Source organism: Nomascus leucogenys, unplaced genomic scaffold, assembly GCF_006542625.1.
Source record: "Nomascus leucogenys isolate Asia unplaced genomic scaffold, Asia_NLE_v1 000685F_117583_qpd_obj, whole genome shotgun sequence".
Lineage (NCBI taxonomy): Eukaryota > Metazoa > Chordata > Mammalia > Primates > Hylobatidae > Nomascus > Nomascus leucogenys.
Genome location: NW_022095853.1, coordinates 47793 through 117855, shown reverse-complemented (window position 1 = coordinate 117855; position 70063 = coordinate 47793). Strand labels below are relative to the sequence as shown.

The 70063-nt window shown below is 46.5% G+C and overlaps 1 protein-coding gene across 1 annotated transcript; it reads left to right on the top strand.

The window, feature by feature from the left end:
• The first annotated feature begins 16103 nt into the window (after nt 1–16103).
• LOC100598560 (rubicon autophagy regulator) lies at nt 16104–57734 on the top strand. The gene is given in 22 exon segments (XM_030808575.1): nt 16104–16184; nt 28839–28922; nt 29311–29470; nt 30360–30466; nt 32006–32162; nt 32725–32817; nt 32820–33068; nt 33071–33256; nt 34642–34686; nt 36803–36898; nt 38245–38360; nt 39389–39599; nt 40162–40263; nt 49662–49722; nt 50418–50550; nt 51248–51393; nt 51964–52028; nt 52493–52731; nt 54915–54976; nt 55419–55572; nt 56938–57031; nt 57257–57734. Coding segments are annotated over 22 exon segments (2805 nt in total). The 5' UTR covers nt 16104–16118; the 3' UTR covers nt 57436–57734.
• The last annotated feature ends 12329 nt before the right edge of the window (nt 57735–70063 follow it).

The following is a 70063-nucleotide window of genomic DNA, read 5'->3' as shown; positions in this document are numbered from 1 at the left end:
AGTCTGTAGAGATGCCGTCCATATTTAGGGTTTGCTTCATTAATAACTGGTCTTAATCTTTTAAAGAGGCTGGAATGCTGACAGGCGACAGCAGGAATGTGGCTTAACGGAGTCATACTTGACATTTATTATTTTTATTTATTTATTTTTTGAGACAGGGTTTCACCCTGTCCCCAAGCTGGAGCGCAGTGCCGTGAACACGGCTCACTGCAGCCTCCAACTCTTGGGCTCAAGCAATTATACTATCTCAGCTCCCCAAGTAGCTGGGGTTATAGGTGCCAGCTACCACGTCTGGCTAATTTAAAAAACTTTTTTGTAGAGACAGGGTCTCACCATATTGCCCAGGCTGGTCTCTAACTCTTGGGCTCAAGCGATTCTCCCCCCACACGTCGGCCTCCCAAAGTGCTGGAATTACAGGTGTGAGCCACCAGCCTGACCTCGCTTGACATTTAGAAAACAGTTTCAGATATAATGATGGTCTCAGGAGCAGCTGGGATCCAAAAACTAGAAGCAGAATATTTACCTCTGAGAAAATATCAACAAGGGAAGATTTATGATGTTCCTGAGTGAAGACTTTCTATTTTTAAGGGTGACTCTACTTTTACGTGCAAGTGGCCTGTTGAACAAAACCTGTACTGACAGGACTTTGGGGCTTCTGCCTGAGATCTGAGAATGATTTGTGCTAAGTGAAACTGAACATCTTACTTCCCTTTTCCATGTTTCAGTTTCTGCTTTGCCTATTTGTCTATTCTTCCTGCAGATGTCTGTGACATGCTTCGTGTGAAAGGTCCATGTAATTCTAATCACGTTTTAGGATTATTTTGATTTCCCTCTACCACTTCACGTGAGGGAGGCTGGGTTATTTTTTTTAATGTATGTAACAAACACTATTTACCACATGCCAGGTATTGTTTTAAGGTATTAAGATATGAATACTGCGTTAACTTCTTTAATCCCTATAACTATTGTATGTGGTCGGTACTACTGTTATCACTATGTCACAGATGAGAAAGCTGAGAAATGGACAGGGTAAGTAACTTGCCAAGGTTGTACAGCGAATCCCTGGCAGAACTGGATTCAAACCCAGGCAGTTCGGCACCAGAGCCTGCGCTTTTTTTTTTTCTTTTTTAGAGACAGGGTCTCACTATGTTGCCTAGGCTGGTCTCAAACTCCTGGGCTCAAGATATTCTCCAGCCTTGGCCTCTCAAAGTGCTGAGGTTACAGATATGAGCAACCATGCTGGCCCAAGAGACTGTACTTTTTTTTTTTGAGATAGAGTCTTGCTCTGTCGCCAAGGCTGGAGTGCAGTGGCACCGTCTTGGTTCACTACAACCTCCGCCTCCCGGGTTCAAGCAGTTCTCCTGCCTCAGCCTCCCAAGTAGCTGGGATTACAGGTGACCACCACCACGCCCAGCTAATTTTTTGTATTTTTAGTAGAGACGGGGTTTTGCCATGTTGGCCAGGCTGGTCTCGAACTCCTGACCTCAGATGATCTACTAGCCTCGGCCTCCCAAAGTGCTGGGATTGCAAGCGTGAGCCACTGCACCCGGCCTGAGTCTGTACTTTTAATACTTACCCTATGCTGCTCTCACTATGCTAATAGTGACAAAGGAAGTGTAAGATAGTGAATAAATTTCATAGCATTCTGTGCCTGTCATTCAGGCCAGTGGGATAGCTCCTTTGCAGAATCTTTTCCCGTGTTTTATTCTTTTTATGATTGCCTCTTAACCAAAAAACTTTAATCAAAACTTAATTTTAGTAGGGGTCATCCTCACAAAGTCACTCACGTCATTGTTATAGGCATACTGTGTTGGTGGCTGGTTAATTCAGAATGCGTGTTTAATGAGGCTTCATGGTACCGATGGCCTCCCTAGCTCCAGATACACAACTGGTAAATACATTCCTTGTGCTTGTTAATTGAGGCGTTGTGACTGGGTTACTGCAAACATAACCTTTCTATGGCCAATGAAATACCCAGTTCAGAAACAGTCTTCTTGATGAGATAGCATCATTTTTATTTATTTATTATTTTAAAGATAGGGTCTCACTGTGTCACTCAGGCTGGAGTACAATAGTGCAATCATAGCTCACTGCAGCCTCAAACTCCTGGCTCAAGTGATCTTCCCGCCTCAGCCTCCTCAGTAGCTAGACTACAGGTGTGTGCCACCACCCCAGCTAATTTTTAATTTTTTCAAATTTTTGTAGTGACAGAGTCTCACCATGTTGCCTAGGCTAGTCTCAAACTCCTGGCCTCAAGGGATCTTGCCGCCTTGGCCTCCCAGAGCACTGGGATTATAAACATGAGCCACTGTGCCCAGCCAATAGTGTCATTTTAAAAACGAAGGATCAGTATATTTTCCTTAAGTAGTTGATATAATGAAATGTGAATAAGCTTTAAAGTCAGATCTGCATTTGAATCCTAGTTCACAGATTTAATTTGGCTTAACTTGATCAAGTTACTTTACTTAACCTGCCTGAGTAGGAAGAATAAGGCTTTCCTGCCTGAGAAGTTTTGAGGATTCAATAAAAACAACGTGCATAAAGCTCCTGAGAGCCTGATAGGTAGGAGGTAGAAAAAATGTCGAATCCACCCCTTGCTAGTTTTTTTGAAATAAAGCGAGTGTCTCCCCCACAAGTGACTGTTTGCAAGGGTATCACTGGTCTTCGTCTTTCAGTGGCTCCTTCATCCGAGTTGAACACATTGGGACCTACAGTGTTGGCTTAGCTTTCCACTTCCCCCGGTAGTGTGCTTATGTGATGGACTTGCCTATTGTTTTCCGTCTAGCTATCACTCCAGCAAGATGCTGTGGAGCTTAGGGGTGATACTTCACTTTCCCTCCGTTTCCTAAATGCCAGTTATTTTGAGGTTGCCTGGTAAAACTACTACACTACGCTGGGCGCGGTGGCTCATGCCTGTAACCCAACACTTTGGGAGGCTGAGGCGTGGATCACGAGGTCAGGAGATCGAGACCATCCTGGCTAACATGGTGAAACCCCGTCTCTACTAAAAATACAAAAAATTAGCCGGCATGGTGGCGGGTGCCTGTAGTCCCAGCTACTGGGAGGCTGAGGCAGGAGAATGGCGTGAACCCGGGAGGCAGAGCTTGCAGTGAGCCGAGATTGCGCCACTGCACTCCAGCCTGGGCGACAGAGCGAGACTCCGTCTCAAAAAAAACCAAACTACTAGACTGGTAAAATGCTAGAGGAATGGTCTTTCTGGCATTGCTCTGTCTCCCTAGACCGCCTTGGCCATGCAGTCTGCTGCTGAGCGTGCAACTCAGGTACACGCACTGCTCAGTGTTCCTGGCACCGTGATCCAGATACAGTCAGAATTCAAGGAGTAAGGTCCGTTTTAGCATCTCCAAACTAAGCTTATTCCACTGACCAAAACCTGCCCTCCTCTGATCTCTGTTAATCGCATTTTCCACTCCCTCAACCAGCCAGAACGTCAGAGTGACACTGGACATTTCGCTCTTCTCCGTTCCCCATATCTAAGTAGTCACCAGGTCTAAAATTCTGTTCCTAATTTTTCTTTTGAAGCCTTCTTTTTCTCTCCATTTCCAAATATAATGGCTTATAGTACTAAAAAATCTAGGATGTATTATTGCTTCAGAAATGCTCAAATATGGGTGTTCAAATTAAGAATTTGTATCTGTCTCTGGCTCTGCTTCCTGATGTGTTGTTTTCATTCTCAGGTAGACTCTTCTACAGGTTACCGTAGCAACTCCAAGCTTAGCAATACTAGCAACAAGAAAGATGCAGTCCCAGCAGCTCCAGCAAAAGCAAAAATCCCGGGGCTGACTCTTTTTGGACTGACTTGAGTTATGTTTCTGTTCTTGTGGTCAGGGTATGGGCTATTTTGCTTCGTCAGGCCTAAGTTATGTGCTCAACTTGGGCACAACTAACTTGGGGCACATCCAGGGCGAATGGCGTGAGCCCGGGAGGCAGAGCTTGCAGTGATCCGAGATTGCGCTGCTGCACTACAGGCTGGGCGACAGAGCTAGACTCCATCTCAAAACAGCAAACAAAACAAAACAAAAAAAACAAAAGCAATGTTCAGTGGTTTTCCTATTGAAAATAGAATATTTTCTATGTCAAAACTCCTCACTCTGGTACTGAATCTTTTTTTGTTTTTTGAGACGGAGTCTCGCTCTGTTGCCCAGGCCGGAGAGCAGTAGCACAATCTCGGCTCACTGCAAGCTCCGCCTCCCGGGTTCACGCCGTTCTCCTGACCTCGTGATCCGCCCGCCTCGGCCTCCCAAAGTGCTGGGATTACAGGCGTGAGCCACCGCGCCTGGCCTGAATCTGTATGTTAGTACTTAATGAAGTTTCCAATTACAAAACCATGGCACACTCACCCACTCTCACATCTTTCTCGCCATTCTCATTCTTGCTTTTCTACACTCACTGCAGTACCTCCCTCTTTGCCTGGAGAGCTCTTAGTCGTCCCTTAAATGACGCTCCTTTAGAAGGCATCCCTCTCTATTAGAGCACATCTGACATCTGCCTTCATAGCATGGTTATGTAAGTACCCATTTCCCCCATTACGTTCTGAATTCTCTGACAGATGGGACTCTTCCTCTTTAACCGCTATAACGCCTCTTTAAGCACCAGTGCCTAGCGCAGTGCCTGACATGTAGTGGTGTTCGCTGAATATTTGTTTGAGGAATGAAGACGTGAACGTTGTGGTCATTCCTCTTACAGTTGGGCAGATGCTAGTGGAACTGTTGTCATTGGAAGTGCCACTTTCTTCCCATTTATCCTTTTTTCACATTTTTAAATTTCCTGTTTTCTTTCTTTCCCGTCCCTCTTTGATTATGCCAGGGGTTAACAGTTTACATAGAACTGGTAGCAAAGCAGGGTGATCACATGATTTTAAAGCAAACTAGCAATTGCTAGTTCGATTTTTAGTACAAAAATTACAGAAACATATTCTTGAAGCTCTTGGGGAAGCTGCTGTTGTCAGAACCCAGGAGGGGACTGCAAGGACTCTAAGCCTGAAGCTTTTCTCAGTATTCCTCTCCCCACAGCTGTTTCTGTTTTTTAAAGGGTTCTCACATTGTTGCCCAGGCTAGACTTGAACTTTTGAGGTCAGGCAATCCTCCTGCTTCAGCCTCCCAAGGAGCTGGTACTACAGGCATGTGCCACTGTGCCCAGCATGCCTTTACATTTAAATCATCTACCTGAAACTGAAAAGACTGAACACTTTGTCTTTCCTCCCGTGCCATTGCTATTAAAGTGGTGTGTGTGCCTGCTTTACCTTGTTTGTAAAGCATTCTGTTACCTAGACAGTATAAGATGAACCTGGTGAAGTAATAAGATTGTCTTTCTTACATGTCTCATGAAATCAGCCTTGTTGTGCTGCAGTAACACCTTGACAGTTTCTTCCATTCGTCAAGCAGATTTAAGTCTTTACCATGTAAAAGTCATATCCCGTATTTGAGGAAGTCCTTCCTAGCTTTCCTACTTCAGTGAGAGACCAACAGCATCAACAGGGCCTTGCAATCCGTGCTTACCCACAGACTTGACCTTGGTTTAAACGCAGTGGAGATACTCTTTGGATGTGGAACACTGTAACCAAACTTCATTATGCTGCAGACTGTCCAGTCCTTTACAATTTTTGGCAGAATTTTCTTTTTAAGCAGAATGGGTAAGAAGGCTTTATTCTAGGTACCCTTCCTGATTTTGTTGGATTTATTAGATTTATGCAATGGAAGTTCACAGGGGGAAAATGACAGAGAAAAGAGAATATTATTCTCTGCTCTATGTTAATGCTTCCCCTAGATTGTCGGTTACACCCTCCTCTGTGAAGCAATTGTTGTCTCCATTTTACAGTGAGGGAATTGAAGCTTCAGGAGTTTAAATGGCTTGGTCAAGAATGTGGATCTAGGCCAGGTGAGGTGGCTCACGCCTGTAATCCCAGCACTTTGGGAGGCTGAGGCAGGCAGATCACTTGAAGTCAAGAGTTCGAGACCAGCCTGGCCAACGTGGTGAAACCCCATTTCTACTAAAAATACAAAAATTAGCTGGGCATGGTGTCAGGCACCTGTAATCTCAGCTACTTGGGAGGCTGAGGCAGGAGAATCGTTTGAACCTGGGAGGCAGAGGTTGCAGTGAGCTGAGATCGCACCACTGCCCTCCAGCCTGGGCGACAGAGCAAAACTCAGTCTCAAAAAAAAAAAAAAAAAAAATAGAATGTGCATCTAGTTTGTGTGCAGCTAAGATTCAAATTCAAATTCAGTTTGAATGACTATGATGTCTATTTTCTTTTTACTGGGTGACATTTTCTTCCTGCTTATTAAAATACAAAAGATCTGTAATCCCAGCACTTTGGGAGGCTGAGCGGGCGGATCATGAGGTCAGGAGTTTGAGACCAGCCTGACCAACATGGTGAAACCCCATCTCTACTAAAAAATACAAAAATTAGCTGGACGTGGTGGCGGGTGTCTGTAATTCCCAGCTACTCAGGAGGCTGAGGCAGGAGAATCGCTTGAACCCAGGAGGCAGAGGTTGCAGTGAGCCGAGATCGCACCACTGCCCTCCAGCCTGGGTGACAGAGCGAGACTCTGTCTCACAAATAAAATAGGCCGGGCGCGGTGGCTCACGCCTGTAATCTCAGCACTTTGGGAGGCCGAGGCAGGTGGATCACGAGGTCAGGAGATGGAGACCATCCTGGCTAACATGGTGAAACCCCGTCTCTACTAAAAATACAAAAAATTAGCCAGGCGTGGTGGCGGGCACCTGTAGTCCCAGCTACCCGGGAGGCTGAGGCAGGAGAATGGTGTGAACCCGGGAGTGGAGCTTGCAGTGAACCGAGATCGCACCACTGCACACCAGCCTGGGCAACAGAGCGAGACTCCATCTCAAAAAATAAAAAATAAAAAATAATAAAATACAAAAGAAATAGAAGATACATAGTCCGTTTCCTTCAGGAAACAAGCTATATAATATTAAATAACAGTCTTAAAGTATTTTTAGAAGGAATGGTATCGCGACATCATATGCTTTTGGAGTTCTAATAAAGGAGCTATAGTGGGTCAGATTATTTAGAACCTTTTGAGAGAAAGTTGAGTTAGAGCTGGACCTGAATCCCTGAATGGGGTGAGAACAGGCATTCCAGGTGGAGAGCTCTGCATGAATAAAGTCATGGCAGTAGAGTGAGCTTGGCACGTTTGTAATAGTGTGTGATAAGGTCCCTGTACCTAACCTGAGGAGTACTGGGCAGCAAAGTCAGTATTTAGATTGGGGCCATTGATGGAGAATTTTTCACCTCCATGCTAAGGAGTTTGTTGGTGGTTAGGTTTCTGACATAAGGGATTTTTCATCCGTATGTTGAATCCACTGATTGTTGAAATTCAATACATTTGATGTTACTCAGGCATTAAATAGGTGTCGAATTACAAAGCACACCTGCAGGTACTGCTTATTCCCTCCTGGACATTAAGATTCTCCTTTGGCTGCGTGCAGTGGCTCACGTCTGTAATCCTAGCACTTTAGGAGGCCGAGGCAGATGGTTGCTTGAGCCCAAGAGTTTGAGACCAGCCTCAGCAACGTAGTAAGACTCCAGTCTCTACAAAAAAAAAAAAAAAAAAAAAAAAGATTCTCCTGTCAGCCATGAAATGTGTGGGACTGGCCAATGGTTACATTCTCCCAGGTGCCCCAGAGCTGAGAGACTATATAAGAGAGTCAAGTATGTTTTTCCTATAAGCATGTTATTTATTTAAAGCATATTATTTATGTAAAAAGGAGCACATTCAACTACACAGCCTGCAAGTTAAATACTAGATAATTAAAAACAGAAAATATATAGCCAGATAAGAAGAAAAAGTAAACACACATGTGATAGTCTCTCGCTACCTCAGTGTTACCAATAATTATTTCACCTAATTCTATTTTTTCTACCTGAAGGAAGAACCCATTACTTCTTTCCAGGAAGTACTTTCTGGCATTAAAAGTCCCAGGGGCACTTGCCTGACCACAGTCTTTCAACGTAGAAGCCCCAGATACTTGAGTATTTTAAAAATCCTTTATGGTGCTTTCCAGCTTCTGGTTTGTTCAGATTATTGATCCTTTTTTGTGGGAAGGGATTTTTTAGTTTTTTGTAGAGACAGGATTTTGCATGTTGCCCAGGCTGGTCTTGAACTCCCGAGCTCAAGCAATGCGCCTGCCTTAGCCTCCCAAAGTGCTGGATTACAGGTGTGAGCCACCACACCCAGTCTGCTGATCCTTTATTAATTGCTAGTATCAGGAAAGGCCTAAACAATTCCACTCTTCTCTACAGTTCCCCCATATTACTAAAGGTAACCACTAGTAACATATTATTTCTTTTCGTATTTTTATGTGGAGATCGTAAATCTAATTTTACATTCTGCTTTTTATACTTTAATATGCTATAATTAGCTTTAGAAACTTTTTGGTCAAAAGTTTTCATTCTTTGTGGTATTCCATCATGTGGATGTCACACCTTTCTTCCTCCACTTTGGGGATCAAATCATTACCTGACTTGGGACAACCTGACTTTCAGCTGTGATCCATGGGCCTGTCCCAGATAAAGAGCTTACTGTGGAAGGGACATGCCAGTAAGCTGAAGCTGTTTCCTTTACCACTAAAAAGAGTATTTGGGGATTGAAGATAGACCAATATGTATTTCTTACCTTGAATCTCACTTTGCAGTTGCATAGTACTTTCACTTATTTACTATTTATCATGTATTTAATATATATCACATATAAGATACTCACATGTCATATTTAGTGATTATGTTTTAGTTATGTATTAGTTATATAGTGTAATACTTTACAGAGTTTTGTAGCTTTTTACTTTAATCTTGAGTGTTACTTATTATAACATGGTAAGCTTAAGACTGAGTTGGCATCTAGGAAAACTGTTTTTCCCCAGATATACTTATTTCAGTTACTGAGGCATTTTCTGTTCCTCTTTAAAGGAGGGATGTGGTCAAGATCCTCCCAGAAGAAGGTAGTTGGGATTTTATTCTGAGATTGGCTTCATTGTGAGTTGATGAAAATGATTTATGTAGAGATGGGTTATACTCTCCCTGCCACTTAGGCCTGGTTCCATCCAGGCGTAGGTTGAGACAGTTAGAAAGATGTGCATTTAGTTTATGGTGATTAAAGGAGAACATTCTGTATAATGGCAGAAGTGGCTCTACCAAGAGCTGCTTTGAACCAGTTCACTTCCAAGGTCTTGATTGTGCTCATATAAAGATGACATGTGAATACAGGGTGATACCATTCAAATAACTATTACCAAACAGGTAATAGGAAAAACTGACCTTATCTGCTGAAAACATGGTTAAAGAATAGGGACAGGATATATAATACACGTATATATATATATGTGTGTGTGTGTGTATGTGTATATATATGTGTATATATATGTGTATGTGTATATATATATGTGTATGTGTATAATATGTATTTATATGTGTGTATATATATACGTATATATACATATATATGTATACGTATAGATATCGTTTTTTTTTTTTTTTGAGATGAAGTTTCGCTCTTGTTGCCCAGGCTGGAGTGCAGTGGCGCGATCTCGGCTCACTGAAACCTCCGCCCCCCAGGTTCAAGCAGTTCTCCTGCCTCAGCCTCCCGAGTAGCTGGGATTACAGGCATGTGCCACCACGACTGGCTAATTTTTGTATTTTTTTGGTAGAGAACGGGTTTTTCCATGTTGGTCAGGTTGGTCTCGAACTCCTGACCTCAGGTGATCTGCCCACCTCAGCCCCACAAAGTGCTGGGATTACAGGCGTGAGCCACTGCGCCTGGCCGGGAAAGGATATTTTATTTCTCCATTGTGATCTGTTTACTTGCATCTAAGATTCAGGCATAATGGTTTAATCAAACCAGTGTGTATGAGCTTCAGTTGAATTTAGTATTTCAACTCTCTGATACTGATAATTATATCATTAGGATAAATGATCCTAAAAAGATGAAGACACTAAAGAGATAGGCAATATAAAAAATATGTAAAATAGGACTTCAAAAATTCCAGATTTGGGGAGGAATGCAGTTAAAGTATAGGTTTTGTTTGTTTCTTCCTTTTCCTATCTTTATGATCAAACTTAAGTTGCTGTCAGTTTAAAATAACTTTTTATGGGCCTGGCATGGTGGCTCACACCTGTAATCCCAGCACTTTGGGAGGCTGAGATGGGCAGGTCACTTGAGGTCAAGAGTTTGAGACTGGCCTGGCCAACATAGTGAAACCCCGTCTCTACTAAAAATATAAATATTAGCTGGGTGCGGTGGCAGGTCCTGTAACTCTAATTCCAGCTACTCAGGAGGCTGAGGCACGAGAATCGGGTGAACCCAGGAGATGGTGGTTGCAGTGAGCTGAGATCATGCTACTGCAATCCAGCCTGGGTGAGAGTGAGACTATGTCTCAAGAAAAAAAAGAAAATTAAAAAATAAATAAAATAACTTTTTATAACTACAAAATGTGTTTTGTAAGCCTCATGCTGACTACAAAGCAAAAACCTGTGACACACCAAAATTGAAAAGCAAGGAATCAAAGCACACTACTAGAGAAAATCAACTGCCACAACGGAAGACAGTAACGGAAAGAAAGGAACTGTAAAAAAACTAGAAAACAAGTAACAGACCTTACTTATCGATAATTACCTTAAATATAAATGGGTTAAATTCTCCAAATAAAAGACAGTGACTCAATGAATTTTTAAAAACCATTCAAATAAGCCCCAACCATATGCTGCTTCCAAGAATCTCACTTCACTTGTGAGGACATACATAGACTTAAAGGGATGGAAAAAGATACTCTATGCAAATGGAAACCAAAAGACAGCAGGAGTAGCTATACTTATCAGAGAAAATAGACTTCAAATCCAAAGCTGTAAAAAGAGTCAATGGCATTATGTAATGATAAAGAGTCAATTCAGCAAAAGGGTATAACAGTGTGTGTGTGTGTGTGTGTGTGTGTGTGTGTGTGTGTGTTTATATATTAAGGTGTTCCCATGTTGGATGCCTGTATATATGCATGCATGCATCCAACATGGGAGCACCTTAAATATATAAAGTGAATATTAGTAGACCTAGATGGGGAGAGAAAGTCTGATACAGTAACAGTCGAGAACTCTGATACCCCACTTTCAGCAACGGACAGATCATGCAGACAGAAAATCAAATAAGAAACAGCAGTGTTAAACTATATCCTAGACTAAATTGTCCTAACAGACATCTATAGAACATTCTGCTCAATAGCTGCAGGATACACATTCTTCTCAGCAGCACATGGAACCATCTCCAGGATATATGGTATCATATGGTAGGCCACAAAACAGGTCTCAACAAACTTTTAAAAATTGAAATCATATCAAGTATTTTTTCTTTTTTCTTTTTTCTTTCTTTTTTCTTTTTGAAATGGGGTCTCACTCTGTCATCCAGGCTGGAGTACAGTGGTGCAATCCCAGCTCCACCTTTGCCTCCTGGGTTCAAGCAATTCTCCTGCCTTAGCCTCCTGCGTAGCTGGGATTACATGCACGCACCACCACACCTGGCTAATTTTTTTTGTATTTTTAGTAGAGATGGGGTTTCGCCATGTTGACCAGGCTGGTCTTGAACTCCTGACCTCTAGTGATCTGCCCATCTCGGCCTCCCAAAGTGCTGGGATTACAGGCATGAGCCACCACGCCTGGCCATTCAAGTATCTTTTGTGACTACAATGCAATACAACTAGAAATCAATAACAAGAACAACTTAGGAAACTATACAAATATGTGGAAATTAAACAACATGCCCCTGAACAACCAGTTGGTCAATGAAGAATTAAGAAGGAATTAGAAAATTTATTGAGACAAATGACAGTGGAAACACAACATACCAAAAACAGTGGGATACTGCAAAAGTAGTACTAAGAGGGAAGAAAATAGCAATTAACATCTACATCAAAAAAGTAGAAAGATCTCAACCTAATGTTGCACCTCAAGAAACTAGAAAACGAGGACAAACCAAACCCAGAATTAGTAGAAGGAAAGAAATAATAAAGAGCAGAGCAGAAATAAATGAAATAGAGAATGAAAAAATATACATATATATAAAAGATTAACAAAAGAGTTGTTTTTTTCAAAAGATAAAATTAAGAAACCTTTAGCTAGACCAAGGGGGAAAAAAGACTCAAATAAATAAGATCAGAGACAAAAAGGAGACATTGCAACTGACAGCACAGAAATACAAAGAATCACTAGAGGCTGTTATGGGCAACTCTATGCTAACAAATTGGAAAACCTAGAAGAAGTGAAGAAATTTGTGGACACATACAGCTTACCAATACTGAATCATGACGAAATAGAAAACCTGGACAGACCAATAGTGAGTAATGAGATGGAATCGGTAATGACTCTCCCATCAAAGAGAAGCCCAGAGCCTGATGTCGTCACTGCCGAATTCTACCAGACCTTTAAGGAAGAACTAATACCAGTTCTTCTCAAATTATTCCACAAAATCGAAGGAGAGAGAATTCCTCCAAACTCATTCTACAAGGCCAACATTATCCTGATACCAAAGCTAGAGAGGGACACAGGAGGAAAAACTACAGGCTAGTACCCCTGATGAGTATAGCTGCAGAAATCCTTCACAAAATACTAGCAAACCAATTCTAATCACTGCACATTAAAAAAAAAAAAAAAATCAGAAGATAGCCATTGTCGGTGAGGATGGGGAGAAAAGGGAACCTTTACACGCTGCTGGTGGGAATGTAAGTACAGCCATTATGCGACACAGTCTGGAGGTTCCTCAAAAAGTTAAAAATAGAACTACTGTGTGATCAAGCAATCCCAATACTGAGTATATATCCAGGGGAAATGCAATCAGTGTATCAAAGCGATATCTGCACTCCTCTATTTATTGCAGTGCTATTCATGATAGCCAAGATATGACATCAACTTAAATGTCCGTCAACAGCCAGGTGCGGTGGCTCATGCCTGTAATCCCAGTACTTTGGGAGGCCGAGGTGCACAGATCATGTGAGGCCAGGAGTTTGAGACCAGTCTGGCCATCATGGCGAAACCCCGTCTAACAAAAATACAAAAATTAGCCAGACATGGTAGCCTGCACCTGTAGTCCCAGCTACACGGGAGGCTGAGGCAGGAGAATCGCTGGAACCTGGGAGGCAGAGGTTGCAGTGAGCCAAGATCATGCCACTGCACTCCAGCCTGGGTGACAGAGTGAGACTCTGTCTTAAAAAAAATGTCCATCATCAGATTAATGGCTAAAGATAATGGGGTATGTATACACTATGGAATACAATTCAACCTTAATTCTTTCAGTTTTGGCAACATGGGTGAACCTGGAGGATGTTACATTAAGGGCAATAAGCCAGGCACAGAAAGACAGCTGTCACATGCTATTACTCGGTAATCTAAAAAGTTGTTCTCATGGAGGTAGAGAGTGGAATAGTGGTTGCCAGAGGATGAGGAGGGTTGGAGGGAGAAGGGGATGGAGAGAGATCAGTCAACAGGTCCATGGTTATAGTTAGACAGGAGGAGTACGTTCTGGTGCTCTGTTGCACAGTAAGGTGGAGAAGGGTATGGAGAGAGATCGGTCAACAGGTCCATGGTTATAGTTAGACAGGAAGAGTACGTTCTGGTGCTCTGTTGCACAGTAAGGTGGGAGAAGGGGATGGAGAGAGATCGGTCAACAGGTCCATGGTTATAGTTAGACAGAAGGAGTACGTTCTGGTGCTCTGTTGCACAGTAAGGTGGGAGAAGGGGATGGAGAGAGATCGGTCAACAGGTCCATGGTTATAGTTAGAAGGAGTACGTTCTGGTGCTCTGTTGCACAGTAAGGTGGGAGAAGGGGATGGAGAGAGATTGGTCAACAGGTACATAGTGATAGTTAGACAGAAGGAGTACGTTCTGGTGCTCTGTTGCATAGTAAGGTGGGAGAAGGGGATGGAGAGAGATTGGTCAACAGGTACATGGTTATAGTTAGACAGAAGGAGTACGTTCTGGTGCTCTGTTGCACAGTAAGGCGGGAGAAGGGGATGGAGAGAGATCAGTCAAGAGGTCCAAGGGGACAGTTAGATAGGAGGAGTATGTTCTGGGGCTCTGTTGCACAGTAAGGCGGGAGAAGGGCATGGAGAGAGATTGGTCAACAGGTCCAAGGGGACCGACAGATAGGAGGAGTACGTTCTGTTGCACAGTACGATGACGAGGGTTAACGGCAGTGTATGGTGTAGTTCAGAATAGCTGGAAGAGAGGTTTTTGAATGTTCTCATCACAGGGAAATGATAAATATTTAAGGTGATGGATATGCTAATTACTTTGTTGCGATCAATGCACAATGTACCCATTGTATACTATCAATATGTACAATTATGTATCAATCAAAATTTTTTTAAAAGGTGACACTAAATACGGTAGCTATGTAAATCAAATTTTTACAGAAGTTTTCTTCTACATGAGCAGATACCAAATATAGATTGTTTGCTGTATCTTAGAATAAAAGCCACATTCTTTTGTAGCTTTGGCACCTCAGGGACACTTCCTTGTGAGGAAGGGAAATTCTTCAGCTTTGTCCAGAGGAAATTATAGGTAGATCTGAGCGCTCAAAGTTTCTAAGATGTCAGTGCTAATTTTGGAATCAAAGCCCTAGGATGATAGAGTACTTAATGTTTGCTTTTGGGATTTATCATGATGTTCTTTTTTTTTTTTTTTTTTTTTTTTTTTTTTGAGACAGTTTCACACTTGTTGTCCAGGCTGGAGTGCAATAGAGTGATCTCAGCTCACTGCAACCTCCGCTTCCCAGGTTCAAGCAATTCTCCTGTCTCAGTGTCCCGAGTAGCTTGGGATTACAGGCATGTGCCACCACGCCTGGCTAATTTTTGTATTTTTTGGTAGAGATGGGTTTTCGCCATGTTGGCAGGCTGGTTTCCAACTCCTGACCTCAGGTGATCCACCCGCCTCAGCCTCCCAAATTGCTGGGATTACAGGTGTGAGCCACTGTGCCCAGCCTCATGATGTTCTTTAACAGTTAACCCTGTAAATCAGTACAGAATGAATCAGAACACAGGTATGCAGAGTCACGTCATGAGTCAGACTGATTCTCAGGCCTGTGAGACCGGATTGTAACCTGTTGGCACATGTGAAAACTGTGTCCTAAGAAATCAGAGGCTAGTTAGCTCTGAGGAAGAGGCATAGGAGATGCAGAGTCACTGGGCAAAAGTTGGTGGTCCATTGGCCTCTGCGATGGCCGCTTCTTACAGTATAAGCATAAATGACATTTTAGTGACCGCCTTAGTCCTACAGTTTCTGTCCTTCACGATGCTGTAGTTAGCGCTTGGAAATACAGGAAATAGGAAGTTGTTTTTGCCTTTTTTGTTTGGCAAAAGATGTCTGGTTCTGCATGGATGCCTTCATCTTTTTGTATATTGTGCAGGTACTGTCGTTGTTAAGAAATGGATCTTAGGCTGAGTGCAGTGGATTACATCTGTCACCCCAGCTCTTTGGGAGGCTGAGGTGGGAGGATCACTTGAGGCCAGGAGTTGGAGACTACCCTGGGCAGCATAGTGAGACCCCATCTCTACAAAAAATTTAAAAATTATCTGGGTGTGTTGGTGCACATCTGTAGTTCCCAGCTACTCGGGAGGTTGAGGCTGCAGTGAGCTGTGATCGTGCCACCGCACTTCAGCCGGGGTGACAGAGTAAGTGTCTCAAAAAATAAAAATGGATCTGAATGGGTTATACCCCTATAAAGTTAGGGTTATAAGCTACTTATGTGAGGATTGAGTGAGATAGTAGATGAAAATCCCTTTACAAAGCATAATGTACCATTTGAATGTGAAGGTTTTTGCTTTTTGTTTTTTGTCTTTATATTAGTATCGTTCATAACTTTAATTCTCTCAGAGTTGAGTTTTGCCCCCAAGTGAAAATTAAGAGGGGACAGAATGTTAGGATGTGGGGCAGGAGGCTCCTCGGTTTAGACTTTCTTTGATAGGATCAAGATCAAGTACAGCAAAGGTAACTAACCATTGGTGTAACTGATGCCCTTGCAGGAGGGAGCACTGGCAGTTGCTGGGTAATTTGAAGACGACGGTGGAGGGTTTGGTATCAAGCAACAGCCCCAACGTCTGGTCTAAGTATGGTGGCTTGGAGCGGTTTGCAGGGACATGCAGAGCATCCTCTACATGGGCTGATCCATGACCAGGTACGCAGAACTCCTTTTTTTGCCAGTTGGCTGACTCACTTGTTGAAAAGAAACAGTCACATGGCAGGGAGGAGATGAAGGCCACTGGTCTGTGAACTCCCAGAGAGCAGCTGTGACTTAATACATTTTTTTTTAATACACAGAACGTTTTCACATCGTGTCTGATGGACCACAGATGTTAATGGAATGAATAAAATCACTGGGTAGGACAGCAAATCAGCAACAAAAGATTAGGTCAACTTAAAACTTTCCTGTTGTTGCTGTAACAAGTAACTATAACTTAATGGCTAAAACAACACAGATTTATCATCTTACAGTTCTTAAGATCGAAGTCCAAAATGGTTTCATGGGGCTGAAACCAAGGTGTCTGCAGGGCCGCACGCCCTCTGGACGCTCCACAGAGAATCCACTTCTTTGCCTTTTCCAGCTTCTCTAGGTTTCCTGCATTCTTTGGCTCTTGACCACTTCCTCCATATTGAGAGCCAACAGGCATAGCACCTTCAAATCTCTCTCTGCCCCTGCCCTTTTTTTTTTTTTTGAGACGGAGTCTCGCTCTGTCACCCAGACTGGAGTGCAGTGGTGTGATCTCGGCTCACTGCAAGCTCCGCCTCCTTGGGTTCAAGCGATTCTCCTGCCTCAGCCTCCCCAGTAGCTGGACTACAGGCGCCTGCCACCACGCCTGGCTAATTTTTTGTATTTTTAGTAGAGATGGGGTTTCACTGTGTTAGCCAGGATGGTCTCAATCTCCTGACCTGTGATCTGCCCACCTTGGCCTCCCAAAGTGCTGGGATTACAGGCATGAGCCACCGTGCCGGCTCTCTGCCCCCTTTGTTGTTTGTGTTTTGAGACGGGGTCTCACTCTGTCACCCAGGCTGGAGTGCAGTGACAAAATCATGGCTCGCTGCAGCCTCGACCTCCCGGTTCAAAGCAATCCTCCCACCTCAGCCTCCCAAGTAGCTAGGGCTGCAGGCGCACGCCACCACACCCGGCTAATTTTTGTATTTTTTGTAGAGACAGGATTTCACCATGTTGCCCAGGCTGGTATTGAATTCCTGGTCTCAAGTGACCCTCCTGCCTTAACCTCCCAAAGTGCTGAGATTATAGACATGAGCCACCATGCCCAGCCCTCTCTGCTTTCACATCCCTTTCTCTCCTTATGGACCATTCCTGCCTGCCCCCTCTCCTTATGACCATTCCTACCTCGCTCTTAAAGGACTCTTAAAATTACACTGGGCCCACGTGGATAATCCAGTATAATCGCCCCATCTCAAAATCCTTAATCACACCTGCAAAGTCACTTTTGTCATAAAAGGTAACATTCCCAGGTTCTAGGAATTAGGATGTAGACATCTTGGAGGACCAGACTTAGCCAACCACAGCCAGGAAGCTTTTTTCTTCTGAATCTTAGTTTTGGTTTTAAAACCATGCTGTTTTTTCAGAAGTAGGTACGGATAAAGGAAGAAAAACAGCCAAGGCAAAAATATGTTCACTTATTTCTGACTTTCATGCATGAAATGTTTCTACAGAATGAGAAGGTGGCCAGGCACAGTGGCTCACACCTGTAATCCCAGCACTTTGGGAGACTGAGTGGGGCAGATCACTTGAGATCAGTTTAAGACCAGGCCTGGCCAACATGGTGAAACTCTGTGTCTACTAAAATTACAAAAATTAGCTGGACGTGGTGGCATGCACCTGTAATCCCAGCTACTCAGGTGGCTGAGGCAGGAGAATCGCTTGAACCCGGGAGGCGGAGGCTGCAGTGAGCCAAGACCGCCTGAGCGACAGGGTGAGACTCTGTCTCAACAACAACAAAAGAATGAAAAGGTGAAACTCCATGTGCTCAGTTACATTAAAAGTACTTTTACTATGGGAAATCTTTTTGTCTAGAAGCCAGTGTGTTCTAGTGATAATTAATTGCTTAGGCTTGATAAGATTGGTGTAATTAAAATCAACGTCTCTTTCCTGAAACAAAATAATCAGCTCTTCCTGTGATTCTTTTTGAGTTAGAATTTTCATCTTGTTCCCTAAATTTAGACTTTTGTTATTACTATCTTTACTTCAAATTAATAATGGGAAGAAAGAATTAATGTGCTTTCTTTGTAGGAATAGTGAGACTTTATCCTCAAAATATCTGTGAAAACTAGCAGGCATAAAAGTGACTAGGGAAAAGAAGAGTTAGTAGTTAACTCATGTTAACTACGACACGAGTAGTTAATAGGTAGTGTGGCTCAGGGTAGAGCCAGACTGCCTGGATTCAGTTTTCAGCTCCTTCATGTGTTTAGCTGTGTAAACGTGGGCAAAATACTTAACCTCTTCGTGCCTTAGTTTCCTCCCCAGTGAAATGAGGTAGCATCTGTCTACCTCTAGGGTTGGTGTGTATGTAAAGCATTAAGAGAATAGGAATAGCTCTCCCAGTATGTGCTATGATGAGGAGGAAGAGGAGGAGGCTACAATGACTCATTAAATTTTCCTCCTGGCATCCTAGGACAATCCGAGAACTATTTATAGAATACTGTCATATTTAGAATACCCTTTGAGTTTTACTTTATAGATACGTTGTTGATGCTTATGAATGGTAGTTTGATTGTAGCTTAAATTTTTAGAATATAATCTTTACTGATGTTGAGTTTCCTTTTCTTTTTTTTTTCGAGATAGAGTTTCGCTCTTGTTGCCCAGGCTGTGGTGCAATGGCACGATCTCGGCTCACCACAGCCTCTGCCTCCTGGGTTCAAGCAATTCTCCTGCCTCAGCCTCCCGAGTAGCTGGGATTACAGTCATGCACCACCACGCCCAGCCAGTTTTTGTGTTTTTAGTAGAGATGGGGTTTCTCCGTGTTGGCCAGGCTGGTCTCGAACTTCTGACCTCAGGTGATCTGCCCACCTTGGCCTCCCAAAGTGCTGGGATGACAGGCATGAGCCATCGCGCCTGGCCGAGTTTCTTTATATTCTCAAAAACTCTGTCATCAGCTTTTGAGTTTTGAAGTGAGTAGAATCCAATAATACTTAAAGGTTTCTGCTTTCTCTTTGGCAGTTACTCCATTTGCAGTGTTTTAAATAAATTTTGGTTCTGGAGAAAGTTGTCAAGTGAGTCATTGGGGTTTAGTATCCTCCTATTTAAAAAAAAAAATCAGAACCTCACAAATACAGGCATAATTGTGTGTTCTAACTCACGTCCTCCCCTGTCAGGGCCTAGTATAACTACCTGGAACTCTAAGCTCGTCTTTCTTTTTTATCAGAATTTATTCTCAGCCAGCAATCATGTTGGAAAAGAGCTAATCAACTAATTGGTATTAAAGTATGTATACTTGGCTGGGCGTGGTGGCTCATGCCTATAATTCTAGCACTTTGGGAAGTTGAGGCAGGAAGATCACTAGAAATTTGAGGCCAGGAATACAAGACCAGCCTGGGCAACACAGCAAGATCCCTATCTCTGTAAAAAATTTTAAAAATTAGCCAGCCATGGTGGTGCATGCCTGTAGACTCAGCTACTCCAGAGGCTGAGGTGGGAAGATTGCTTAAGCCTGGGAGGTTGAGGCTCCAGTGAGCTGTGATTGTGCCACTGCAGCCTAGACTGAGACCCCGTCTCAAAAAAAAAAGCAAACCCAAAACAGCAAAAAGCACCATCCTAGGACTGTGGAGGCAACGTTGTATCATAGACTGACAAAAGTCTTCGGAATCGGTTAGAGCCTAGATCAGAATCTAGACTCATTGCTCACGGCCATGGGAAATAAAGCGACATAGCAGTTAAAATTACGGACTTTTGAATCAGACTGCTCACATTTTAATCTCAGCTTCGCCATTAACTGAGGGGTGCTGGGCAAATTATATAACTCTTTTGTCTTTGTTTTCTCTTTTTTTTTTTTTTTTTGAGATGGAATCTCGCTCTGTCTCCCAGGCTGGAGTGCAGTGGCGTGATCTCAGCCCACTGCAAGCTCCGCCTCCCGGGTTCACACCATTCTCCTGCCTCAGCCTCTCCGAGTAGCTGGGACTACAGGCACCTGCCACCATGCCCGGCTAATTTTTTTTTTGTATTTTTAGTAGAGACGGGGTTTCACCGTGTTAGCCAGGATGGTCTCGAACTCCTGAGCTCATGATCTGCCCACCTCAGCCTCCCAAAGTGCTGGGGTTATAGGCATGAGCCACCGCACCTGGCCTGGAATTTTTTTTAATGCAGTTCTGCCGTATGCCCTTCTCTCTTCTTACTCTGTGTATTTTCCTGAAGCAGTCTCATCCACTCGCATTGCACGATCACTCACCCATTGATGACCCCCACCTCAGGGTTCAGCAGGTTCACCTCTCTGCTGAACTCTAAATCCAGAAGACTAGCTGTCTCCTGTACCTTACTGTCTGGCTGTCTTTCAGGCCCGAGCACAACATGACCAAAACTAAACTTATGTTCTCTCATGAGATTGCCCTTCTTCCTATTTGTGGCATTTACCTACTCAGTCTCCCAAGTCAGAAACTTGAGAATCCTGCCAGCGTGTTTTACAGAAACTCAGTGCAAGTTTCCCAGGTTGCTGACCAAAATAGCTACCAGATTAGTGGCACTGCCACTCAATGGGTCAGGTACTTGTGTCCTAATAGCAAATGGGTTCTTCTCTTGGCCCTGTTACTAATATTAAACTGTCATCTAGAGTAATCACTTCACCATATTACAAGACAGTTTCACTATCTGTGCCTGAAAGAGAAATGCAAGTCAAATCAATGAGAATCTCAAATGAAAGCTGCTTGATAAATGCAAAACACTATTCACATATCTTGTTATAGTTATTAAAAGTGAGAATATCTGGCCAGGCACGGTGGCTCATGCCTGTAATCCCAGCGCTTTGGGAGACTGAGGTGGGTGGATCACCTGAGGTCAGAAGTTTGAGACCAGCCTGACCAACATGGTGAAACCCCATCTCTACTGAAAATACAAAATTAGCCGGGCATGGTGGTGCATGCCTGTAATCCCAGCTACTTGGGAGGCTGAGGCAGGAGAATCGCTTGAACCTGGGAGGTGGAGGTTGCAGTGAGCTGAGATTGCACCACTGCACTCCAGCCTGGGTGACAAAAGCGAAACTCAGTCTCAGAGAAAAAAAAAAAAGTGATAATATCTGTGAAAGTATCCGGTCATCAGAATGAAAAATATCAAAGCATATGATCATCTGCAAAATAGCAGTAGTATTTTTAAGTTTTTTCATTTGTTTTTATTTTATCTTTTCTCTCTCCTTTTTTACGTGCCTCCTATCCTGAGAACCCCAGTAGTGTTAGTAATCAGAAGCAGAGCAAATCAGGCAGATTTGTCATATGGCACACACACATTTAGCAACTGCAGGCTCTAGTGGGAAGAATCAAAGATCCGTGCCAGTTTCCTTGCTGCTCTGTTCTGCCTTGTAAAGATCTGAGAATTAAAGTCTGTGTCAAGAACTTGTTTTCCCTTTCATTTCCTCCCTCTGAAAGATGAGGGCTTTCAAAGGTTTCAGGCTGCTGCGTCATCACCGAGCTATTCTGGGTGTTGTGCCCTTGTTGGGAGGAGGGGCTGATACAGTGATTCATGCTGCTCATGTCCCCTGTGGGCTTTCAGGAGGATGCATTATGGAATGTGAATTGTATTTTTAAAAATTCACTCAGGGCCTTAGGAAGCTGTAACATCATGATCGTATTCTTAGAGGGATCTCATTTTTCTTGACAGCTGCATCTGGGCTACCTTTTTAGTCCTTCCAGAAGGCAAGGCATATTTGATAGCCTCTTTTCTGTTGCTTAGAAATGTGGAGACATTTAGCCCCTGAGATTGCTCAGCTGAATAGGAGAAGTGAAAGGATTCCTCCTTTTGCCACCATCAAGAAGAAACTAGTTCTTGGCAGCATAGATGGTCCAACTAAAAAAAAAATCAATAATAAAAAAAAGACCTCTGTGGTTTTTTTCTGAGTATGTAATGTAGGTAATATATTTTCTTTGTTGAAAATTCAGAAAATACCAAAAAGACTTTAGAAGAAAGTAAATATCACCCATAATCCCAACACTAAGCAACAGTCACCACTCTAACATTGAGGTATATTTTCTGCTTTTTTCTATGTATTTATGTGTTTTAAAAAATATATTAAGGTTGTACCATATATATCACTCTATAACTTGAAAAATATTTAATTTTTGAACACTGTATTTTACGTAGCTAGATAATCAAAAAGTATAAAACTGTATACAGTGAAAAGTCTTGCTCCCTTCTGATCACATACGAAACTACCATTTACTAGTTTCCTTACAGAGAATTTTTTTTTTTAATTAAAAATTTTTTTTTAGAGACAGGGTCTCACTATGTTGCGAGGGCTGGTCTCAAGCTCCTGGCCTCAGGCAGCCTCCCACCCTGGCACCCAAGGTGCTGGGATTACAGGCATGAGACACTATGCCCAGCCCTTCCAGAGAATTTTTATGCTTATAAAAGCAATTACCAATGATTTTCTTTGCTATACCTGCAAGTTTTTAAATATAAATAATAGCATACTGTAGTAACTATTCTGTATCTTGCCTTTTTCACTTAATATGTTTTGTAATTCATCCGAAATCATTACATAAAGAGCTTCTTCATTCTTTCTTACAGCTGTCATTTTATAATATTCCATTGTACATATGTACCATCACTTATTTAGCCAGTCCCCTGGTGAATGGATAGATTGTTTCCAATCATTTGCTGTTAGTAACAGTGCTTGTATGTAAATAATTTTGCCCTTTACTGTAGGATAAATTCCTAGAATTCTTAGATTAAAGGGCATGTGCATTTGAAATTTTGATAGCTATTGCTAAATTACTCTCCAGGAAGTTATGTATATAAATATCCTCACCAGAGGCTGGGCGCGGTGGCTCACGCTTGTAATCCCAGCACTTTGGGAGGCCAAGGCAGGTGGATCACGGGGCCAGAGTTCGAGACCAGCCTGGCCAATATGGTGAAACCCTGTCTCTACTAACAATACAAAATTAGCTGGGCTTAGTGGCATGTGCCTGTAGTCCCAGCTGCTTGGGAGGCTGAGGCAGGAGAATCGCTTGAACCCGGGAGGCGGAGCTTGCAGTGAGCCAAGATCATGCCACTGCACTCCAGCCTGGGTGACAGAGCAAGACTCCATCTCAGAAAAAAAAAAAGTAGAAGATTACACTTCTCTTAGCTTGAAAAGATATTATAAGTGTCATTGAATTTTTTCCCTGTGAACTTTTTCCTATTTTATTACTATTTTCAATAGATTTAGTCTTTTCCTACTGATTTATAGATGTTCTTTATTTATTGAGGAAATTAGTCCTTTGTAATGGGAGTTGCAAATATTTTTTCCTAGTTTGTCTTTTGATATTTTTTTTTTTTTTTTGAGATGGAGTTTCACTTTTTACCTAGGCTGGAGTGCAATGGCACAATCCCAGCTCACCACAGCCTCTGACTCTGGGGTTCAAGCGATTCTCCTGCCTCAGCCTCCCAAGTAGCTGGGATTACAGGCATGTGCCACCATGCCCAGCTAATTTTGTATTTTCAGTAGAGATGGGGTTTCACTATGCAGGTCAGGCTGATCTTGAACTCCTGACCTCAGGTGATCCACCCACCTCAGCCTCCCAAAGTGCTGGGATTACAGGCGTGGGCCACCACGCCCAGCCGTCTTTTGACATTTCTTATGGTGGCTTTTACTGTGCCAAAATATCTGACTTTTATTAAGTCAAATTAATCAGTTCTTTTATGACTTCTCTTAGGGCTTTGTGTGGTGCTTCGAAAGGGCTTTTCTACTGTGTGATTTTTTTTTTTTTTTTTTTTTGAGACAGAGTCTCACTCTTGCCCAGGCTGGAGTGCAGTGGCGCGATCTCAGCTCACTGCAACCTCTGCCTCCTGGGTTCAAGCAATTCTCTTGTCTCAGCTTCTCGAGGAGCTGGGATTACAGGTGCACACCACCACGCCCAGCTAATTTTTGTATTTTTAGTAGAGACAGGGTTTCACATATTGGCCAGGCTGGTCTCGAACTCCTGACTTCAAGTGATCTGCCTGCCTCGGCCTCCCAAAGTGCTGGGATTATGGGCGTGCGCCACCACACCCAGCCTACTCTGCTATTATTAAGAATGTTTTCCCATGGTTTTGTCTATTACTTTTATGGCTTAGTTTTTTACATTCAAATTGTTCTATCTGTAATTTATTTGGAATGTATTTAATTTCCTATGCATTTGTATCAACTTCTCGATTTCTATTCTGGTGTGTTCTCTGTTTATTTGCCATCACCACTCAGTTTTAATATAGTAGCTTTTCAGGCCGGGCATGGTGGCTCACACCTGTAATCTCAGCACTTTGGGAGGCAGAGGCAGGCGGATCACCTGAGGTGGGGAGTTTGAGACCAGCCTGACCAACATGGAGAAACCCCGTCTCTACTAAAAATACAAAACTAGCCGGGCATGGTGGTGCATGCCTATAATCCCAGCTACTCGGGAAGCTGAGGCAGGAGAATTGCTTGAATCTGGTAGGTGGAGGTTGCGGTGAGCTGAGATCGCGCCATTGCACTCCAGCCTGGGCAACAGAGAGAAACTCCGTCTCAAAGAAAAAAAAAAGCCCGTAGTAGCTTCTCATTATGGTAGCGGGTAGTTCCTCATTCTCACAGCATCTGTTGGTGGTGGTGGTGATGGTGGTGGTTTTTTCCTCAACATTCAAACATTTGTTCTTTTATTTATTTACCCTGTGAACTCCACACCATTTTTCGATAAGAACAGGAAAAAACTTCTGATGCAACATGATCTAGATCACTAACTGATTGATGAAGTGAGGGAAATCAAGTAATGATAATATATGTAACTCAAACATCTTATTTTAATTTAAAACAAATTTATATCTATTCAACAATCTTAGGATATTGGGTCAAAGCCTATTCTGTGAGTATGGGCCCACTGATGGAGTCTGTATCATCTTTCTTATATAAACTATGCCGCTCATACATCAGATAGAATTTCCAGTTTCAATTTCTTTTATACTGAGCCAGCAATTTAAAAAATCCTGTAGTATGAATATAAAATTTTCATTTTTCGTTTTTCCCCTAACTTCTGAAAATCGTCTTGCCTCCACCTAATTCGGTATCAACTCTTTATAGTGACTTACCTTTATTGAAAAGGCTTTTCAGAGCATAGTAGTGTTTATAAATACAGTCATTTCTTCAGTGTGCATAATCATTACTTCAAATGTGAAATTATAACAAGTACAACTGACAGGAATAGGTTTGGGAACAAAAATAACTGATTCTTGGTAAGCCACAACTCAATCGGTGGGAGTAAAAGTGCATGTTTGTTCTAGAGAATTATCTATACCCAACTTGAGTGCTTCTTTGTCAAGGTCGGGAGAATTGGAAAGTCATTCTTTCAGCAAAGAATATAGCATTGCTCTTTTTTTTTTTTTTTTTTTTGAGTCTACCACTGTAGTCTTTTTTTTCTTTGTAGCATTGCTTTTAATGTGTATATATTACATGTGTACCCTAATTTAATCAGTACTCTACTGATAAATGTTCAAGTTGTTTACATACAGGCTGGGTGCGGTGGCTCACGCCTGTAATCCCAGCACCTTGGGAGGCTGAAGTAGGTGGATCACCTGAGTTCAGGAGTTCGAGACCAGCCTGGCCAACATGGTGAAACCCCATCTCTACTAAAAATACAAGAAGTAGCCAGGCATGGTGGCGGACACCTGTAATCCCCGCTACTCAGGAGGCTGAGGCAGGAGAATTGCTTGAACCCAGGAGGCAGAGGTTTCAGTGAGCCGAGATCGCACCATTGCACTCCAGCCTGGGTGACAGAGCAAGACTCCGTCTTGGAAAAAAAAAAAAAGTTGTTTACATATTTTTCTTTATTTGCTATTATAAAAAATGCTAAACATTCTTTTTTTATGTAAAGAAATTTATTAATAAAATTTATCCCTCTCTCTGTTCCTTTATGATTTGCACTTTTGTAGCAAGGAAAGACCTGCTGAATCAGAACTTGCATTATTATTATTTTTTTTTTTTGAGACATAGTATTGCACCGTTGCCTAAGCTGAAGCACAGTGGCTTGATCTCAGCTCACTGCAACCTTCACCTCCCAGGCTCGAGTGATTCTCCTGCCTCAGCCTCCCGAGTAGCTGGGACTACAGGCATGTACCCCATGCCTGGCTAATTTTTGTATCTTTAGTAGAGACAGGGTTTCACCATGTTGACCAGGCTGGTCTCAACTTCTCCTGACTCAGGTGATCCTCCTACCTCAGCCTCCCAAAGTGTTGGGATTACAAGTGTAAGCCCCTGTGCCCGGCTTGATTTGCACTTCTGCTTTTAAACATTGAAAGTTTTATCTGCATAGAAATCCAATACCCTTACTTTTCTTAGTGGATTTGTAGTTTTCTTTTTCCTTTTTAACTCTTCAATACAGCTGGAATTTATTCTGGAATTTATAAAATAAATCATATTTATTTTATATGATTTGAGGAGAATGCCTAAATTGGTCTACTTCTAGCCAGCCAATTTTCTCAACAATATTTCCTGAATAATCAATTTTTCCATTTTTTTCCCCAATGAAAAAGTAGTTTAAGGGTTTAAGTTAGTTTAAAATTTTGTCTGAAGAAAAGAAACCAATTTTACATGCTTTTCTTTTTTTTTTTTTTTTTTGAGACCGGAGTCTTGCTCTGTCACCCAGGCTGGAGTGCAGTGGCGCGATCTCGGTTCATTGCAAGCTCCGCCTCCCGGGTTCACGCCATTCTCCTGCCTCAGCCTCCCAAGTAGCTGGGACTACAGGCACCCACCACCACACCCAGCTAATTTTTTATATTTTTAGTAGAGATGGGGTTTCACCGTGGTCTCGATCTCCTGACCTTGTGATCCGCCCGCCTCGGCCTCCCAAAGTGCTGGGATTACAGGCCTGAGCCACCGCACCGGGCCACAATTTTACATGCTTTTCACTTAAAAATGACATAATCAAGAGACATGCTGGAGTTGATATCCCACGGCTGCCCAACCCTGGCTGGCCACTTAAAATCCACTCAACCAGATACCTGAATCCCTGCCACACTACCACCAGAATACTAAAGGTCTTCATGATGTTTATTGTCAAAAGAGCCTGCACATCTGACATTTCCGGTTCTCACTTCTACCCTCCCAGTGTAGAGGCGAGAAGAAAGACTTTTTAGAAAGAAGCACCTCTGACTGTTGAGGTGGTTTTAGATCATGTATTAAGTTCTGATATATCTTAAGGTCTTTTTCAGGCTATTTATTTTGTTCCATTGATTGGTCTTTGTCTCTTTTTTTGTTTGTTTTTTAAGACAGGATCTCTCTCTGTCATCCAGGCTGGAGTGTAGTAGCACGATCTCGGCTCACTGCAACCTCTGCCTCCTGGGCTCTGGTGGATCCTCCCACCTCAGCCTCCCAAGTAGCTGGGACTGCAGACAAGTGCCACCACACCTGGCCAAGTTTTTGGATTTTTAGTAGAGATGAGGTTTCGCTATGTTGCCCAGGCTGGTCTCAAACTCTGGGCTCAAGTGATCCGCCCGCCTCGGCCTCCCAAAGTGCTGAGATTACAGGCGTGAACCATCGTGCCTGGCCTTGTCTGTCTCTTGATACTTGTGCTAGGTCTATATATTTTTAATTATTTAGATTTTAGTTTTAATCCCTACCCAGTAGTTTCAGAAAAGGTTATCGAAAAACAACAATTCGGTTGTTATGGTACAGACATTTTGCATGTTGAGGCCTGTCCCAGTGCGAGACCATTTCATCTGGTCTGGGCATTTCTTTGCCTCCACAGCTGTTTCCTGACCTGGGTGGCGTGGAAAAGTAGATGTTTCCGTATTTGATTTTGCTTTTGCAGTAGGGGCTAAAGACATCCAGCTCTGGCTTTTAACAAATAGCTCTTTACCAGTTTTACAAATTATTTTGTAGAAAACAGAACGGTAGAGAGAAAGGAGTAGAAAACATTATTTTCAGCCGGGTATGGTGGCTCATGCCTGTAATCCCAACACAAATGACCCAAGGCGGGCAGATCACTTGAGGCTCAGAGTTTGAGACCAGCCTGGCCAACATGGTAAAACCTCGTCTCTACTAAAAATACAAAGATTAGCCAGGCGTGGTGTCGTGTGCCTGTAGTTCTAGCTGTCCCAGAGGCTGAGGCATGAGAATCGCTGCAACCTGGGAGGTGGAGGTTGCAGTGAGCTGAGATCACGCCACTGCACTCCAGCCTGGGTGACAGAGTGACTCTGTCTCAAAAAAAAAAAAAGAAAAAGAAAACATTATTTTTACTGTAAACCTTGTATATCATATGCATATATTACCTGTTCAAAAGAATGATTAAAATCATCTTTAACAATTATTCTTTAAAAGGGTAAACATGTCAAGTGTAGTATTCCTATTTTTTTTTTTTTTTTTTTCTGAGTTAGGGTCTCACTCTGTTGCCCGGGCAGGAGTGCAGTGGCACAATCATGGCTCACTGCAGCTTTGACCTCCCAGGCTCAAGTGATTCTCCCACCTCAGCCTCCTGAGTAGCTGGGGACTAAGGCATGTCCCACCACTCGGGGTAAGCTTTAAATTGTTTGTAGAGATGGGCCAGTCTACCTGGACTCAAGCAGTCCTGCGGTCCTTTTCCTGTCTCTGAATGCCAACCCTAGAACTAGATCTGGTCCAGAATGGTCGTGACTTGCGCATTGTGTGTGTTCCCTTCGCAGGCGTGCCGCCGCCAGACTGATTACTGGCAGTTCGTGAAAGACATCCGGTGGCTCAGTCCCCATGCAGCCCTTCACGTGGAGAAGGTAAGAATGAGAGCAGAGCGGCTGTGCTGGCAGAGCTGTGGCTCTTCACTGTTTGAAGCTCTGTCAGAAGAATCTTCTAGGCTCGGAGGAGGGAATATGTCAAGTTGCCTATCAGCTGAGGAAAGGAAATTAATTATCCCTGTAGGGACCGACTTTATTTGCTTAAAAAAAAAAACATGCAAACCCATTGGTCCAGGCCACTTTTTCTCCTCTGGGGAAGGGAAAAAAGTTTTGTTATTTTCAAAAATGCCTGCATACATGGGACCCAGGGTGAAGCCTTTCAAAGCATTTGCCTTACCTGTCTCAATTTAGTTCTCAGGTCATTAGGCCTCAATCTTGCCGTATCTACCAGGACGTGTATTTTGACTCATACCCCTTTGCTTCCCAGTTCATCAGCTTGCACGAGAACGGCCAGAGCAGTGCTGATGGTGTGAGTGAACCTGCTGTTGCCGAGCTGTGGCTGCAGCACAGCCTGCAGTGCCACTGCCTCTCAGCCCAGCTCCGGCCCCTGCTCGGGGATAGACAGTATATCAGAAAATTCTACACAGGTAGGTGGAGGCCACTTAGGGTTGTTGTCTGTGCTTGCTCGTTGTCACCCACCTCACTATCCTGTCCCTCTACTACCAGGGCCTCCTATTTTTCTTTTTTTTTTTTTTTTGAGATGGACTTTCGCTCTTGTCACCCAGGCTGGAGTGCAATGGCATGATCTCGGCTCACTGCAACCTCCACCTCCTGGGTTCAAGCGATTCTCCTGCCTCAGCCTCCCCAGTAGCTGGGATTACCGGCATGCGCCACCACGTCCAGCTAATTTTGTATTTTTAGTAGAGATGGGGTTTCTTCATGTTGGTCAGGCAGGTCTCGAACTCCCAACCTCAGGTGATCTGCCCGCTTCGGCCTCCCAAAGTGCTGGGATTACAGATGTGACCACTGTGCCCGGCAGGGCCTCCTGTTTTTCACGTGATGCCATAGGGATTCTACTCAGAAACATATATCCAGACTTACCTCTCACCTCCCAAGTAAGACACAATCCAACTTTATGTTAAGGTCGTCCCCTACGGCCACACACACAAGCCGTAAGAATAGCCACCATTTACCAGGAGTTTCCTGCGTGCCCGTCACTGCTGTCCAGTATCTTCACAGCAGCCCTGAGAGTTGGGCATTGGTGCTACTGTTTCCAATCCACAGGGCTCCAGGTGGTTAGGCGACTTGGCCAAAGTCACTCAGAGCCAGGATTCAAATCTGGATTTTTCTGACGTTGAAGCCTCTTGTCCCGGCCACTTTGCTGCACCTCGCGTTCTTCAGCCTCTCCTCTACTTTGTTTCTGATCTCCCTTCACCCTCCTCCTCATTCATCCTTACCTCTCCCTGTCTCCTTCCTCAAGCTTCTCTCAAGGCTCCCTGTTGGGCTCTATCACTGTGGCAGCTTTTCTCTCCCCAGATGCTGCCTTCCTGCTAAGTGACGCTCACGTCACGGCCATGCTGCAGTGCCTGGAAGCAGTGGAACAGAACAACCCCCGTCTCCTGGCTCAGATCGACGCGTCCATGGTAAAGGGGACAAGGAATTATCCACATCTATGCTGGGTCCCTGGAGCTCAGCAGGATGTAACCCTCTACAGCAAACTGTTTTTTCACTTAGCCATTTTTGTGAGCTGAAAGGCTTGCATTTTTTTTTTTTTTTTTTTTTGAGACAGAGTCTCGCTCTGTTGCCCAGGCTGGAGTGCAGTGGCACAATCTCAGCTCACTGCAACCTCTATCTCCTGGGTTCAGGCGATTCTTGTGCCTCAGCCTCCCAAGTAGCTGGGATTACAGGCGCCCACCACCACACCCAGCTATTTTTTTGTATTTTTAGCAGAGACAGAGTTTCACCATGTTGGCCAGGATGGTCTCGATCTCCTGACCTCGTGATCCTCCCGCCTCGGCCTCCCAAAGTGCTGGGATTACAGGCGTGGGCCACCGCGCCCGGCCAAACCTGTGGTATCTTTTGACAAAGGATACCAAGCCTTGACAAAGATCTGGGGAAAAGAGGGATGGTTCTGAATTGGTTAGGGTTTAGTGTCAGACCTGGCATAGCTTAAGTTACACTGGGTCAGTTTTTCATGTTTTTTTCTTTGATGTAAAGAAAATTTTATAGTACAAAGAAAATTTGTTGCCTAAAATTAATCACTAATACTCCAGTCAGTGCCTTAGCTAGAATGGAATCAGAGTCCCCACTTCTTAGAGAAGCAGATCCCCTATCTCTCCAGATTCTTTTAATTAATTAATTAATTATTATTATTATTATTATTAGAGACAGAGTCTTTACTTTGTTGCCCAGGCTGGAGTGCAGTGTCATGATCTCGGCTCACTGCAGCCTCCGCCTCCCGGGTTCAAGTGTTTCTCCTGTCTCAGCCTCCCGAGTAGCTGGGATTACAGGTGCACGCCACCACGCCTGGCTAATTTTTGTATTTTTAGTAGAGACGGGGTTTCACCATGTTGGCCAGGTTGGTCTCGATCTTCTGACCTCAAGTGATCCACCCGCCTTGGCCTCCCGAAGTGCTGGGATTACAGGCGTGAGGCACTGCACCCGGCCTGATTCGTTTAATTTTGATTGTTGGTTACTATCCATTCAATACTTTCTATGTGCCAGCACGGTGCTATGTATGGTAAATGTATCATCTTACTGAATCTTCATAACCCTGTGAAGTGGGCGTTGATCTCATTTTATAAAGGAGGCTGCGAGGCACAGAGTAGATACGTGGTCCAAAATTTGGATCAAATAGCTGATAAGTGTCAGGGCCTGGATTTGAACCCTAGTCTGTCTGACTTCTGATTCCACGTACATAAGCACTTTGTTGTGCTGCCTCTGTAATAAAGTACTCCTGGTTTAACACCTGGAAGGATTCCAGTGCAGAAGCTGTGGTTTCACAGTGGTAAATTACATACTATAGTAGAAGGTAGCCTTGCTGTATCTACAGGCTCTGGCTAAAGTCCAGGCCTACTGCAAAGGTAGCTTCTACAGCATTTCGGCAGCACTGCGTTGCCCCCACTCTGAGGCCCTTTGTCCTTAACTCTGACACATTTTTTTGGTTTTGTTTTGCCTTTTAGTTTGCCAGAAAGCACGAGAGCCCACTCCTGGTGACAAAGAGCCAGAGCCTTACAGCCCTGCCCAGTTCCACATACACCCCTCCAACCAGCTATGCTCAGCATTCCTACTTTGGGTCCTTCTCTAGCCTCCATCAATCCGTGCCCAACAATGGCTCAGGTATGGGGACAGGAAAAAGTGGTCATTACATTTATCCCCAGCCCTGGAAAGTAAGAAGACTTTGTGGTTGCTCACAGGCTTGGAAAATTGAGCCTTGGGTTGGTACAGTTTTTCTTAATAAAGGACATCTTTATAAGTTATATAGTGACTAGCTTGAAATAATTCAGTAGAATCATGAAGTAACAGAAGAGAGAGATGTTTGTAGATTCCCCTGGGTTTCTAATCCACATTGCCAAGAAGGCATTTCAATACTAGCTAACATTGAATGATTGCCAACCGTGTACTAGGCTCTGTGGTATTCAGTGTGTATGTGTTATCCCATTTGAGCCTTCAAACAGTCCTCTTACTGCTCATTTTTCAGATGAGGAATGCATACTAATAAGCAATAAAGCACTGTCTCAGGAGCCCATACTCTTGACTGAGCTGCTTCTAAATAATTTTATACTTTATTTGACTTGCCGTTTCTGAGGTGACATCGTATGTCCTGGTCACCCAGTCCTTCATACATACTGCAGGATTCCACCTCACCCTTGCTCCCCTTACATTTCCTTTTATATTCTAGAGAGAAGATCTACTTCCTTTTCACTCTCTGGCCCTCCCCGGAAACCTCAAGAAAGCAGAGGGCACATCTCACCAGCAGAGGATCAAACCATCCAAGCCCCCCAGTTTCAGCCTCTGCACTAGCCAGGGATTCCCCTTTGACCCCAAATGAAATGAGCTCCAGTACTCTGACCAGCCCCATAGAGGCATCCTGGGTCAGCAGCCAGAATGATTCCCCCGGTGATGCCAGTGAAGGGCCTGAGTACCTGGCCATTGGCAACTTGGACCCCCGAGGCCGGACTGCCAGCTGTCAGAGTCACAGCAGCAATGCCGAGAGCAGCAGTTCCAATTTGTTCTCCTCCAGCAGCTCCAGAAGCCAGATTCTGCTGCCTCTTCCTTAGGGGACCAGGAGGGAGGTGGGGAGAGCCGGCTGTCCAGTGTCCTCCGCAGGTCCAGCTTCTCAGAGGGGCAGACACTCACCGTCACCAGTGGGGCAAAGAAAAGCCATATTCGCTCCCATTCGGATACCAGCATCGCCTCCAGAGGAGCTCCAGGTAACGAGGATCCCCAGCTGCTAGTTAGCAAGACTACCCTGAATTGAGAGTGAGAGAGGGCTTGTTATGGGGACTTTCAGATGCCAGAAAGAGATGTTCTGTTTCTGACGATATGACATCTTGCTTTGTAATGAAAGAAGTTTATAACGAAATACCAAGACTCAAAATCTCTTAAGTCTATTTATGTTTGTTTCTTTATACATTGCTAATATTAAATGTTTTCCTGGATTCTTTACTAGTTTGGTAACATCAGAGGATAGCGTGACTCATCGCAGTGTGAGTTTTCAAAGTATCTCTTGGATTGAGGAAAGTATTACTGAGCTTTAAAAATAATGCCATTAAGTTCTGTCATTTCCTGTGACGTCTTAGAAGTTTGGCTAGGGTGTAATAATACCAGTGTGAGAGAGGCAGAGAGATACTGGGGTTTCTAATTAAAACGAAGGCTATAGTGAGTATAGGGTGATGCGATCCAGCAACTGAGTAGGTGGGGCTGACGGCCACATCACTGATTCAGGCTGAGAGGCAGTCAGATAAGGAGGCCCTGGTGGCTGGGACCTCCCTCACCAAACACCACCTGATAGCAGGGGCAGCCTACTCGTGGGGAAGGTGGGGCTCCTTGCTTTTGCCATCTCCCTGCCATCATCCTTCCTGGCTTGTGGTATCTGGCAGGCTTTGGTTGGGTTTTGTTTGTAGTAGGATCTGCATAAGAGGAAGTATAGCATGGAGCTTTGTGCTCAAAGCCATTCTGGGTCAGGAAAGCCCCAGAAATAAAATATAAAAATAAAATGTGAAACATTCAAGGACCTAAAAAAAAAAGGGGGCGTTTTCTTTAGCAACTGGAGATAGCATTGCTTTCTCTTTGTAATTTCTGGAAAGGTGAGAGCTAAGGCCCTCGTCTGAAACCTTCAGAATTACAAACTTTTTCTTTGTTTTCCCTCAAGAATGTGATTTAACTTGTTGGAAATCTTGAGGAGAAGAATCTCCAAATCAAAGCCTGTCTTCCCATGAGCTTTCTTAGATGTGAAGATGAGTGGGCTGGACCCTCACTTCACATCTCCTGCTGCAGGCCTGATGTCTGCCATAGTCCAAGCCATTGGCCTTTGAGCATGTAACACTTTCCCGCCCCATTCTTGAATCCATATGGATTCCAGTGGAATCCTGCACTGGAAAAAGGGAGCCAGCGAAAATGTGTGCAGAGGATCTGAGGAAACATGGGTCACGCGCAGCTTCTTCTTGGACAAGCCATCCGTCCTTCACAACTGGGGTTTCCTCTTGGGAGTTCCATCCCCACTTCTGCTGGGTAAAATTTAGGACACTTTTTTTCTCTCTCTGTATTCTCATTGCTCTATCTGGACTCTCCTCTGCACCTGTCTGTCTACCTGCAGGAGGCCCCAGGAATATCACCATTATAGTTGAAGATCCCATTGCAGGTTTGGGAATCGGTCCTCCACCTCCTCTTTGTTCTGCTCTGTGACCACCTTTCTTAGTTCAGAACCTCCTTCAGTCTGGTGTCAAATCAAGTCTGGCTAGCCTGGTCTTGTGATGCTTGGAACTGTCTATAAAATGGTACCAGTATTTCATGTGATGTGTTTTCTCTACACAGTTCCAAATGCCTCGTTCAGTCTCTCAACAGCTTCTGGGAGGCAGAGTCAAGACTTATCAATTCAGTTTTGCCCAAAGGTGAAACTGAGGCCTGCTATTTGTCTGAGGCATCATGATGAATCAGTGGCAGACTTCTTTTTCTTTTTTAAAATTTTTTTCCTTTTTTTTTTTTTTTTTTTTGTAGAGACAGGGTTTCACCGCGTTGCCCAGGTTGGTCTTGAACTCCTGGCTTCAAGTGATCCTCCTGTCTTGGCCTCCCGAGTGCTGGGATTACAGGCGTGATCCACCACACCCAGCCCAGAATTTTTCTTACAACTGAATATTTCCTATGGATTACTTTATTTTCCTTGAATTAACACCAGAATGTATTTTATCCCCTTTCTGTGGTCTTAGATATACTTGCATGTTTGGCTTTTTGTTTTTTTCCCTCTCCTGCAGTTCCATTTCCTTTTTCTTTCACCTGTTTTCATTTCCCTATAAATCCCTGCACCCCATTCCAGCTATTGCTTAGGATTTTTCTAGTGGTTTCTGTCTGTTTCCTTGTTGTTCATGGTGGTGTTCAAACTGAGATTTGTGTTCCATCCTGGGTACCATGATTCATGGAGAGGAACACTGGAATGTGTCTGCAAGGCAGAGTAGTGAGAGACGGCTGAAAGCCGTGGCTTCCTGGAAGTGGGTGAGGCCATTGGGTATGTTAGCTTGGAAAACAGATGGTTAAAGAGGAATAAAGTCTGCAGGACCATCATTTAGAATAGCGTTCTTCTTAAGGAGATAAGAAATTTTAAGAAGGCAGACAACAAGTGAGTGTAAGGGAATTCTGAGAATTAGTTAAATGGTGGCATTAGGAGGTAGTGAACTCAGTAAGTAAAGGCTGAATGGCCACATGTTGTAAAGAGGTTAAGGTCGTGGTGGAGTTTGTGTTGTGTGCTGTTTGGGAATCTTGAAGGTCCCTTCTAAGTCATGTCATGGTTTTTTACCAAGGCATCATGGTGACTACTAGTTTGTCCTCAGTTCAGTAGGAAGAAACAGAGCCCACGGCCAGGGCTACCAGAAGTCTTTGAGGCCCAAGAAGAACACAAAATTGTCTTTTGCACAGAGTAGCATTTTTTGTGAGAGGAGCAAGTTGGTACCATCTGTCGGGGAAATGGGTTAGATGCAGCTCAGTCATTCACTCTCCCACAGCATCCTGCTCGTTTTCAAGCACTCACCTGCTTTTCCACCTGTTTTTCCTTCCGTGGTCCTGGAAATGTTGTGTTTGCTTGTGAAGAATATCAGTTTCTCATTCCTGCAAACCCTGCCTGCTACTGTTCTCCTTCCCAGCTCTCGCTCTTCCTGTCCCAGGCATTGTCTGTCTCGCCAGCCTTCCCTCCCTCCCTTCTTCAGTAAGGACGGGCCGAGCCCCGTAATGGAGCCCTTTGCTTACAAGGCCCTCTCCCTGGGCCTCTCCAGCACTGCATTGATGCTTCTTTTTAGGATGCTGCTGCATTTCATTTCCTTAGTGAATGTAAATCTTCTGATGTTACTTTAAAACCTGTCAAGATGTCAGAAAAGTTTCAATGCACTTGTCTTTGTTTTACCATCTAAAGACTTTTCTAAATTGGTTTGTCAAGAGGATAGAAATCAGCTGATATTCCTGTCATGTTTGGTTAAAAGACGTAAGGAAAGAGAAGCAAATTCCATGAATCCATTTTGATTTGATTCTTTCCTTTATGTTGCCCCATTCTGGATCACGTTTCTTCTTTTCCACTTAGAATGTACTGACCTGCCATCTCCTTCCCTCCCTGTGTTTCTGTACCCTTGGGCTGTTCCGTTGGTGTGCCACCTCTCTCCTGCTTGGGAGGGCTTTGGGAAGGGGTGCAGTTAAATGTTGAAACTCCAAAGTTGGGAATGCATCTGTTGCTCATTTCGTATGTGTTTTTTCTCGCTGGTGGTCATCGTCGTTAGAATCCTGCACCGATAAGGCGAAGTTGAGAGGCCCCTTGCCCTACTCTGGTCAAAGCAGTGAGGTCAGCACACCCAGCTCTCTGTACATGGAATATGGTGAGTACTAGGAAGGCCAGGGCTAAAATTGTATCTTGTCTCTGCTCACCTCTTGTGCCTGCTAAGCTCTGAGTTTGGGGGTTCATCTCAGCTCTCCGGAGGGTACACACTGTTACAGTGTCAGTCGCTCTTTTGTCATTTTTAACCCCTGTGCCAGAAATCACAATGCTCTGCCATTTCTCTTGCTCCTCTTGGAGTGCGGGTCCCACCCTCTCTTACGTGCTGGGTGTTGGCACCGGGCATGTCGGCTGGTCCAGATGGAGTGGCTCTCGGAGTGCGGGTCCCACCCTCTCTTGCGTGCTGGGTGTTGGCACCGGGCACGTCGGCTGGTCCAGATGGAATGGCTCTCTGACGTGCGGGTCCCACCCTCTCTCACACGCTGGGTGTTGGCACCGGGCACATCGGCTGGTCCAGATGGAATGGCTCTCTGAGTGCGGGTCTCACCCTCTCTTACGTGCTGGGTGTTGGCACCGGGCACGTCGGCTGGTCCAGATGGAATGGCTCTCGGAGTGCGGGTCCCACCCTCTCTCACACGCTGGGTGTTGGCACCGGGCACATCGGCTGGTCCCGATGGAGTGGCTCTCGGAGTGCGGGTCCCACCCTCTCTTGCGTGCTGGGTGTTGGCACCGGGCATGTCGGCTGGTCCAGATGGAGTGGCTCTCGGAGTGGATGGGATGGACCTTGAAAAGAGGCCTTGGAGTATCTGGGCTTAGTAGCCAGCAGACAGACTACGTGGAAATCATGCAGAGGAGGAAGCCGTTTGTGTCCTTTTCTGCCTCCCAGCCCAGAGTTCTATATTTTTATTTTGTTTTTTCTTTATTTTATGGTACGAGGGAGAGCATGTTCTCTTTAATTTTAGATGGCAGAAGGATTCTGTCTGTTTATTCCACCGTTTTCCAACCAAGAGGCTTAGTGCTCTGGGATTCTAAGAGTCCAAGAAATTCTTTTTTTTTTTTTGAGACAGAGTTTTGCTCTTGTTGCCCAGGCTGGAGTGCAGTGGCGCGATCTTGGCTCACTGCAACCTCCGCCTCCCAGGTTCAGATGATTCTCCTGCCTCAGCCTCCTGAGTAGCTGATTACAGGCATGTGCTACCATGCCCGGCTGATTTTTGTATTTTTAGTAGAGATGGGGTTTCACCATGTTGGCCAGGCTGGTCTCAAACTCCTGACCTTGTGATCCGCCCACCTTGGCCTCCCAAAGTGCAAGAAATTCTTTTAGAAGGTAGACATCTTCTTCCAACCTCCAATTCCCAGTTACCTGGGAAGACTTGGGAGCATCTTTAATGATAAAAGCTTAAGACTTCCTGAAGAAGCTTGGCTGTTTCATCCACATTCCATTTCCCACAGAAGGTGGTCGGTACCTGTGCTCAGGGGAAGGCACGTTCCGAAGACCGTCAGAAGGGCAGTCCCTCATCAGCTACCTCTCTGAGCAAGACTTCGGCAGCTGTGCCGACCTGGAAAAGGTGGGAATCGGGGGCTCCTGAAGAGCTCGTGAGTTGGGAGATTGGGTCTGAAGGTCTGTGGTGCCATTTGTTCTGATGAGGTTTTGGGGATCTAGCAGTGACATGGGGGTGGATTGCAGTAAAGATGAGTTCACAGTAAAGGGAAGCTCAGCAAGTCCTGTTTCTGAGGAACTCTGCAGGGAGCATGTGCCCCTCACTGAGTCCCAAATATTAGCGATTTTATCTTAGAAGCCAACCTGGGCAGAGAAGTATCGAGTTTGTGTGTGTGTTTTTGTTTTTTTGAGACAAGAGTCTTGCTCTGTCACCTAAGCTGGAGTGCAGTGTCACGGTCATGGCTCACTACAGCCTCAAATTCCTGGGCTCGAGCAATCCTCCCGCCTCAGCCTCCCGAGTAGCTGGGACTACAAACACGCGCCACCACACCTGGCTATTTTTTAATTTTTTTTGTAGAGATGGGGGGGGTCTCCCTGTGTTGCCCAAGCTGGTCCTGAACTCCTGGGCTTGGCCTCCCAGAGTGCTGGGATTCACAGGTGTGAGCCGCTGCATCTGGCAGCATTGTTTTTGCTGCATGATTGCGGTTCCCTTGACTCTGGCACCTTAGGTAAATACTGTTTCCAGAATCAAATTCTATCTTTTGTTCTAAGGCTCAGATAAGCAATAAATGACATCTGTGTAGCATTTTATAGACTACAAAGCACTTTTATCTTGAGACATAGCATTTACCTTAATATTTTGTGTACAGGTGTATGATTTTGGGAAAGAACCTGATTGAAATCCTGGGCCTCTTCTCTATCATATTTTTATGTAGAAATGAGACAGGAAGGGACAGGCTTGGCAAAGTAAGAGAGTGAAGAAAACCTAGAATAGGTTTTCCAGCCATCGGCTTTCCTCGTAGTAGAAATGTCCATTTCTCCAGGGTGTTCTTGGCGGCAACAGTTCCTATCTTGGAAACTCCCCTTTCCACATTATAATGAGTATGTCATTCAATACTTCTAACCCTTTGCCTGTTTGGTGCCCTCCTTCCCCAGGAGAATGCCCACTTCAGCATCTCAGAGTCCTTAATTGCTGCCATCGAGCTAATGAAGTGCAACATGATGAGCCAGTGCCTAGAGGAGGAGGGCGTGGAAGAGGAAGACAGTGACAGAGAGATCCAGGAGCTGAAGCAGAAGATCCGCCTTCGGCGCCAGCAAATCCGCACCAAGAACCTGCTCCCCATGTACCAGGAGGCTGAGCACGGAAGTCAGTGGAGCCTGTGGACACTTCTGTTCCCACATTTTCCCAGCTTCAGCATAAGGCCTGGTGCCCAAACCAGTGGTTCCTCTGCTGTCAGAAAGATATTTCTATGTAGTCCTACTTTTTTTCTACCATACTAGGAATACTCATCCTAGAGTCTCTCCGTTTCCCACATCAGAAATACCTGCCTTCCAGGCCAGGCAGAGTGGCTCACGCCTGGAATCCCAGCACTTTGGGAGGCTGAGGCGGGTGGATCACTTGAGGCCAGGAGTTCGAGACCTGCCTGGCCAACATGGTGAAACCCCAGCTCTAAATATATATATGTATATGTATAAATAAAGGAATAGCTCCCTTCCAAAATAGCTTTCTGATATGAGGAGACCTAAGAACACTCCTCCCAGATTTGCTTCCCAGATAGTAGTACCTTCTATTTACTTGAAACTTTCTAAAGGGAAAGTTTCCATTTCTCTCTGTTGAGGTCATATCAGGTCCCTTTTATTGTGACACTGGAAGGACAAGAAGATCTCTTTCTGCCCTGTTTATTCATTTTTGTTTTTAAACATAACAGGCTTTCGGGTCACCTCCAGCAGCTCCCAGTTCAGCTCACGTGATTCGGCACAGCTCTCTGACTCTGGCTCTGCTGATGAGGTTGATGAATTTGAAATCCAAGGTAAGAAGTGACACTTTGTTACAAGGGAACTTTTATTCCGTTTCTTTCCATTTAGAATGATAAGCTGCAAAGTGTTTCTGAAGTAGAAGATCTTCATTATGGATTGTTGTTAGCTATTGTAAGGGACAGCCTTCTGCTAAAAACAAAACCCCTTCACAGTGTCAGTAGGGAAGAACACTGGAAGCAGGTGTTCCAGGTGGAGTGGCTGCTCGTTGATGTCACCCTGACGCGTCCTCCTCAGTGGTGTCTTTCTTTTGGGTTCCCACTCTGACCCCTCCTTTCAGCTTGTAGGGCTGGTCCATACCACTTGAAATTAGAATCCTATTCTCTTGGGTTCCATAACACAGCTGAAATTGTTTCAGAGTGTTCAAAAGAGAAAAGGACAAAAAGAATCATTGGGGGCAGGGGGACAAAAAGGAAAAAAATCAGGTTTACAAAGTAGAGCTTGAATTTCTGCCCTTGCGGTCGGTGCTCACTGCTCAGCACAGTCACAGACTGTTGGTGGTGGTGGTGGTGGTGGTGGTGGTGGTGGAAGTATCAGCATAGAGGAACAGTGGGGTCCAGTCTGGGGAGGAGTTGTGTTAAATCAGGTTAATGTCCCATTCCTGCAAATCACAGATTTCTTCAAGTTGCCATCAGCAAAACAAACACACAAACAAAAAAACAGTTCAGGGACAAACGCTCTTCCTTCATGGGTGAAACCAAGAGTAGTTTCCTTACTGAAGTGAATGGTATCTATAATTCTCTGTTACAACATTATGTATGTAGACAGAGGTGAACTGTATCTATAATTCTCCATTATAACATAATGTGATGACAGACAGATCTTGTGTTACGAGAGGCTTTGATTTCCTGTTTACACAATCTGGAGAACCCATTCGCCTACACAGGCCTCCAGATGGAGGAACCACACGTTTCTTCCCATTCAGAAACTCCGTTTTTTCACACATTTTCCAGTATTCAGGAAGTCTTCCTTCTATGTTCTCCTTAATGTCTCTGATTTCTGTGTATGACAACAATAGATAGTCATTTAAAACTCCTGTTGTTCGTTTGTTTGGTTGGTTGTTTGTATGTGATTCTCCAACTCCTCTCCAATTCTCCATCAACTGGGTGACTTACAATTTAGCTCTGACACTAACTACCTGGAGTTAGCACGGATCCTGCAGCTACGGTCCTGTGAGAATTACTTCCGCTTCAGATGCCAGACACAGGTCACCAAGCTACCTGCCCTTCTGCTTGTAGGCTGACTACAAATTCAGAGATTCCCATGACCCCCTGCCCCCAGGTGGGATAATTTGCTTGAATGATGCCCAGAACTTGGGAAAGCTTACGATTGTAGCCTGTTGTAAAGGGTCCAAATGAGCAGCCACATGAAGAAGTACACGGGGACTAAGGAAGAGATCACGAGCACAGGAGCTCCTCCTGCCCCCTTGGTGTCTGGGGGCACCACCCTTCCAGGTGCATCGATGTGTTCGCCAACCAGGAAGCCTGGACATCTTTGTTCAAGTTTTTATTGAAGTTTCACTATATAGGCACCATTGATCAAGTCATCGGCCACTGGTGACTGGGCTCAGTCTTCAATCCCTCTCCCCTCCCTGGAGGTGATGGGGGAGTAAAAGCTCCAACCCTCTAATGATGTGGTTGGTTCTTTTGATAGCCCCCAATTGTGAAGCTGTCTATCTAGGGGCCTGCCAGGAGTCTCCTCATTAGCATAAACTCAGGTATGACTGAAAGGGGCATCTTTTGAATAATTTCTTGAATGATTCAAGAAATTCCAAGAATTTTAGGAATTCTCACCAGGAACTGGAGACAAAGACAAAATATCTATTTTCTGTTATACCATAGTCTGTGATTGACTTCATCTCCTAATTAAAAAAAAGAAAGAGGGTCTGACCTCGCTCCCAGCATCAGCAGTCAGAATTTCAGGAGGAGAATAATGAGGTAAATTCAGATCCGTCCACTTGACTACCACATGTTTCCTGCAGCAAAGCAGGGATCCGGGAAACTGCGCAGTCTGTAAGGAGCCTGCGGAGAGAGAGGCCCAAAGCACACTCCTGTTAGAAACGGTTGCTGCGGTTGTGGGCCCTGAGGAGATGTTCAATCAGCTAATTCTCTAGTCGATTCAGAACAGAAATCCTTAAAGGAAAAGACCTTAGGCCGGGGTTTTCCAACCCTTGGGCCAGATCATTCTTTGCTGTGAGGGATTGGGCTGTGGACTGTAAGATGTTTAGCATCATTCCTAGCCTCTACCTACTAGATGCCAGTGGTAACCCCTCCCCAGTATCGAGACAATCAGAAATGCCTCTGTCAGTGCCATAATCACCCGTGGCTGAGAACCACTGCCGTGGGAGATCCTCGAGGCTGGGCTTGGCGTAGGAAGTAGCAGTGACTCTCCTCCAAGCTAGAGTGAGCACCTACCCAAGGATGCAAGTTCCTAAACGCCATTCGGGAGCAAATGGCAAGTTTTGATTCCAGGAACATACGGTATAGAATACTAGTTTATTTCCTGCTGGAATACTAAGGGCCCCCTTTTATTATCATTATTACACAGATGGTAGCGAAGGATCTAACCTGACTCACATATCAAAGAACGGACTGTCAGTGTCACTGGCCTCGATGTTCTCAGGTAGCCTACCTTGCAAGCGTGGATGTGCTTGTAGATGCATGTGTGAGAATGTTGCACCAGCTTTCGTATATACTTAATCATGTGGTAACTGTCAAGGTTACGAGGACTGTAGGGGCTGGAGAACTAGTTGGAAGAAACTGGAGCTAAGCCAGAACCACAAGCCAGGAACAATTCAGATATTCACCGATTCTGCCTCATGTGACCCCAGCAATCTTCCTCATCAAGTTTGTCCTTGGTGATCCTTCCCTACGGTGATAAATTTAGATTTAGTGGCCATTGTGACTGATGGAGCTAGTGGACAGTTTAGAAAGGAACAGTTAGATGAAGAATTTTAGTTCAAACATATACCTAAGCTCCTGCCACACATTTAGACAGCAGAAGTAGGTAGAATGGTATGAAGCTTACTGTCTCTTTAGAACTTTGAATTTGCAGAGTCAACTTTTAGAAAGCCATCTCTTCTGGGTACTTTGTGTACAAGTAGGATTTACTGCTATAGATGTTTGTTCTTGCTTTGTGATCCGAACAAGTAGGTTTCCTGTAGGTGAGGTTAATTGAAAGAAAGTAGCAGTTTTCTACTCAGAATGGCTTTAAAACACAAAAACAACAACAAAACTCAGGACTTTTGTATTTTTTTTGAGACGGAGTTTCACTCTTTTTGCCCAGGCTGGAGTGCAATGGCGCAATCTCGGCTCACCGCAACCTCTGCCTTCCGGTTTCAAGCAATTCTCCTGCCTCAGCCTCCCAAGTAGCTGGGACTACAGGCAGCTGCCACCACACCCAGCTAATTTTTGTATTTTTAGTAAAGACAGGGTTTCACCATGTTGGCCAGGCTGGTCTCAAACTCGTGACCTCGTCATCTGCCCGCCTCGGCCTCCCAACGTGCTGGAATTACAGGAGTGAGCCACCACGCCAGGCCCAGAGCTTTTTATTAAAACTGTTAATATTGTTGGGCATTAGAATTTGAAATAATTATGTAAGATTAGATCAAGATTTAGAGAAATAAAGACAAATATTACAGGAGCTGCCGTGTTCTCACTCATATGTGGGAGCTAAAAAAGTTGATCTCATGGAGGTAGAGAAGAGAGTGATAGTTACAGAGGCTGGGGAGGACGTGGGTTGGGGCGTAAAGAGAGGTTGGTTAGTGGGTTCAACCATACAGTCAGAAGGGATGAGTTCTAGTGTTCAGTAGCACAGTAGCGTGGCTGTAGTTGACATATTGTGTATTTCAAAATTGCTAGAAGAGATTCGAAGTATTCCCAACACAGAGAAATGATAACTGTTCGATCAATGGATATTCTAAATACCCTGATTTGACCATTACACATTGCATGCATATATCAAAATATCACATGTCCCCTGTCAATATGTACAAATATTATGGTATCAACTTAATTTTTTTAAGATGAGAGAAATAAAAGTAATTAGATTCTTTTTTTTCCTACTCCTGAACGTCCGTCATTGATTCTAACATGAGTCTTCCCTGCCTGAGGAGGAGTTGTCCCGACTCCCTTTCTAACTGGTTTCCGGTGTGTTTAGTCCCAGCCCTTTATGTGTTGAGTGTCAGCCGCTTCTCCCTCAGAGCACATGCAATCTGCTCTCACCACCAGGCAGGCCTTGATTTGGTCTTTCTAGCATGCTTCCTTTCCCCATTTGGGGGCTTTAAAATTTTTATACACATGACAGGTTTTACACTAAGAATGTGAAATGTTTTTCGATTAGAAAGCTGCTTTTTAGGCTGGGCGTAGTGACTGTTTATGTCGGTAATCCCAGCATGCTGGGAGGCTTGAGGTAGGAGGATTTCTTGAGGCCAAGAGTTGGAGACCAGCCTGGGAAACATAGTGAGACCCCATCTCTGCAAAAACATATTTTAGAATTAGCTGTGTGTGGTGGTGCGTGCCTGTAATCCCAGCACTCTGGAGGCTGAGGTGGGAGGATTGCTTGATCTGGGGAGGTCGAGGCTACAGTGAGCCATGATCATGCCACTGCACTTCATCCTGGGTGACAGAGCAAGACCCTGTCTCAAAAAAAAAAAAAAAAAGAATTCACCCACTTCAAGTGTATGGCTCAACGGTTTTTGGTACCAAGTTGTGCAGCCATCACCGTAATCCAGCCTGAAAACATTGTCACCGCCCCAGTAGTATCCCTTGTGTCAGTTTACGGTGAATTCCTGTCTCCACCCCCAGCCCCACTCAGCTGCTCGTCTTTCTGTCTCTGTAGATTTGCCTTTTCTGGACACTTCGTATAAATGGAATTATCCAATATGTGATGCGTCATCTTTTGTGTCTTTCACGTCATCTACTTCTGCTGATGGTGTCTGCCAAGTTGGTTTGATATCTTTCATAAGCTCCCAATCTCAGACAGTCTTTTCAACTTCTTTGGATTTAGAGTTCTGTTGTTATTTTTTTTTCCCCATCTCCATCTTCTTCTATTATAGCTGCATCAATTTTTCTTTATCTTCCTCTGTGGATTCTTCCTGAATTTTCATCTTCTGCATAGATGTATCTAGTCAGGGTCCGATCAGGAGACAGAAACTACACAGTAAATTGAATAGGGAAAGTTTAATATAAAGAATTATTTCTACTATAATGTGGGAATCACGGAATGGGAAACTGGCTCATGAGGAGTAAAGAAGACTCTCAAGAGTGCACAGGAGAAGCCGCACGTGGTGGCTCACGCCTGTCATCCCAGAACTTTGGGAGGCCAAGGCGGGCGGATCACCTGAGGTCAGGAGTTTGAGACCAGCCGTGGCTCACGCCTGTCATCCCGGAACTTTGGGAGGCCGAGGTGGGCGGATCACCTGAGGTCAGGAGTTTGAGACCAGCCGTGGCTCACGCCTGTCATCCCGGAACTTTGGGAGGCCGAGGTGGGCGGATCACCTGAGGTCAGGAGTTTGAGAACAGCCTGGCCAACATGGTGAAACCCTGTCTCTGCTAAAAATACAAAAATTAGTCGGGTGTGGTGGCATGGACCTGTAATCCCAGCCACTCTGGAGGCTTAGGCAGGAGAATTGCTTGAACCTGGGAGGTAGAGGTTGCAATGAGCCGAGATCATGCCACTGCACTCCAGCCTGGGTGGCAAGAGTGAAACTTCGTCTCAAAAAAAAAAAAAAGGTGCACAGGAGGAGCAGATAGAGGAGCAGTCACTATCCCTGGGGCCGAGATGGAGCATCTGGGGTAGGAATAAATGTAAAGGAGTGATACATCCCCAAGGCTGAGATCCAGACATCCTGGCTTGCTGGATGGTGGGGTTCCCTGAAACACAGAGCTGCCCTGAGATGGTGCCAGGGGACGCTCTCCACGGGGAGGTGGCATGCCAACAGCTGTCACTGGGAAACTGTTCTCTGGGGTGCTGAGGGAGGATGCCCATGGGAGGTGCTATCTCAGAACCCAAGGGTACTGGTGAAAGCCCTCTGTGGGAAGGTGGTAGGCCAGTGGCACTCACTGTAAAGCTCTCCAGGGAAGCTCTCCCGGCAGGTGCCAAGGGAGCCGTTTATGAGGGCATCACTCGTGGCACTCTGCTGCAAAGCTGCCCAAGGTGTGCTTCCCCCGGAGTCAGCCTAGAGGAGCACCCAGAACCAGCCAGAGAAACCCCTTCTGCCTCCAGCACCCCTCCAGTGTCCTGTACTGCAAAACTTCACGTCATGCCAGCTGGCAAAGGAGAAATGTTTCTGTGTCCAGCTCCATTATTGCAGAGCAGGCAAAAACAAGGGCAGATTTGGAGTTGAAAGACAATAAATTGATAGCTGGCATAGTAGATAAAAAGGAACGTTCATGAGCTATACTTTCTGACAAGTTTCAAAATTATATCCAATTCAAGGTCAAGGTAATCAGTTCCTTCTCCCCCATCCCTTTTTTAATTACTTTTTTTCTCTTTATAAAACAAGAGTACTTCGGGTTCTCTGTTTTGAAGTGTTTCCTTTTGAGTCAGCAATTACAGAAAATTTGTTGAAGTTGGATTCCCGGATACGCTGGGTATCACCTTATCTTCTAGAAAGAAAGCAGGAAGGAAACCAGCATCAAACTGGCCAGTACATTCTGAAGTTGACTCTTCTTGTGACTCACTTACTTTGTTTAAAAATTTGCTAAGGTACCAAGGTTTTAACCAGCTCTTCTCTGATCGTTCAATATCAGTGTCTGGACACGCCGCAAATTCTTCTCCTTATAACTTGTCATTGTTTTTGTTGTTATTTGTTTTTATATTTTTAAACTTTTTTCAGTCAGTAATAATGGCCTTATTCTGTGAAGTTGGTGCAAAAAGTAATGGCAAAAACTGCGATGACTCAACCTAATATCTGATGCATCAGAAGCACCTGAAATCAGTTCTCTTGCAAAACAATACTTGTTTTTGTACAAAAAAATCAATAAAAAGTTTCAGAATTATGTTCAATTCCACTTGGACGCCGAGTGTCTCGGACCTCCTTAAGTGCTCTCACTTGGGACACATTGAATCCATCCAGATGGGCAGCTCCCCGTCTCTTCATTCCTCAGTTCTCTGGCTTAGACCTTGGTCTGCTTTTATCCAGATCTTCAGTGGGGCTTCACCCGCATCAACTTAGTGGTCTGCTTGAACTGACCAGAGAGTGGTGAGGCTGCAGCGCAGGCCCAGGACCCACAGCACTGCGTGGTGTCACGGCCCCTTTGATGAGTGTGCTTCTCCCCTGCACGCCGGGGTCAGAGCCTTGCCTCCAAAGCTGGGCGGCCCCTCCCGACTCTTGGACGTATTCGTGATTGCCTGGGAAGCCCCTGCATGGACCTCCGACCTCACTTTACCTCTAGTAAAAGGAAGAAACATGTTACAGTGTGACTCAGTTGTATTTTCTAAAGAGAGAATGACTTTTTCTCTCAAAGAAAAAAAAAGGTTTCTTCTCTGTGAGGATAAAGAACTGCTAAATAGTTTTATGAAGGCAATGGTTTCCTTAGAAACCATGAATTACCACCTGCCTGTTCTTTCTGGCATGTAGTATTTTCTTTAATAGCCTGGCACTAAAATAAGAAAATTGGTTAGCTCCTTATTCAGGGATAGCTAAGATTTTTTTTTCTTTTGTGTTACTCCCAAACAGGATGGAATTTGAAATAGCTGTTAATTGCTTTTAGCCAATTAATCATTTATTTAGAAAATGTTTTCTGAAAACCTTTATGTACAAAGCACTCTGAGGGCTCCTAGCGCAAGGCAAGACTTAGGTACAACCCAAGGCAGTGTAAGTGTTACCCAAATAAATGTCGCAAACCAAACATTCTATGAAGGTCTGGCCTACTGTTGCCTCTACTGTTTTTCTTTTCTCTACCAGCACTAACTAGCTAGAAATAAGACAACTAGCAGTGCACTGGGATCTGGATTTTGGTGGCACAGATTCCGCCAGAAAACATGGTATACTTGAACATCTTTGTTGTTAAATAGGCTGTGTTAATTACCAGCAAAAATGTGTTGATTTCTTGTCCTGTGCTTAGAGAACATATGAAAACCAACAGATTTTACTTCTGTTATCTTACTCATATATGTAGCTTTGAAGACGTAAGTTTGTCAACAATGTTATTTGAGTATATGCTTGTATATGAGCCCTGTGTTAAGTATTTTAGAGCCAAGGGAAGAATAAGACACAATCTTATTTCCTATTAGGGTGATTTTATAATCTAGTTGTCCAGACAAAAATCTGCATACAGAGGAAACATGAGGAACAGTAGAGCTGCTCACAGCCCAGTGCACAGAGATGCCGTACAGGATTCGTGTCCTCCTGAGTGCTCATGGTAGATTGGTCGTTGTGTAGGCTTAATTAGGAAAGAAAGGTCTTTTTCACTGGGCAGCGAAGGACGTGAGAGAGAGTATTTATCAGAACAGTCTTGTTTTCATGACCTGGATAGGCTGTGTCTGCCTGGCTTGAACGTAACTGCTGTATTTCACATTCCCTCCATCAAAAGTATTTGGGGAGATGAGGTCTCTGGAGGTTCAGGCATATCGTTATTAGAAATCTTCTTCTAAATCCTTTGTCAGAAATAGGTTATGGAAAGTCTGCCACAGTTTCCTGTATGATTAGCCTCAGAGATCATGTTGACCATCTTTGTCAAAACGTGTTGGTAACCAGGCATCTCCAGAGAGCTGCAAAGCTGTAGAGAAGTTCCTTTTCCTCCATGAAGCTTTTCTAAGGATATAGAAGACTTCTAACATTCAGGGGCAAAATGGCAACAGTGATGATATGTTAGAGGCAAAATTGCAAACACTTCTAACATTCAGGGTAATGGCAACAGTGGTGGAATATTAGAAGCAAAGTTCCAATTTCACATACATTTCATGAGAACCTCTATGATCCCAGTTATGTGTTAGGCACTAAATGTTATATATATATATATGCACCAGACAGAGTTACTGCCTAAGGGAGCTTACCATTTGAGAAAGGTTAAGATGTGGAGAACGAGGGAGAGATTTGAGTCCTTTGTTTTGTGTTTGTGCATATGAGGGGTTGTGTCCCTGTGTGCCTTAGGATGCTTGTCTTCTCATTCACTGTTTTGCACCAAAGCTGAGTTTGTCTTTCTGCCTGAGTTTGTAACACTTTGACCTTTTCAGTGCTATGCATAATGTTACTAATTCAGCCTGGTTTTGACTTGGATAGAGGCAAATTATAACTTGTTTAGAGCTTCACCTGCTCCTTTCTCCTGCATAGAGTGTGGCACCTGGCTGTAACCCTGAGAGCTTAGCTGGGAGCACCTTGTAATAGATTCCAGGTTCCCTTACCCACCCCCTTTCCATTGCGCTCCCCTTATCTCTGGTTTCCATGTAGATGCTGACATCAGAAGGAACACAGCCTCAAGCAGCAAATCCTTTGTTTCCTCCCAGTCCTTGTGAGTACTTTTTTTTTTTTTTTTTTTTTTTTTTTTAAAAAGGAAAGAACACTTTAGGATATGTAGAGAAACAAACCCAGTTCTTGGCGTATGGCTGGGCAAAGCCATCCAGATGTAAGAGGAGGCGAGGTTAAAGGGAGGGGCTTGCGATGGTGCCGAGCCCACGGGAAGAAGTGGAGGCAAAGCTGGAAGTGAGTTATTCCTTCTCTGCTGACTCTCATCATAACCAGAGGCCCCAGAAGGTCTCAAAAGAGAGCAGTGATGATGGTTTTTGGTTATGAAATCAAATTGAACAGATTCCACATCATAGACCCAACCAGGGGAAACAGTAGCTCATTTGGGAGGAAAAATCGCTTTTTAGTCCACAAAGCAATTTTACTCAGTTTGTTTTGTAAGCAGGCATTATAATCTCCATTTTGCTGTTAGAGGAGCTGAAGTTCAGAGAAAGGAAGTGACAGAGTCCTTCATTAGCAGTGCCGTCTGGTGGCAGGAAGTGGGGCTTGAACCGAAGTCTTAGGACCGTGAGACTGGTGGACTTTCACTGTCCCATGTGTGAGGGTGATGAGCAGGCCGGGGTGCTGCGGGTGTTCTTCCAGCCCAGAAGTTGCTGCGTGGGGGATGAGATCATGAAGGGAAGCCTCCCGTCTGCCCATCCTTTCCCTGTGTTCAGCCGTCCTTGATTCTCCCCTTTCCAGCTCCCACTGCTTCCTGCACTCCACATCTGCTGAGGCGGTGGCCATGGGGCTCCTGAAGCAGTTTGAGGGGATGCAGCTTCCAGCCGCCTCGGAGCTGGAGTGGCTTGTCCCGGAGCATGACGCCCCTCAGAAGGTGGGTCCTTAGCTCTTCTTCCTACGCAGGGGCCGTCGTGAGCCTCTGTCACCTTGTTTTCCTTCGTCACACGTCCCTAGTCTGGAATGAGCCTGTGTGTTCCCCCCCTTACTCATGGAAGCCATTCATTACAATGTGTCAGGTGATAAGTGAACGAGCGAATGCTTGCTCGCCTTGTCAGAGCAGAGATGACGGCGCCTCGCAGTCCTTATTCACATGGCCGCTCGTCAGACTCAGTCACGTTTGGTGTGTGGCCACCTCGGAGACACTACACAAAAGTGAATCGTGTGGATTCTTTGCTCTGCAGTCGTCTTTAAGGCATGAAACACGCTGGCACAGCAAGGGTCCTGGCATGGGTGCAGCGACAGCATGAGCCGTGGGCCACTGCCCTGGTAGGCTGTTTCTGTTTGCTTCTTGGGACCCACAGCCCTCACTTCCAGTACCTTGGCACCTCCTGGTTGTTTCTGAGGACCAAGGTTCCCTGAAGCCCTTATCCTGTGACGTTCCTGAAATGTCTTTCACTCATTATGCTCTGTCATGGCCAAAAGGGTCCTGCATTTGTGTTTCCCAAGCCCGTCCGTGTGAGTTTACCCCAACTGTGTTTTTCTGTTGCCCATCCCTGACTCACTGCCCATCTCAACAGATGACAGGCAGCCCGCTGACATGAGCTTACCGCAACTGTGCCTTTCTCCTGCAGCTCCTGCCCATCCCTGACTCACTGCCCATCTCACCGGATGACGGGCAGCACGCTGACATCTACAAGCTGCGGATTCGTGTTCGTGGCAACTTGGAGTGGGCACCCCCCCGGCCTCAGATAATTTTTAATGTTCATCCAGCCCCAACGTGAGTGGCCAGTGTCTGTGCCCTTTGCAGCATAGATCCGTCCTCTTTGGGTTGTCAGGGTTTTCGTCTCACTCACTTGTCCCTGCCTCCAGCCGTCCTTCCTACACGGTTCTCTTCACATAAAGGCAGAGGAGGAGCGTTGTCCATTTGGTTCTTCGTTTCTTACTCGTAATTCCTGGAGCTGATTGGAAATGAGGCGGGTTTTGTTTTGCTGGCATTCCCCACCTGTCGCCTTCCTCCCAGTAGTTTTGTGGGCTTGCTGGTTTTTCTTCTCTTTCTAAGATGGATGGATGCTTTTCTCTCCTATCATTCTCTCTCCTTTACCACGTCTCATTCCTCACATTTGTACAGAATGTGTGGTTCATTACTGGGCAGAGTCACTGCCTAGACCTAAATCCTATATGGAGTTAGCTCTCCCAATAGGTTCATTTTTGTCCAACTAAAACACAGGTGAATTCCCCTCTCTTCCAATACTTAACTGGAGCTGTAAGTGTGTGTGCTCAGTCCTTCACAATTCCAAGGCCTCACGCAGCTGCTCTATGCCAATGCCCTGTCCTTACCCTTCCTCAGGAGGAAAATTGCTGTGGCCAAGCAGAATTACCGCTGTGCAGGATGTGGCATCCGGACTGACCCTGGTGAGTGCCTTCCCTTCCCACCATGCTGCCTCCAGACGTTCTGTACCCTCCCCCACACATAGGGAGAGGTGGCGTGTCAAAGGCGGTAACAGGAGGTGGCGTGGCAGAAGTAGGGAAGGGGAAAGACAGGTTCGTAGTAGGCAAGAGTGCTGGCAATCAGAGGGAAATGATTTCTGGGAGCACATGGCCAGGACTGCATACTGTGGAAAGTTGGGTAGTTCCAGCTAGCTGGTAAGGCTGGATCTTACTGTCTCTGGCTGCTTTTATTTCCTCAGGGCCTCCAAGGTAGGACGTGACTCCAGGCTCCACTGTGTGGATTTCTGCAAGCTTTGGGGAACTCAGACAGAGATTGCTGGAGGCCATTGGCTGTCCCTCTCTGCCCTTTCAAGGGAACAGCAGAGCCACCTTCCCAGCTTGTAGATGGGAAACTTACATCTGGCTTTCTGGCTTTCCGGTTTTTCCAGATTATATCAAGCGACTGCGGTACTGTGAGTACCTGGGCAAGTACTTCTGCCAGTGCTGCCACGAGAATGCCCAGATGGCCATCCCCAGCCGGGTTCTGCGCAAGTGGGACTTCAGCAAGTACTACGTCAGCAATTTCTCCAAGGACCTGCTCATTAAGATATGGAATGATCCTCTCTTCAACGTGCAGGACATCAACAGTGCCCTCTATAGGAAGGTCAAGCTGCTCAATCAAGTCCGGGTAAGACCTCGGAAAAGGCCACGTTAGAGTCTTGCCCTTCTCCTCCCCTCGTCTCCTCCCCTCGTCTCCTCCCCCGTCCCCTCCCCTCGTCCCTCCCCCATCCCTTCCCCTCGTCTGTGGGCGGCAAGCCACCCAGGCGCCGAGGCAAGAGACTGAGGACACGAGCTGTTCCAGTATAATAAAATATAAAACAGGAATAGTCATACCAGATATAGATCTTAGATATGATTATATATGAATCATTAGTTGGTAGTAATTACTCTTTATCCTAATAATAATCCCTGCTCTATAATCATAACCTAGGAAAAACCAGGCCATACAGAGATAGGAGCTGAGGGGACATAGTGAGGTGTGACCAGAAGACAGGAGTGCGAGCCTTCTGTTATGCCTGGACAGGGCCACCAGAGGGCTCCTTGGTCTAGCGGTGACGCCAGCATCTGGGAAGATGCCCGTTGCCAGGCGGACCGGACCGTGGTCTAGCAGTAGCAAAAGGTGTCAAGGAACAACACCCGCTACTTAGCAGACCGGGAAAGGGAGTCTCCTTTTCCCCGGGGAGTTTAGAGAAGACTCTGCTCCTCCACCTCTTGTAGAGGGCCTGACAACAGTCAGGCTTTCCCGCAGTTATCCGGAGGCCTAACCGTCTCCCTGTGATGCTGTGCTACAGTGGTCACGCTCTTAGTCCACCTTCATGTTCCATCCTGTACACCTGGCCCTGCCTTCTAGATAGCAGTAGTAAATTAGTGAAAGTACTAATAGTCTCTGATATGTAGAAATAATGGCGTAAGCTGTCTCTTTGTCTTCTCTCTCTCTGCCTCGGCTGCCAGGCAGGGAAGGGCCCCCTGTCCAGTGGACACATGACCCACGTGACCTTACCTATCATTGGAGAAGACTCACATTCTTTACCCTGCCCCTTTTGCTTTGTATACAATAAACAACAGCGAAGCCAGACATTCGGGGCCACTAACGGTCTCCGCGCATTGGTGGTAGTGGTCCCCCGGGCCCAGCTGCCTTTTCTTTTATCTCTTTGTCTTGTGTCTTTATTTCTACACTCTCTCATTGCCGCACACAGGGAGAGACCCACCAACCCTGTGGGGCTGGTCCCTACACTCGTCCCTCCCCCGTCTCCTCCCCCGCCACCGCCCGGTCCCCTCCTCATGTCCCCTCCCCCATCCCCTCCCCGCATCCCTGCCCCGTCTCCTCGCCCGCCGTCCCCTCCTCTTGTCCCCTTCCCCCATCCCCTCCCCTCATCTCCTCCCCTTTTCCCCTCCCTTGGTTGTATAGGGCTTCCCACAATTACCACACTTCTTTTTATCGCAGTGTCAAAGCTGTAACCGTCTCTCCATTCATGCCCTCACTATGTACTTCCTTAATCTCTTCCCATTTCCCAGGTTATCTGTCTAGTTGGAGCCTCAAACGTGGCAATGACAGCTAGGAAGCTGTAGATAGCACTCGAGGGCAAAAGCAGAATTTCTTCCTTCACTGAAAACATTAATGAATGAGGAATCGGGTATCGAGTGAGAAATTGGAGCTGAAAACATTAGTGAATGAATGAGGAATCGGGTATCAAGTGAGAAATTGGAGCTGAAAACATTAGTGAATGAATGAGGAATCGGGTATCAAGTGAGAAATTGGAGCTGAAAACATTAGTGAATGAATGAGGAATCGGGTATCAAGTGAGAAATTGGAGCTGAAAACATTAGTGAATGAATGAGGAATCGGGTATCAAGTGAGAAATTGGAACTGAATAAGTTAGTGAATGAATGAGGAATCGGATATCAAATGAGAAATTGGAATTTCGGAGCACTCCTCTGCCCAGACTGCTTATGTGACTCGGGCAGACAGACCTGGCGGAGGGGCCTTCCCTGACTAGAGGGCACTCTGAAGCCAGTTGTCAGAGCGAGTTAGAGCGAGTTAGAGCATAGGATAGTCTGAAGCCGGTTGTCAGTTAGAGCATAGGACGATCTGAAGCCAGTTGTCCCATTAGAGCGTAGGACAGTCTGAAGCCAGTTGTCAGAGCGTAGGACAGCCTGAAGCCGGTTGTCAGTTAGAGCGTAGGACAGTCTGCTCTGGCTGCAGCATGCGAGGCTTCTAGACCCCCAGGGTTTAAAGGCCCTGGGCTTCCCACACTGGATTCCTCTTCTCACATCTTTCTCCCACTCCTGCCCCCACCTCTTTCTTTTCAGCTGCTGCGGGTCCAGCTGTGTCACATGAAGAACATGTTCAAGACCTGCCGACTGGCCAAGGAGTAAGTCCTGTGTGGAGCCAGAGCCCTCTGGCCACGTTGCTGTCTCCGAAAGGGACGCATCCCAGCGCTTGGCTCTTGTTATGTAACGAAGGAGAGTAGAGAGATTTTGCAGAAATGTGAAGCGGTAAACAAGAGGCCACGGCAGTAACTGTATCTGTGTCCTTCTCTCTGGAAGGGGATCTGTGGTCATTCCACCCAGGGCAGGCCACCGCTCTTCGCAGGCTGGGTCTCACGTGGACCACTCTGCAGGAGTCTATAAATAAGTCACTTCTGCCATCCAGACACCTACTAGTGTGGAACGGCTGGGGCGGCCTGGAACCCTGGGCTGGCTGATGGTTGCCCACCCTCATTACTTTCTGCAGTTTCTGGATAGGGATCCTTCTACTACGATGTGGCACACGGACTGTTCATTCCCTCCCCTGCCTCCTGTCACTCCCTGTAGGCTTCTGGATTCCTTTGACACAGTCCCCGGCCACCTGACAGAGGACCTCCACCTGTACTCACTGAATGACCTGACTGCGACCAGGAAGGGGGAGCTGGGGCCCCGGCTTGCTGAGCTCACCAGGGCAGGGGCTGCCCATGTGGAGAGATGCATGGTGAGAAAGTCTCACTGTAGCATGCAGCTGAGCCCTTGCTTTTAGGGATACAGGGAGCGAGGTGGACCTGGGGTTCTTGCCACTTAGCTGGAGGAAGTTGAAATGGCCAATCAGCACTGGGAGAGAAACTGGAAAGGGCTGCTGTTCCTTAGCCTGGAGAGCAGCCAAATCATCCCGATCTAAAAACCTCGAGTGAGGGGAGGAGCTGGTGCTCCTGTGGCCCTGGGTGGCTCTGGGCAAGACTGGGTAGACTTTCACTCAAGAATTGTTGGCCGGACGTGGTGACTCAGGCCTCTCATCCCAGCACTTCGGGAGGCCGAGGTGGGCGGGTCACCTGAGGTCAGGAGATCAAGACCAGCCTGACCAACATGATGAAACCCCATCTCTACTAAAATAGAGAAAGTAGCTGGGTGCGGTGGCGGGTGCCTATAATCCCAGCTACTCAGGAGGCTGAGGCAGGAGAATTGCTTGAACCTGGGAGGCGGAGGTTGCAGTGAGCCAAGATCACGCCACTGCACTCCAGCCTGAGCGACAAGAGTGGAAAAAAAAAAAGGCAGTTGTCATGATGTGAGAGGAGAACTCTGGACTGGAGTCTGGAGAGGGAGTCCACCCTCGGCCGTCGTTTGTTGTTCTCAGTCATTATGACCAAAATAAATACTTGTCCCCTCTGAGGCCTCAATTTTCTTGGCTCTAAGATGAAGAGAATAATTTACTTTCTTCTCAGTATTTCTGAGGGTTGATGAGGTAATTTGTCTGACAGCGTTTTGTGTACTTTATGTATTCCTCAAACGCACGTTGTTATTGTCGTCATCTACTCGACATGTTGAAAATGCAGAAATCACACTTTTAGAACTTCCTGTCTTAGCCTGTGCCCAGTTATGTTCCTGTGACAGTCCCAGAATTAGAGCTGGGCATAGGTAGGAAACCCTGTGTGTCTGGGAGGAACTGGAAATCCTTCACTACAACCTGACTCCAGGCTGGGAGCTGTATTTGAGGAACAGCCTTGTCTCCACATTTTATCTTAATTGGTTGTGGTTCCTATTCTGAAATAAAATCACGACCCAGATGGGACTGTCGGCTTAGGAAGCCCTTTGTGGTGCCATTTCCGCCTCCTCTCTTCATGGAGAACCACGCTGGGGGTCGGAGCTTCTCCAGCTGGTGCCTGTCTCATCTCTTGCCTAAAGCTTTGTCTAACGCTGCCCAGCCCTGGCCCTAGTTTAGCTTTCATGCTTCTGAGTCCAGCCCAGGCCTCCTCCCTGTGGGCAGCAGAACCCTGTAGACCACTCCCCTCCTCGGTGTTCACCCTCCCTTGCCAGTTCCTGATGTGCCACTCCTCATTTTGTCATCTGTGTTTTTCCTCCCCAGCTCTGCCAAGCCAAGGGCTTCATCTGTGAGTTCTGTCAGAATGAGGATGACATCATCTTTCCCTTTGAGCTCCAGAAGTGCCGGACCTGTGAAGGTGAGGGCAGGTGCAGGCATCAGGCAAGTGAGCCTGAACACAGGGCTCCTTGATTCCCCGGAGCCACCCCTGTTAGCAAGGGTTCGGTGCCACTCAGCACCTCGCAGGGCCTCCCCACGGGACACCACGCCTTGGTGGTGAGAAGGGGCTGTGGCAGCAACTGACCTCTAGCTGGAGATAATGCAAATTGTTTTCTTCTCTCTCCCACCTTCCCAACCTGAGTAGAGTGTAAAGCATGTTACCATAAAGCCTGCTTCAAGTCTGGAAGCTGTCCGCGCTGCGAGCGGCTGCAGGCCCGGCGGGAGGCACTGGCCAGGCAGAACCTGGAGTCTTACCTGTCGGACTACGAGGAGGAGCCCGCGGAAGCGCTGGCCCTGGAGGCTGCCGTCCTGGAGGCCACCTGAAGAAAGCACGTGAAGCCTCCCTCTGGGCCGGGGTCACACCTGTTGCAGAACTGAGCCACTCTTTGAAGGACTTGCCCCACCTGGGGCTTCTTTTTTTTTTTTTAATTATCATCATCTTTTTTTTTCTTTAGTGACTTGTCTGACGTCCGTGTGCAGTCAGCCGTCGGTAGGTTGATGGGTCCAGTCTGTGATGACAGATAATTTGTAAGCACCAGGTGTTTTCATCAGAACCGACGTGCGGGTCCTACAGTGAAGCTTCTAGTGCCTCTGTCAGTGGCAGAGACAGCAAGACCAAGTTCTTCCAGCATCTGTGGCCTTCTCCTCTAGGTTTCACCTGCGCGTCAGGTATCATTTCCAATTTTCCTTTGTTTCCGTTCTGGAGCTTCTGAGCCAGGCCTTTCTCAGCCACCTCTCCTCCTGCTGCTGAAACGGGGATGGCGTTTTCCCTCCCCTGTCCTGGACTGGGGTCAGACTGTGCCCCGAGGAGAAGCAGCAGAGAATGGGACTACGTCGTGGGCATTTTGTCCACTTCTTTGGGTATTTTGGGGGCCACAGAACAATCATGACTATCCTAGACTCCTCAGAGACCTCAGAGGCAGCCGTGAAGGTCCCTGTGTTGCTGGGATTTCCTGTTTGAAATATTTGAAGCATCGATGATGCCACAAGCTGACTTTCTTCGTCTACCCTGGTGAGCTTGAAGCAAAGAACAGAACTGATGCTCAGGCCAGGCTCATCTGTAGCCTTACGCCGCAAGCATACGTGAGGCGACAGCTCTGTCACTGAAGGAGCGCTTACTCAGAGGAGCTGTCGGCCCCCTCTTAGGTGTTAAGGTCTCTTTTAGTTAACCTGGCTTTTTGGTGCAGGTGTGATCTTTGAAGCTCAGGCAGGTCCCTGATGCCATCCTAAGGTGAGGACAGGAACCTCACCCACCATCTTCTTAGCGTGTCCCTGATGACTCTGTCCTCTGTTAGATGGTCACTGTGGTTCTGAGTAAAAGTGCAACCCAACTCCGTTCTCTCTCCCCTTCCTGCAGCAGAGCTGGGTCCTTCCCTGGTGGCTGAGTCTCTCTTGCCTTAGCTTCTTTGGTCAAAGTTGGAGAAAAGCTTCCTGCTATTAGTGCTGTTACAGAACTTGACAGTTTGTGGATGTGAGTGTGAATGTTCCTGTGTTCTTGGGATAACAAGAGCCTTTATGCTAATTATGCACTTAACTCTGTGTAGGCTGGTAATGTTTATCTGTTCATTTGATAATGCTGATTTTAGTGTGCTGCCCTCCTCCCGCCCATTAATGTGTGTGTTGGTGGTGAAGTCCTTCTGATAATGCTGATTTTGGTGTGCTGCCTCCCCCTGTTAATGTGTGTGTTGATGGTGAAGTCCTTCTGATAATGCTGATTTTGGTGTGCTGCCTCCCCCTGTTAATGTGTGTGTTGATGGCAAAGTCCTTTTGATAATGCTGATTTTGGTGTGCTGCCTCCCCCTATTAATGTATTTGTTGACAGTGAAGTCCTTTTGATAATGCTGATTTTGGTGTGCTGTCTCCCCCTATTGATGTATTTGTTGACAGTGAAGTCCTTTTGATAATGCTGATTTTGGTGTGCTGCCTCCCCCTATTAATGTATGTGTTGACAGTGAAGTCCTTTTGATAATGCTGATTTTGGTGTGCTGCCTCCCCCTATTAATGTATTTGTTGACAGTGAAGTCCTTTTGATAATGCTGATTTTGGTGTGTTGCCTCCCCCTGTTAATGTGTGTGTTGATGGTGAAGTCCCTGGGTGGGGCCATGTGTGTGTGTGTGATGTTCCTTAAGTTGATGCAGCTTCTAACCTCTGTGAAAACACTGGTCAGAGTGGCTTCTCCAAGAGCTGGCAGCTCTGTGAACTAAAGCCTGCATCATTTTTGTTCTGGGATTGAATTCTGCCCATGGGCCTGTCTTCCCATAGTTGCTTGCTGGTAGGAAAGAAATGGGCGTGGGCGCTGCGCCTGGAAGCTGAACAGAAAGTTGCCTGTGGTTGGTGGCAGCTGATGAGAGCTTGAGCTGGCGGTAAGAAGGAATCTCCCAGGAAGTGGGAGAGGCATTAAGGTGATGGCCAGGGCTGAGGCTCCACCAACACGAGAGGGAACATGTAGGAACTGGCCCCTGCCCTTGATTCCTCTGCCTCAAAGTTGGGATCTGAAAGCCACATAGGGCTAGAAGACCCTGAGGCTGTTCTCCCTTCTGTTCATAGTGAGACTCAAAAAGCCAAGTCCCAGAAGTTCTGCAGGGCTGTGACTAGAAGTGCCCAGGTCCTTCAGGGAGCTTTAAGAATGACCCCACAGAACTCAAGTTTCACTAGGGGTTAGGTCCCAGATTCAGACCCAGGGGCTTATAAAAATGGTGAGCTCTACTTCCAGTTTTGGTTTAAATTACACATCCAGGCCAGGCACGGTGGCTCACGCCTGTAATCCCAGCACTTTCAGAGGCCGAGGCGGGCGGATCATGAGGTCAGGAGATCGAGACCAGCCTGGCCAATGTGGTGAAACCCCGTCTCTTCCAAAAATACAAAAATTAGCCAGGCATGGTGGTACACGCCTGTAATCCCAGCTACTTGGGAGGCTGAGGCAGGAAAATCGCTTGAACCTGGGAGGCAGAGGTTGCAGTGAGCTGAGATTGCACCACTGCACTCCAGCCTGGGCGACAGAGCGAGACTCCGTCTCAAAACAAAAAACAAAAAGGTGACACATCCAGCTCTTTCTCCAGGTCGTTGCGCTGGAGAAGAGATGTGCTGTGTTGTCCTGCCCGTTTCACATCAGCATGGGATCAAAGGATGACAATGCTGACAGCTTCTGAAGCCAAACCCAACAGTCTCATAGGCTCCTCACTTGTCACTTACTTTTCTCCATCTCCCTCAACCGCACCCCATCCCTTTAGATTGTGCGTCTGTTTTAGTGACTCTGACACGATGCTGTCATCACCGTCCAAATACCCAGTTATTTATTTATTCAAGAGTGGGGAAGCGGGTAGAGGATGGGATGTTTTGGAAGCACTTTGCAACTTACCACTATCTGAAAATCCCCTGCTGTTGCGGGGAGAAGCTTTGAATGCACTGAAGAGAATTCCTTGTACATGAAGGCGGGTGGTAGAGTGTTCTTTCTGTAAGTAAAGGGAATGAAAAAAACATAGTTTGCTTACCAGGTGGAGACAAGATTCAAGACATAGCAGAAGAGTGGAAGACGAATATTTTCCACTTAAATGAGGCTGTTTTTGACGTTCTCTGCCAAGGATTTAGAGCTTTCGTTGAATTAACATCAAAGGAGCGCGGGTCTCAGTAGAGATGTTCTGTGTGTGCAGCCCGTGCTCTGAACTGGTTTCCACCTGCCGTGGTTCTTGCACAGCCTGGCAGTTCATTGTCATCTTTAATAAACTAAGGAAATGAAATTCTGTCTTTTGTCAGCCTGCCTTGACTGTCAAGAAATGGCATTGTGTCCACTGTAAAGCAGGTGTATCTGAACATTGAGAAGGTTTCTATGTTATAATGTAAAGCAAACTGGACCACACACATCAAGGAAAGTGAGGTGGAGTGGCTGTGTCACTAACTTGCCATGAGACCTCGAGCGAACCACTTCACTTCTCTGGATTTCTGGTTCATGGGACGTGTGCCCCCTGCCCATACCCTTGGTGTAACTGTCACTGAAAATGAGGTGTCTTCCTCTCTGCAACATCTGACTTGCCTTAGATGCTTCAGTTCCCACTTCTGTGAGCATCTAGCATCTTTCTCTTCTGCTCCTGGTCCACTGGGGCTCCAGCTCTACCCTGCAACTCTCTGAACATTTCCCCTTAATGTCCCCTTGTCATCTCCAACCAGTGTGTCTAAAACCAGCATAAATATCATCTTCCCATGTCATCTCCAACCAGTGTGTCTAAAACCAGCATTAATACCGTCTTTCCCGTGTCATCTCCAACCAGTGTGTCTAAAACCAACATAAATACCATATTTCCCATCTCATCTCCAACCAGTGTGTCTAAAACCAACATAAATACCATATTTCCCATCTCATCTCCAACCAGTGTGGCTAAAACCAGCATAAATACCGTTATTTCCCATGTCATCTCCAAGCCGTGTGTCTAAAACCAGCATAAATACGTGTCATTCCCATGTCATCTCCAACCAGTGTGTCTAAAACCAGCATAAATACCATATTTCCCATCTCATCTCCAACCAGTGTGGCTAAAACCAACATAAATATCATTTTCCCATCTCATCTCCAACCAGTGTGGCTAAAACCAGCATAAATACCGTCTTTCCCATCTCATCTCCAACCAGTGTGGCTAAAACCAGCATAAATACGTGTCATTCCATGTCATCTCCAACCAGTGTGTCTAAAACCAGCATAAATACCATTATTTCCCCTGTCATCTCCAAGCCGTGTGTCTAAAACCAGCATAAATATCATTTTCCCTTGTCATCTCCAACCAGTGTGTCTAAAACCAGCATAAATACCGTATTTCCCAAAACCTAATCATTAGTCACCCAAGTTTGAAAATTAATTGTCTTCAACTTCCTTGGTAAGTGGCACACTCAGCTCATCATGCATTGTCTCCTTCCTACTCCCTGTCAAGTTCTGTTGATGTTTTCCTCTAAAATAAATCTCTCATTACTTTTCTGCCAGTAGCACACAAATTCAGCTGTTCTTGATCATATATTATTTTTCTCCCTGCTCCTCAGTGGAACAATGACCAGAAGCATCTTGTGGGATGAGGGGCCGGGCGCGGTGGCTCACGACTGTCATCCAGCATTTTGAGGGACCAGGCGTAGTGGCTCTCAGAGTCATCCGGTACTTTGAGAGACCAAGGCAGGCTGATCACCTGAGATCAGGAATTCAAGACCAGCCTGGCTAACACGACAAAACCTCATCTCTACAAAAATATAAAAATTAGCCAAGCATAGTGGCATGTGCCTGTAATCCCAGCTACTCGGGAGGCTGAATCATGAGAATCGCTTGAACCTGGAAGGCGAGGGCTGCAGTGAGCCGAGGTTGCTCCATTGCACTCCAGCCTGGATGAAGAGCAAGACCCTGTCTCAAAAAAAAAAAAAAAAAAGCACCAGCGCACTGTAGCATGGGGGCGGGACTGTGACCACCTCTACCTCCCCTCTTAGTGCTCACCAAGTCTCTGCAGTGGTGAGCGTGTCGTCTCCTGTCTTCTCCCCCAGCTGCTTTGTCTGCAACTGCTCCTGTTGTGTTTGTCCAGCAGTCATCATCACAGGACACACATCCCAAATGTTCTTCAGTCACTTTATTATTAAACTGCCAGCTCTTTCCTTGCCAGGGACTAAACCAGGAGATAAGATGATATTTATATGCTGTAAACACACCCTGCATATTTAAAAATCTTCATATTTACAATTTAAACTGAGAGGAGAATGAAAAAGCCATGTGAAAGACTGCTGAAGTTGATAAAATGTTCAAATGTTTTTCAACTAGAGATAGGAAAATAGCTTACAGTACAAAACCTTCACTTTGTTCTAAGGCCCTTTGTTCATTGTTACAAACTGGTGTAGTTCACAGGAAGCCAAAGCTTGATTTCCAGTAAGTTCCCAAACTTCTGTTCCCAACATTTAACTTGGATTTTAGATGATCATATTCCAAAATTGGAAAGACTGTTGAAGAGGAAAACAAGGACCGTTGATTCACAATGGCAGCCCAGCATTTTTTTATTCATTCAGTCATCCGTCAATCCCAAACATCTATAGATGCTTCTGTGTTCCAGACACCATGCCAGAGCTGAGAGTACAAAGAATCACAGACTATTGTTTAAAGATGTTTACTGCAGCATAATTTATGAGTAAAAAGTTAATGGAAAATAAAAAAATTGATGCAACCATCAAAACTACAGTTATAAAAATTATGATAGTAAGCTGTGCACGGTGGCTCATTGTCTGTAATCCTAGCACTTTGGGAGGCCGAGGCGGGCGGATCACGAGGTCAAGAAATTGAGACCATCCTGGCCAACATGATGAAACCTCGTCTCTACTAAAAATACAAAAATTAGCTGGGTGCGGTGGGCGCCTGTAATCCCAGCTACTCGGGAGGTTGAGACAGGAGAATTGCTTGAACCTGGGAGGCGGAGGTTTCAGTGAGCTGAGATCACGCCACTGCACTCCACCCTGGGTGACAGAACAAGACTGTCTCCAACAAAAAAATAAATTATGATAGTAACATGGGGAAAAAGTCTTGTAACACAATGTTATGTGAGAAAAAGTTAGAAAAAGTGTATGTCAAATATATATTTATTAGTCCATACTTACATAAATAAATGACCGAATTAATAAATTCTCACAGAAGAATTCTAAACAAAATACGTAAATTCTCCCAGGAGGTGGAGTTTAATTCCTTCTCCCACTGAGGGTGGACTGGAATTAGTGATTCACTTTTTTTAATAAAAGGATATAGAAAGAGGAAAATAGCAACTTTACAGTAGAGAGAGCTAACACAACCTTAACCAAGTAATCAAGGTTAACATCTCCAAAGATGTCATTGGATGTCATGTACCTACTGATACAATGAAAGGGGTACATCTTCCCTGACATTCTTTCAGAAACCCATAACCTCAGTCTAATCATGAGAAAAACAACAGACAACGTAAACACAGGAGCAAAATTCGAGGAACTTTCTACAAAAGACTTGACCATACTCAAAATTGCCAAGGTCATGAAAACAAGGAAAGAGAGATGCCGTCACAGACGAGAGGAGACTAAGCAGATAACGATGACTGAATGCCATGTGGGATCCTGGGTGGGATCCCGAAATGGAGAAAAGACATTAGTGAAAAAACTGGCAAAATCTGAATACAGTTTGGAGTTTAGTTAAAAGTAACATACCAGTGTTGGTTCCTTAGTTTTGGGAAACGTCCAGTACTGCAGTAATATAAGACGGCAACATTAGGGAGAACCGAAATCGAGTGAGGGCTATGTGACAAATTTGTACTATCTTTGCAGCTTTACTGCAGGTCTAAAATTATTCCAGATTAAGAAGTTTGCATATATAAAAAGCATATGTACATCATAATTACAGTTATGCAAAAATACGGTTAGAAAAAATACATAAGGAAAAATACATAAAAATAAGTGTGGTTCTGTTAGAATGGTGGGATTGTGGAGTATTTTTTCCTCTTATCTGCTTACTAAATTAGCTGTAAATGAGTCATTTTCCATAAATTAAAGAGTTAATTTTAGAGGTGTTTTGAGAAAAAAATTCTTTTCCTTGAAATACAGAGGGAATGTACAAAAGTATATCCGTATTGAAGGGTAGTCAAGACAAAGACTGCTTTAAAATACCCCGAGACATCCTTCTGCACAAGATAAGCTGGCCCGTGTTGACCCAGAAAATACCCCTTGCTCCTCCCTTTCTGATCCCCTCAGCCTCACCCCAGTTCTGCTGCAAATGGGGGCCTCTGTCAGCCCCGCTGCCCTGACCGCACACAGGGAGAAGGCACCTAAGGATTTCTATAACGTAGGGTTCTCAGCATTACCTTAGTCCTGGAGGAACTGTGGTTTCCAAGGTAGGGCTCATACTCATCAGGGTCTCCGGGAAGGCTGGGGCAGGAGTGACAGTAGGAGGCAGAGGGCTCATAGGACTCAGGAAAAGCCTTCTTGAAGTCAGGTTTTAGAGTGGAAGGTTCAGGCAATGGCCACCTGAACACTTGCAGAAGGTTCCCGGACTGTAACTATTCCAAACACTACAAACAGCACTAATGGACTGGCCTGGAGGTCCTGCCATAAGCACCTGTAAGCAGAGTCACTCCTTCAGTAGCATGTACTGGCCCTGGCCACCCTTCTTCAAACCCAAGTACAAGTAAAGTCTTACAACTGAAAAGGCAGAGGTGGCCAGCCAAACAGAAATATTTCCCTAGCCTGTATTCTTTCCACGGTGTGCTCAGTCAGCTCACGAGTCTCAGAGAACAGAGTAAGCCCTCTCTTTACTCCTTAGATAGCATTTTTCCCCAGAAACACTTTATCAGAAACTTTTTTTTTTTTTTTTTTTTTGAAATGCAGTCTCGCTCTGTCACCCAGGCTGGAGTGCAGTGGAGCAATCTTGGTTCACTGCAGCCTCCGCCTCCCGGGTTCAAGCGATTCTTCTGCCCCACGTTCCTGAGTAGCTGGGACCACAGGTGCACGCCATCACACCCGGCTAATTTTTGTATTTTTAGTAGAGACGGGATTTCACCATGTTGGCCAGGATGGTCTCGAACGCCTGACCTCAGGTGATCCACCCGCCTCAGCCTCCCGAAGTGCTGGGATTACAGGCGTGAGCCACTGTGTCTGGCCAACAATTGTTTTTTTAAAACCTATCCCCAAGGGTTGGGCATATGGATGAAGCTGGATTGTCTGAATTCATTCCCTAGAATTTGGACCTTGAGGAAATAAGACAGTGAGCGAAAAGATGGGCTGGCACTTGCTTGTTCCAGTATGGTGATGAGACTGTCACTCCAGCCTCCTGGACCCTGGGTGTGTGGCCTGGCCTGGGGAAGGTGCTGGGGGGTGTTGAGGCCTGGCCTGGGGAAGGTGCTAGGGGGTGTTGAGGCCTGGCCTGGCCTGGGGGAGGTGCTGGGGGGTGTTGAGGCCTGGCCTGGGGAAGGTGCTGGGGGGTGTTGAGGCCTGGCCTGGGGGAGGTGCTGGGGGGTGTTGAGGCCTGGCCTGGGGGAGGTGCTGGGGAGTGTTGAGGCCTGGCCTGGGGAAGGTGCTGGGGGGTGTTGAGGCCTGGCCTGGGGAAGGTGCTGGGGGGTGTTGAGGCCTGGCCTGGGGGAGGTGCTGGGGAGTGTTGAGGCCTGGCCTGGGGAAGGTGCTGGGGGGTGTTGAGGCCTGGCCTGGGGAAGGTGCTGGGGGTGTTGAGGCCTGGCCTGGGGAAGGTGCTGGGGGTGTTGAGGCCTGGCCTGGCCTGGGGAAGGTGCTGGGGGGTGTTGAGGCCTGGCCTGGGGGAGGTGCTGGGGGGTTGAGGCCTGGCCTGGGGGAGGTGCTGGGAGTGTTGAGGCCTGGCCTGGGGGAGGTGCTGGGGAGTGTTGAGGCCTGGCCTGGGGAAGGTGCTGGGGGGTGTTGAGGCCTGGCCTGGGGAAGGTGCTGGGGGGTGTTGAGGCCTGGCCTGGCCTGGGGGAGGTGCTGGGGGGTGTTGAGGCCTGGCCTGGGGGAGGTGCTGGGGGGTGTTGAGGCCTGGCCTGGCCTGGGGGAGGTGCTGGGGGGTGTTGAGGCCTGGCCTGGCCTGGCCTGGGGGAGGTGCTGGGGGTGTTGAGGCCTGGCCTGGCCTGGGGAGGTGCTGGGGGTGTTGAGGCCTGGCCTGGCCTGGGGAAGGTGCTTGGGGGTGTTGAGGCCTGGCCTGGGGGAGGTGCTGGTGGGTGTTGAGGCCTGGTCTGGCCTGGGGAAGGGGCTTGCACAGGGTCACATCATTTCAGGGAGTAGTTGCCTCTGTCCCTGGCCAGTCTCCAGTCTCCAGCTTCATACCCTCCCGCTGGAGGGCAGAGACGATGGGGATGTCCCTGTGTATGCTCAAGTGCAATGGCATTTTAAGAAAACTATTAGCAATTTTATGAAAATAAATTGCTGCTGTTTGAGTAGCAGCCACAGTCAGCAAGGCCCTGGCTGGGTACTTGCTCCGTTAAGCTGTCTGCGTGTGACTGCCTTAACAGCGCTGGCTGCTCCTGCTCCTGAATCTAAAAAGCAGCTGGATAAAATGTTCACGTTTTCGCTCAAAACCAAACAGAAAAACTCAGCTTGTTTGTGTGGGCTGAAGCACCTCTGTTTACCCGCCCCCCGCACTGACCCCCATAGTGTCCCCGGAATGGACCGACTCATGGGCTGTCACATCGCGCACGTCTTCCCCGGAGAAGGGACGTGAATCTTGGGTGTGTGGGGGCACTACCTGGCCCAGCACAGGGTGCAGGTGGGTAACCCGGGAGACTCCCCCCGCTCCAGACCCGTTGTCATGTTGCCGTCTGAGGCGGCACTCACAGGTTTGAGGGGTGCACATCTTTGGGGGCCTCCACTCAGCCTGGCACAGTGTGTGCCCAGCAAGTAGACGACCACATCCTCGCCAGCACGAGTGCTAGAAACTTCTGTCAGGAAACGCCGCTCTTCACAGCCAAGGGTGGAAACTACTGGATGCATGGCAGAGCTGACGCCCTCCCTCCGGCCTGGCTCCGAGCCGTGCCTGGTGTGGTGGAGGGGTGGAGGCCACCCTCACCGGGCCCTGTGTGCTGCTCTGATTCGGCTGAGGGGGCCAGGGCCTGGGTGTGCCCTCAGCGTGTCCACTCCAGAGGGGAGCCTGCGCCCACATTTTGGCCCTGTGGGTAAAGGTGGCCTCCCACTGAGCTTGTAGGGGTGTGGGACACTGCCCGATGCCGCCTGCCATGATTTTACATGAAAAGCCAGAAAGAGGCACTGAGGAGCCACCTGACCCCACAGAATGCCATTTCCTGGGGTCGCTTGGCCAGAAGTCATTGACACAGCCCTGCCAGCCAGAAGCTGGGGCAGGGACAGGGTCCTGCCTTCTGGGACAGGCTCTGTGTGTGGGTGACCATGTCCCAGAGGTCTCTGCTCAGCCCTGGGGGCGGGTGGGGGTGGGGTTGGAGGGTGGATGGTGGGGGTGGGGCCAAGTTGGCCCGAGAGGTTTGTGAGGTGAGAAGGGCTGGGGTCTCTCCCCCGCGCCCCACCCCGCCTTGATCTGAATCTCTCCCTCTCTGTCTCTGTTGGTCTCTTTCTCTCTCTATTCCCCATTCTGGTGTCTTTGGAGCCCTGGGTAAGGTGTATGCTGAGTCCAGTCTGGTTTTGGGTAGATGTTCTTTGGTCTGTTACCACCCCTGGATGGAAAGCCCCTGGTCCCCCCAGGTTCCTGCAGAGCCAGGCCCCGCCAGCAGTCGGTGGGCAGGATGCCCACCAGTTGCCTCCATCTGTCCCAGGGGGACCTTTCCTCTGCTCTCCAGGGACCACTGCAGGTGGTGTGGCCCCTGAGGGGAGCATAAGGGTGCAGTGCCAGACTCAGGGGACACAGAAGCCCTGTCCATATGGCCTTTTACGCAGCACAGCACCCAGCCCTCGGCAGCCCAGAGCAGGAACCAACAGGGTAGGTGCCCAGGTGCCCCAAAGGTCAGAGTTCCTCCCACAGCTGCCAGGAAGCACAGGGACGGCAGCACAGGGTCTTCTGCTCAGCACTGGGAGCCCGCTCGCTGCAGCTAAAGAAACAGATACGTCCAAGGGCTCCATGGCCAGGGCCGGGCACCTGGAACACAGCGGTCCTGGGGCGGCCACATCCACTCCTTCCAGGTGAGTTCCCGGTGACTCTCGGCCTGCAGTCGGCCTTGCTGAATTCTCTTAGGCCACCTGGACGCCCCCTGCTACGCGTCCAGCTGTTGATCGCCCATTGACCTGTAGAAGACCTGGTCAGCCCCTCTGTCTTCTGTCACCCATGGAGGCGCCTGCAGGTGCTCTGCGCAGCCCGCCCGGCCCTGCACAGACCCGAGGCGGCACCAGGGGGCGCTGCCGGCCGGAGGATGCGGGCGCGGGGCGGAGGCTGCGGGGCAGGAGCCGCTGTGCGCGTTCAGGCAGCTGCCCGGGACCCCTGGCACCGACCGCAGCCCCCAGAGGTCCCCGGGGGGTTTCCGCCTGAGCCTAAACTGAAGACAGGGCCTGTTTTCAGTCATCCTGACCCAACAGACTCTGCCTGTTAGTTCCCGCCCTGCCCGGCGCCCTGGTACCCAGAGCTGGTGGGGACTCCAGGCCACCAAAGGCAGGGGCGGGGCGGGCGGTTGAAGGAAGATTGGGACACGGAGAAGAGGGACAAGGCCTGGGGCCCGAGGGGTCAGAACGCTCTGCCAGCCTCACCACCCGCAACATCCAGGCACGGACACACGCACACACTCCACACGTGTGAACACGCATGCATGGCTGCACACACGTGCACATAGAGGCACAGCCCGCAGGCTCACAGATGCACACACACAGGCACAGGCACGCTCCCTCACTCACTCTCTCTCACACACCCCAGGTGCAGACACCCCCACCCAGAGGATGCAGCTTGGATGGAGAAAGAGGCTGGGTCACAAAAGCCACAGGAGGCAGCCCCTGCTGTCGGGCGTCTTCTCTGGGGAAAGCGTTTCCGGAGCCTGATGGAGGAAGACAGAGGAAAGAGACCTGTGTTCCCTGATGCACTGGCCAGCCGCTTCCCGGGGAGGGGGAGGCAGCAGCCAGGTCCAGCCCTCTGGGGAGTCACGCGCGATGTGTGGCCCCCACAAGGTCCCCCCAAAAAAGACCCTGAGAACGCTGGAGCACGGAGGGCCCAGAAGCGTCAGAAGCTCAGACCCCTGGACAGGGGACCCCACCCCACACTTGAGGTCACACGCCATCGGCTGACCTGGCACTCGGAGAGGACCCAGCTCCCAGTCTCCCCAGCTACGTCTCAAAACACGAACGTCAAGTTTTCATCGGGAAACCGGCGCTGTCAGTGTCTTCCACCACCGGGCTAGCTCTGCCTGGCTGTCGCCCAAATGCCAAGGGCCTGTTTTGGAAAGCATCAACCACAAGTTCCTTGTGAGGCCTCGGCGTGGCCTGCCAGGGTCCCTCCCCTCACGGAGAGACACCCGGCCCAAGCTGGCTCTTCCCCACCGCC